Genomic DNA, 70,120 nt, shown 5'->3' with positions numbered 1-70,120 from the left:
TGCTTTTGGGCTTCCTATGACCTTCTCCAGCAATGCCAGCAATCGCTTCCTGCGTTGTTTATTGTTCCCCTCTGCCTCTGAACCAGCTGCTCACACTGCAGAATTTACAAGGGCTGATGGTATTCCACGGGAAGGAAGTAGAGCTGCATTTTAGCTTGTATTTATGTGGTTCTCCTACTTCACCTATGCTTAGGGCTTCTGTGAGATCTGTCATCACTCAGCAGAAAGGAAGGAAACAATGAGTCCTTGCCTGAAAGTGATTTTTCTTTTGCAGACACTTTTGATGAAAACAAAAATATTCTTGGGTCTGTTAAAACGGAACTGAATCTGCTGCAGCTGAGGGTAACAGCAGTAATTTGCTTTTCCTGATCCAGCTTGTTTCAGCCACCTGGTTGCCCATCCTGCTGTCTCCTTTTTGGTCTCAAACTGTTCTTCCAGTGCACTCTGACTGCACCTCTTTCCCCTGCAGAAAATGGAAACCCCAGGAGGAAAGTGAAGCTCCCATAAAGCACTGCAATGTGCATTTTAGGTCTGATGGTTTTCCTGTGGTCAAAAAAATTTCCATTATAAAAATTATTTATTTTGAGGGAAGGTTAAAACATCAATGGAAATGTGACCATACATGGACAAGAAAATCCACTCTACTTATGTGCATCCAATGTTTGCTGCCATGTTGTAGGAGTATTGGATGCAATCACTTTGCATGTGATGTGTTGCTTTGAGATTTGTCTGTGCCCTAATACAAAGGCAGTAACTCTACATGCTTTATTTCAGGATATATTGGAGAGTTCGGGTGAGGTTCTCACACACAGCTCTAAGAAATATCACAGAAAAGACCAGCTATAGAGAAAGCTTTCACCAGTGCAGAGTTTTTGCTAGGAGTAGTACTTGGAGAAGATGATTTCCCTTTTTCATCTGTGCCTCATATCTTCCTTTGACAGCCAGTCTGATATTGCCACACGATTCTCAACCAGATCAGAACTCTTCAGTTCTTCAGCCTTTCTTGCCCTGACCAAGTTAGCAAACTTTTGTTCACTGACCAATTTTGTGAGATTTATTTTAGTCTCCTTTGGCAGAAGGGTGAACTTCAGAAACATTTTAACATGTGGATGGAGAACGGGGATTGCTGGGGATCAGTACAGCAGAGCCACAGCCTGGTGGTGCGGACACCCATGTGAGGTAGGACAGATGAGAGGTGCCTCTCAGTCACATGGACCTCCAGTCCATGGATGCACCTCTCCAGTCTGGTGGCATCAACATGAGGACAAGCTGCAGCACTTTAACACATTAGCACCAATGGGAGCCACTCAAAATGAAATAAAACGATCCTGTTTTCCAAACAGGAAAGGACCCCACTCAGCAGGGTCAGATGTTTGTTACAGGGATGGAGAACAAGATGGTTTGGCCTGTGAGGGTCTGGGGCCAAGCAAGGAGACATGGGGTCTGGGGACATGCAGGGGTGTGCATGAGGGTGTGAGCTGCAAGCACCCACGGTGCCAGGGACTGCTGTGAGGTGCCTGTTGTGGTGCTGTGACCCACGGGGCCGTGTGTGTCACTGCTGGGGCAGGAGGATGTGGCATCGGCTGGGGCGGGCTGAGCGCCGCATCCTGCTGCAGCCACATCAGGGTTTCCAGGCAGAAAGCAATTTATCAACCTGTTGTGCTTACTTTCTCCTGACCTGTGTGATCAAGAGCAAACTGCCTGGGACAAAACAAAAAAAAGTGAAAAAAAATGAAGGGGGACGGAGGTTATAACCTTCCTGCTTGCAAGGGGAGGCTGTAAAATGGCATTTGAGGGAAGTGCTGGGTCTTTCCCATTGTGGGGCTGCCTGTGCTCACTCAGATTTTCAGTGTCTGCATATATGTGCTAGAGAGAGTTGACTGTTGCATTTTTGTCAGCTCCCTCCTCAAAGGCAGAACTTGACATCCTGCTTCTCTTTCCCTCTTATTTGTCTCCTCCCACCTCCCCTTTTCCCCTGTCCACATGACAGTCATAAAAAGATAATGGAAACAATATGGGGATAGTCCTGGTTAGAGCAGCTTCCTTGTGGATGAGAGCCACGTGCAGTAGCTGGGGAGGCTGTGAGGTCCCTTTGGAAAGCCAACAAGGGCAGGTCATTGTGTCCTTGTTTCCAAAATCAGAGCTGTGCTAGGACTGTACTGGTGGAGTGGAGCCATTTGGATACCAGGCACTGGGCACTGCACTGGTGGGATAGGAAAGCCCAAGATGAGGTTATTATATTTGAATTGGGTTTTCTACTGAAATGCTCTTTAGGGCAAGGCCATCAGAGGGTGAAAAAAGCATCCTGAACTCTCTCTCCCCCTCCCATCCTGGCCCTGGGCTGTCCCAGTCCCTGCCAGGCAGGAGCTGCTGTGGATGGGCCTGTTGACTGTAGCCTGCTGGCAGCTGTTTGCAGCCAGGAAGGACAATATGCTGATTGCAGAATCCGGTTTAATTACTCACAGCACATGCCATTAAGAGAAATTGGCTCGGTTTTCTCAGGAGCAACACATCTGAACTGACTCACCTTCATAAAACTTGGCTCACATGCTAATTAGATGGCTTGGCTTAAAAAGATTGAGCCCCTATTCTGCCACCAGCTCGCAGGACCCAGTGTTATTTAAAAATCCTGGATTTCCTTATATAAGAGTTCAATTGTTTTTTCAACAGAAAAAAAAAAAAAAAAAGAAAGACTCAAAAGAGAAAAGAAAAAAAGAAAAAACTCAACCCACCCTTTAAACAGAATATAAATTTATAAATCATTGAGTTCTTAATTTTCATGGAATTTCTCTCCCCCTCACAGACAGAAGTTGTATATACAGGATTTTAGTATTTCCTCTCCGGCTCCAGCCCCAATTTGAAGGACTGTAAAAGTTTGAACCGATTCCAATAGTGCGCGGTTTGCATGGTCTGTGCTACGCTGCAGAGTCAAAACAGCCCACACAGTAACAGACATGCAGTAAATCTTGGGAGAAGTGTTTCCTTTCTTCACACACACACACAGAGGATTGAAATTCAATTATAGTTTTAAAATAATACTGAAAATTTGGAGGCAGAGGATAAAAAAGCAAGCGGCGCTCCTCCCAGCGAGGAACCCGGCGTGTTTTGAAGCACGATCAGGTTTCAGGGAGCTCGGAGCTGATGATAACGTGTTCAGCACATTCTGCGGTCAGGCTAGTTTGCAAACATGAACTCATTATTACTGAATGATCATAGCAGTTAATTGTCTTTGGAGAGAGATTTAGAATCCCCTTGCACTGTGTTTTTTGCCTATCCCATGTACTTTTTCACAGATCTTGGGAAGAACAGAATGTAAAACCACAGATCATCAAATTAGCCTTTAATAATGCTGCAAGACCTGCGTGCACTACAAATACACAAAATCCTTCCTTCTCCTCTGCTTTTTCTCCCTTGCACATATTATAAACAAAGGAAGAGAGCAGCAGGCTCTGTGCCAGATCTACCCATGTTTTCTCTTTATCTTTGCTTCCATCACGTTTTTGACTAATTTTATTGTCGTGCCTGTAGGAGAGGAGCCGTGTCATCAGATATTTGCAAAATGCTCAGCAGCAGCAGCAACGACTGTGGAACCCAAAACAACCCAGGACTTTGCTGGCTGAGCGTGAGGCACGTTTTAGTAACAGAGTGACACTGCGTCGGGAGTTTGCCAGCAATGCTCACATCAACCCCTCAGTGCGAGGCTGGGCTGAGCACCCTGAGAAGGGATGTTGTCCTCTACTGAAAAGGAGGCTGAGCGGTGATTTTGGAGAGGAGAGCAACCCACTTTGGGGGAACTGCTGCTGTCTCCCATGCAGGAATGAGCCCACAGACTGGATGTAAAAGATTTAGTTTCCCTTCTAGGTCAAGAAAGGCTGTGAAAAGGGCCTGGCTGAGAGATAAACATTACAGAATCATAAATCAGTTTGGGTTGGAAGAGACCTCAAAGATCACACAGTTCCAAGCCCCTGCCATGGGCAGGGATGCCACCCACTAGACCAGGTTGCTCCAAGCCCCATCCAACCTGGCTTTGAACACTTCTAGGGATGGAGAATCCACAATTTCTCTGGGCAATCTGTGACAGAATCTCACTACTCTCATGGTAAAGAATTTTTTTCCTAATATCTAATCTTAAACTGCTCTTTCAGTTTTAAGCCATTCTCCCTTCTTCTGTCACTACATGCCCTCATCAAAAGTCCCTCTCCAGCTCTCCTGTAACCCCTTTAGGTACTGGCAGGTTCTAGAAAGTCTCCCCAGAGGCTTCTCCAGGCTGAACAAGCTCATGTGTCTCAGACTGTCTCCATAGGGTAGATGCTCCCACCCTCTGGGCATCTCTGTGACTTCCTCCGGATTTGCTCCAACAGGTCCACATCCTTCTCATGCTGGGATCCCAGAGCTGAACACTGCACTCCAGTGGGGGGTCATAAAAGCAGAGCAGAGGGGCAGAATCCCCTCCCTTGTCCTGCTGGTCACACTTCTCTGGATGCAGTCCTTGTTTTGATGCAAACATGAGAGTTGGGAAAGAGACTGGGCTGGGGAAGGGGAACACAAGGAGGGGTAGCAAGAACAAGGAGGGCAGCGAGGAGGTAAAGCCAAGGAAAGGCAAACACAGCCCTTGAGCCCAAGAGATCTGATTGGCTGAAATGTTTACAGTTCTGACATTTGGTGATTGAACTTTGCCTTGAAATTGGTTGGATCAGGTGGAAAACCCATGGGGATTATATCCTTGCTCTCTTCCAGCAGGAATCAGCATTTGCATTTCCAGGGGTAGCTCAAGTACTGCTTTCCCCACAGTAGCACAGTGGGATTTATTTTACAGAACCCAGGGGAGCTGGGCTGTGGGGGATTAAGATTTACTCTCTGCCACAGAGGCTTAAAAAGGTGCCTTTGGTTGATGCATTTCTGGAGTAATCATAAAATTAGCCAGGAGATAGGAGCAGATAAGCAACATCTCTACCCACAACGTGAGGTCTGCACCTCCACTTGAAGTTGCCTAACTGAAGCCTATGATACCCAGAATTTCAAAATCTGGTCCTGATTTGCAGTGCCTTTGCTAACAGAATTTGGGTTTGGGCTTGTAGCTGAGCGCAGTTCAGTCCTGCATCGCTGTAAGTTTGGATGGAACAGGCTGGAGGGTTGCACATCAGTGAAACATTACTGAAATGTGTCCCTGCCCATGGATTTCAGTACTGTCTGCTCTCGTAAGCAGCCTGTTGCACAAGTCACATTGCTTGTGGTTTTTCACTGGTGGCCAGATCAAAGACCAAGGGTCTTTCCAAGTATTTTGGGTATGTTTCATTCCACCTTTGGTCCTTTCTCTTTCCTCAGCAAACACTCTGCCATCCAGTCATTACTTTCACCTGAGTCACTTGGTCAACGAAATTTGGCAAAGGCAAGGTGGCCTCATAAATAGTTTGGGTTTTTAATGGATTTGTGCAAACTGCTGGTGGGGAGAGCAGTGACTTGGCCCTCAGAATGAGGCCACAGCCTCCTCCATTGCTGGACAGTGCCAAGTGTACTGCTGGCCACATCTTTCCTGTGCTGGGAAAAAGGGGAAAAGTCTTCAGAAAAATAGGTTTCATTAGGAAAATAGGTTTCATTAGGCCTGCTACTCCATTTTTTTTTTATTCTATGCAGTTCAAAATCCATTGTTGCAGTACATTTTAAAATATATCTGTCTGGGGGGTTGTTTTGCTTTTTATATTCTCTTTCCATTCCAATAGTCATTTGGCTATGTTGGGGAAGGACTCCAAAAGATGCTTTTCTCAAACTGCTGATGTATAACCTTAGGTGTGTTTCCTCTCTAAGACCAGCTTACATAATATACTGTTGTACTTGGGTGTGCTGACACATGACAGTATAAAACATTTTCCAGTGAGTAACCCCTATTTTGGGGTCTTTGATGTGACATCATCTCCAGCCCTAGTGGAGCTGGCACACAGGAAAAATGAGCCTGCACCAACATGCCTTAAGTTTTAGTGTTGTGTCCAGCTGCTGTCAGTAACATACCCAAAAACTGAATTGAAAATGCCATAATAATTGGAAAAACACTGACCTCATTTTTCCCCCCTGGTTCATTCACATATTTAGGAGTGAAAATGCTTTCACAGCTGATGGCTCAGTGTAGAGTGGTTTCCATGCACCCCACAGCTCTGAGAATCCCAGTGGATGTGTAATTGTCCGAGCCATTTTGGGTCACCAAACAGACAGGTTATTTCAGTCACTGTGCATGAAACTTCTGGGAGTCTCTACAGTGAGGATTTGCTGCCACATAAAAGTGGTGTGGGATGGGCTTGGGAGCCAGGAGTTGGTAGTATTTCATCAGAGCATTTGCGAGCAAGGGCACCAAAGCCATTAAGGACTTTGGGACAGATCAGATCAGAGTGGTGGGGGAAACAAGTCCCTTTGCTAATGGAGCAACTTTATTATTGCTTCCTGTTCAGAATGATGCCCATAAGACATTGCCTGGGGCCAGAAGCTCTCATCTACCACACGGGCAGAATAAGAGAAGAGGGCTCTGTTATTCAAAGTTCATTTAAAAATAATTCAGTGACTCACAGGGAAGGACAAATTAGTAAATCTTGCCAGTCCTTAGTGGCTTTTGGTTTTTTGTTTTGGTGGTTTATTTTTTTTTGTTTGTTTGTTTATTTGTTTTGTTTTGTTTTTCATCCTAGGAGTCTTCAATGCTCATCCAAAGGTGTGAGCTGGGCATCCTGGGGAATGTTTTGGGCAAATTAGAGGGACCATGCTGGGTGGAAGCTGGGGATTTCTCTTCCAGAGAATCTTTTGCCCATTAAGCCCTTTCATGTAACCTGCTCCAGCTGAAGTACAGCATCACAGTCTCCCATTTTGCCTCCACTTAAAATAAGTGAGATGAGGGCTGGATGCTGATGCAATGACTTTCACCATTACAAATCTTGTCACAAGCTGCCAACTGAAGGTGCAATTATGCACCTGTTGTTTTTGTTTTTTTGTGCCAGAAACACAGGCTTTTTGTCACTAGGGCAAATTTCTTCTTGTTGTTTTTAAGCAGAGGTCCTCTGGCCTTCAAATAAGCAAATACCAAAGGTGGCATCTCATACCCACTAAAAACTACTTGTTTGGAGAAAGATATATAATTGGGATGAGAAGCTGAGCTGTGAGAAACAGATACTTGTTTGTTTGTTTGTTTGTGTGCCTTAGCTACAGAACCCAACATTTGTAAAAAATTTAGGTCTTCCTCTGGCCAAGCTTAAATTTGTAACTTTCTTTCAATAATCCAAGAAATAAAAAAAAGCATTCTTGTGTCAAGACAAAATGTTCCTTTAGTTTAAAGAAAAATGTTTTATCTTCAGGCAGAGGATGTTTTTTCAAATCTACTTAGAGCTTTGTATGATGAAACCCTAAAAATCTTTTCTGCCATGGAAGGAGAGCCCATGGCTTTCTCTCCAGCCTGTAGATTAACTTTCCCAATATTCATAGAATCAAAGAAAGGTTTGGGTTGGAAGGAACCTTAAAGATCATGTAGTTCCAGCTTCCCTGCCACCAAGAAGGATGCCATGGAAAGGGACACCCTGTCCATGGCATATTCATGTTGATGTATGAAAAGTTTAATAATGTCAGTAAGAGAAAATGAAAAATCCCACCAGGGGCCTTTAACAGGGTGACTCAGATGGCACATTGCAGCCTGTATCTAGACTGGGAGTATATTTTGCACAGAGCTCAGCAAACCATGATGCTTCCCACATTTTCTGCAGCTGCTTTGTGTCTCCTACAGCTCACCTTCCCCTGGGGGCAGCTGAAGCTGGGTCCTGTCATCCCCAGCAGCAGGAGGTGGTGTGTGGCTGGTTCAGGGGACAGCACGCTGCCCCTACAGTGCTGACCTCAATAATTCAACCCATGGGGCTTTGGAAAGACTTAATTGTGAAGCTTTGTCCTGTGGTCTCGTGGTTTGAGGCAGGAAGATGGGAGATTTTCAGATGGCCCCAGGAAAAGGAGGAAATTGATGCAAGGTCCCTCGTAGCCCAAGTAGAATGTACTACCCATGAAGCTGCTGGATGAAAGAAAGGGGTGTTGATGTGAGTAAGGGAGAAACAATCATAACTGCATTTTTGGGTAAACTTACTCCCCACTGAAGATAAATAGTCTGGCCTTCTCTGCTAAGTCACAGCCTCCCATTCAAATCTTTGGGTTTTCTGTTGACAGAATGACCTTTAATTGTGTTAAAGGCTTTGCAAATCTCTGTTTTGGAGAGACTGGTAGCTAGAATGGAATGGCTCCTTATGTAAAGCCAAGAGACATGAATAGTTCAAGGCAGCTGCAGGGATTAATGCTTTGCAGGGCAGCTTTTTGTCTTGGGCCATGGAGAGGACTGGTATTTGGCACTCTGTTTTGCTGCATATTTTATGGTCTGGAAGAGGTCTTAACAACTTTTATAATGTAGCCACTCCACAATGGCTCTCTTCAGTGGGGCTGAGAGCTCACTGGTATGAAAACATGCCCTATTTCCCTTTTTTGCATGGGCATATGGGACAGGGTGCTCTCCACTGAGGAATTCCTTCCAGGTAGAGGTAAAAGACTTGCTGCAAGGATCTGAGGTTCCAAAGGTCATGAGATTTAGGGTGGAGTTGTGAGTTTTGGCAAGATGACACACGGTTTTGGTTTGGTTTCTGCTTTCAGAACGGGAACATGCTCATGTGCTGAGCCATTGGCACAGGGTGCTTGGGGTCTGAGACCATGACCAGTGCTCTGCGATGCCAGACCTGGGGATACAGAGACAGCCCCTAATAGACACCAGCTCAAGATATTCAGTGGTAAAGGAGGTGACCTTGAGCCTTGTAGGATGATTTGATCTCTGAGGCCAATTGCTATTGTATGCACTGAACCACTGCTGGTCACTGCATTTCAGGCAAAGAGAAAACATCTTGCTCATACCTACTAACTACAAAACTTTGCTGCTCTACCTGTTATGATACCACATTTCCTTCATGCTGCTTCTTTCTTGCAGTTTATTTCTTCTTTCCAGCATATATTTGCTTTCCACTTGTTTATTACGATAGCATTTCTCTCTCCTGGCTCAACCATTGCTTCCTAAAAGCTTGCAGCAAGTCCAGCCACTGCTCTCACTGAGATGGACTTATGGGACAAATCAGGTGCAACCTCCTTCTAGGCTATAGGAAATCTGTAGGGAGGTGGTCCCATTTTGAAATTTAGTAGAGAGGAAATGCACATTCTGTGAGATCATCCACTGTGATATCTGCTGGGAGGAACTAGAGATGCCATGTGCAATGCTCAGCTCACCCAAACCCTGTCTGGCAGGAAAAGGAATTCCTGTGTAATAAAAATTAAGATAATTGCCTATGAAGAAATGTTTCATTGTCGAGGGTATTTTCATACACATTAGTGGAGAGGAGGTCAAATTCAGAGAACATAAGATCAAGTCTTGGAAGAGATGACTTTGTTTTTGTTTGAATTACCATTTTGTGTTTTTTTTCACAGATGTTATTGGGTTCTGGGGTAAGTCTTTGCTTATTTTTCTGCGGAAAGCTTTAAAGTCCTAAAACTGTGGAAGCTCTGAGCAAAGAGAATATCACTGTTCTCTCAATTTATTCCACATCTTTTAAGGAAGACATTCCACATATATTGAAGAAAACAGCTTTTTTTCTTCTGGCATCTCAAAGTGCAAAGCTGAGCAGTTCACCTGCCTCCATCTGAGCCCCTAGACCAGACTTGCTAATCTCTGAATGTATTCCTGAATACTAGGAATATGGAATTTAAAGGAATCACAGCTGGCTAGTCCTCCCTCATTATCTATTCTCATCCTGCATAAACAAACTTCATGTCAAGGGACAGTGAAAGGAAAGTGTTATTTTCATGTTAAAGAGAGGGAAAATTAAGAAAGGGACAAATATGGGAGGAAGAAGAACTTTTACCGATTTCTGGGCTTTTGTGGCTGGAGTAAGGGCAGTTGGGTGCAGGACAAGGACAGAGCTGTACAGGAGATGCTGTTTTACTCTCAGTCTTTCACTTCCCTATAAATACATGTAAGTTCAGGACTATTGGGACTGGATTTGTAGTGAAGTTTGCTAGGAGAAGTATTGGGGGATGGACTTAGGGGGGGAAAAATTATGAGAACATGCCTTCAAAATAATCAGAATGAGGAGAGATGCTTTTGCTGATGTTGGTCGTGGGCTTGGAAGACCTTGGGTTTGTTCTTAGGTCAACCATAAGACACCATGCAAAGGTTTCAGCTCACACATTAGCTTTGCAGTTGTAACAGGCTTAGGAAAAGGTTCTTCCCAGAGAATAGCTGGGCACTGAGCAGGCTCCCCAGGGCAGTGGGCACAGCACCAGCCTGACAGAGCTCAAGAAGTGTTTGGACAATGCTCTCAGGCACCTTCTGGGATTCTTGGGGCTGTCCTGTGCAGGGCCAGGAGCTGGACTTCATTGGTCTGATGGGTTTCTTCAAGCTCAGGATATTCTGTCATTCTATGATCACTGCAGAGATGCATTTGGGAGTGCCTGTACACCTCCATGGACTTGGACATGCTGGCTGCATCATTTCTCCACAGTGGTTCAGAGAAGCCAGAGTCTGTACAAGATAAGAGACCCTTTGACTGAATCCCTTGTGCATTAGAGAGCCTGCTCTAGCAGATTGAGGTACCACATGAAATACTCCAAGTCTTCATCTGGGAAATAACTTCTGTCTTTCCACCAAAGGGACCTAAGAGAGATAAAAGGATGCCTTTGGACCAAATACATGATCTTCTCATCTACTTTGGCTCTGCTGAGCATCAGCACTGGCATATTAAGAGCAAAGATTTGAAATCAAATCTTCCTGTCTGCAAGTAAAAGGGCAGTGATTGTGGGGTGGAACAACACCTGATGTTGGGATCTTGATAGGATTCGCAAGCCCAGAACTGAGGCAACATACTGCTGACAAATGCTCAGATTTTGATCTCTGCTTGTTTTGATGCAGTAGTCCAAGGGGTCCTTGGATGAACATGTTCCACCACTCTGTCCTTCCAGAGAGACCTCATGCCAGTTTGATACTGAGGGGCCTTGGACTGAGTGGCTGCCTCACTGCTCATCTCCTTCAGCTGCACTCTCCAGAGAACTCTTTTTCCTCCCTCTTTGTCTCCTGCTTAGTAACATCTCCTTCTGTTTGTCCTTGATTTTAACAACTGAGAATGTGCCTGTGTGTTGTCTACACTGGATTTTTGAATGAGTGCCTACTGGGCAGCTGGTGTTGTTGGCATTTTGGTCTAGACTGATGAGAAGAAAGGAGAAGGACTTGGATTCAGGACTCCAAAAATTGAAACCACTTCATTTTTCATCCCCTTTGATTAACTCACTGGTTTATTTGCCTGTAACAATGACAAATGACGCCACCAGCTGATGCTATCACATTTGGCAGAGTCATCCTGGTTTTGAACTCATCAATTAAAAATCTACATTTTATGGTAATGCTTCACAAGCTCTTGGGGGAAAAATGTCTCTGACAGATTCAAGCTAAGCAGGAATCTAAAAGATTCCCAACAGTATGAACAAATAGTTCCTTCATGTCCTACTATTTATTCAGAACTACTAATATTCACCAGTGCTGCTCATTACCATGATTGTAGGATGTCTGTGTTTTTTTCTCATCAGGTTTTTTGTCTGCTTTACAGTGAGTCTAATATTGATGTCATTTACACCAGTGTAAACTGGGAGCACTTTCACAAAAATTGACTGTGCTGGCTTTACAGTACTACAGGCTCCAGAAAGGCTAAAAATGCCTCATCCAAGCAGCTGAGGGCAGGTGGCTGCTTGTTGAAGTAGAGATCTCACCTTTCACTTAAAATCTGGTTCCTGCCTTCCTGGCTTTTAGGAGAGGCTCTCTGAATGCAAACTAAAGAAAGCAAATTAAGCCAGAAAATGTTGTATTCTTCCCCTCTTGTTATTGTTGCCTGAGGGCTGGCAGGGAAGGTGTCTCGTGGAGTTTTCAGGTCAGACACTGCTGAATGTCAGGGCTTTGCATGGAAGTTACCCCATGCCTGTTGCACGCATTAATGCCAGAGACAGTTTTGGTCTCCAAGATGTTCTGCTTGTGGAATGGACCAAACCCTCTCCTGTCCTGGATCACATCTGAAATATTTTACATCCAATGGAGAGCAACACACACCCCAAATCCCCCAGACTTCCTGGCATGCTCCATTAAGGGATCATGAATCCCACCTACTTTCCTAAAATCCAGTTTAATTGCCATAATGAATTTAACAAGTGAATTCAAACTTGGACCCTGCAAGGTCTGTACCCAAATCCTCATGTCCCTGCAAGCGATAGAACATGTCCAAGAAGAGGGGATAGGAGGAAATCTTCAGGAGAAGCTCCAGGCATGGCTCACAGGAGAGTAAATGGTTCCTTTGAATGTTCCCCTACAAGACAGGAGCAAGAAGACAATTTGGACTTTTTTTTTTTTTTTTTCTTACCCAGGCACAGAGGAATGGGGGTTGTGTTCAAACCCACTTTTCTGGGGAACATCTCTAATAAAATCAGGAATGTGATGATCTGTGCTTGCTGCTGTGAGCTCTGCAGCACATGGAAGAGGAGGATGAGTCAAGAATCACATACCTGGAGCTGTGGAGGAGACACAGGTAGAACTAAATGGCCTTTCATTTGACATGAAGTCTAATTTTTGCAGACAAAGCCAGCAGAATGAGTGGCTGTGTTGTAAGTCTGACCTGTAAAATGCGAAGTACTCAGCCCCCCTCCCCTCCTGTGGTGCTGTTAGTAATTAATTCAGCACATCTGCTAATGCTCCTTGTCTCTCTCCACTGCCCATGGCTCTTGTTTAAATGTTAATACCGCATGTGCTACCTTTTATCTGGAGATGAAGATGGATTGCTGTGTCAGACTGGATTTAAATTCATTTTGCTGTTAAAAATTTGTAATTATATTGAAAGGCTGTATGAAGTCCAAGAAGACCTCTATGGGCTACTGTGGTTAATTAGCTGCTACAGATATTGTGCATTCAATCAAATTGTTCTCACTGCATTAAATTTGGTTATTAAACACTTAAAATAGTTGAGATATTAGCAATGCTTGATCGCTGGAAGGTCACACTCTCCGTTACGCATCCAGGCCCTGTGTCAGGCAATTTCAGTGTAAATGGATTTGTGGGTTGAAGAGCCCTCTGGGAAGGGATTTGGTAATGGTTGGCAGATTTGCACAGACACTGAGGATGTAGTGGGAGGCTGGGGCTGGGACATTTATGATGGGATGGGTTCTTCATGCAGCAGATCAGGTGAGATCTGTCCCTGCTTGCAGGCTTCACCAAGCAAACAGTGTTTGTGAGGGACCTGCTGAAAAGGTCCTGTCAGGCTGTTTGTAGGAAGGGAGAGGATTGCTCCAAATAAATTCAGATGCGAGTGAAAAGAAAGCTTTCAATGATGATATGAAATTGGGAAGGGAGCTACCACACATAAATGGAAATGAATGCTGTTGTGTGTTGGCCTTTGACAAAGCCTTGTGACCACAGACAAGGAAGACATCTCTTGAAGGTGCATCTGCTGGCACCAGCAGACAGAATAAAGCTCCTGAGTGGTGGTCTGGGTTCTGCCCAGTTTGTCTGAAGGCATCACGGGATGTGGCTCAGACAGCCCTGGGGTACCCAACACAGACACCTTCACCTTAGAGATGGGGACACTGAGGCAGGAGGTTCGTCAGGGTCACAGACAATAGAAATCTAATCTTTTCTAGAAATAGCCCAAAGCTTCCCCATTGCTCAAAGTGCATTCTGAGCAATGTGCCGTGCTTTCAGTGCTTTATTGGGGTTATTAAAGACAGCCCTCAGCCCCTCTCTGCAGGGAGAGCAGCATGGGGCCCACATTTCAAAGCAATGCAACAGATCCTCCCTCCTTAGCAGCTCTCATCTGCCACCTCCATGCCCCTAAATGGAGAAGGCAGTGAATATTCAGTTCCCCAAAAAAAGTGCAGCAAACTGTGCTGCACCCTTGACTCTTATTCCAGGAGCTCCCCAAAAATCATCATTGCCATCTGCTTCTCCGCAGGAACGTGTGTGCTTGTCTTCACTGGCCTTTCTTTTGGAAAAATACAGAGAAGAGCTATTCTTTCTCTCTCCACTGGACATGTGCTGTCTCCCAGCCCCGCAGCCTGCAGCTGGTTTTCTTTGTCGGAGGATTTTGGCCGAGCTGCGGCGATAATTACACAGCTGGGCAGTGGGAAATCCCGCCCAGTAGCTGACGCCTGCCTAATCGCCGCTGGTTGTGTTCCGAGGCTCCAGGACCTGCTGTAATAACACAGCCACTTAATTAGTCTTTTCCTGAGTAAAGGCTTTGGAAAGCAAAGCAATCGCAGCTTCCTAGATCCTCTTAACTATGTGAGTACACAGTGGGTGAAAACAGCCCTGATAAAGGGCCACAAAAGGAGCTTGTGCAGCTGGGTGTCAGGTATTTGCCCTGCCTCAGTTTCCCCGTCTTGGCTTTCTTGCTATCTCGTGTCAGGACACTCCAAGTAACACCCACGCCTGGGGCGTGGTTTATTACGAGGACATAACAGTTCAAAATGTCAGAATAAATCAATATAAACATTTCCTTCTGTCCCAGGGCTGTCTGGCATTTCATTCACCTCTCCATTTGTGAAGCTTTCACCGCAAGCAGCTCCAGCTCACCACCCAAGCTAACTGCTCCATGTAAGCATGTCTGAAACCAGCCTGTGCTGTTATTTTAGCTTGTTTCTAGGTTTGCATCAATGACAGAGTGTCTCTTCTGTGTTTGGAGAATTCGGACGCTGAATTAACAGCAAGCTGAATTGCAGTAATTTACTGTGCCTGTGCTTTCACCCTGTTGCAACTGGGAAAACTTTGCAGAGGTTTAAACTAATTTATTCCCCTTGCCCTGCTTGCCTTGGGCTTAGGAGACAGCATTGTTAACCACAGCTCAGCTGACAGCATTGCACTGTGTCAAAGCTTAAATAAACTTTGCTGAAAATCAGAGTTGAAAGAGTGTAAAGGGCCATTATTATCCAAACATGGAAAAAGAAAAGAAAACCCCTCATCTGCCCCTCTTCCTCATTGATCACCCAGTCCCCTCATAATCCCTCATTACTCCTTTATTGCCTGGCCTATGAGAATTTACCAGCCCCTCAGACCCTCCTCCTTATCCCTGACCTATCCCCAAATCCTGACAATACCTCCATCCTCATAACCAGCTGATGACCTCTCTCCTCCTCACTCATATTCTTTATTCCTTCCCTTCTCCAACCCACCCCAAATCCATCTCCTTCTGTCAGCAGTTCTTGTCTTGGCTGATTTCTCCAAACATCCTGCTCAAAGTCCTCCAAGTTGGCATTTTTGCTGTGTGGCAACCCCATTTTTGCCTAAATTTGAGACTCTTCACCTCTCCTCTCCCTGGCCCACTCTTCCACTCGCCACTGATGTGTGGTTGCCTTCCCTGTGCTGGCCTTCCTTCACCTGGTCTTCCTCTGCCTGCTCTGGCAGGGCACCAAATAACAACCACAGAAAACATCCAAACAGGCCTTGAAAGCAAGAAGAATAGGGTGCTTAATGGGGGAATGCAGCCATAAGATGGCTCTACTTACAAGGACTCCAAGATCTCTTTGGTTGGATGACTGAAATTCAAAACCCAGTCCAAATTTTTATTGTAGTGTGCTTTGTAAAGGTGCACTATTAAACTCTGGTACTCAGACTCCAGTCCAGATTTCCTCTTTTTCTGTGCAGTTTCTGGTTTCAGTGTTGGGTCAGATCAAAGTTGTCCCTGGAGACGGGGTGCCTACACCTTCTCCATTCTGAGCTGGGTTTGCTCTTCAGTTCCACCTCCAGGTTCAGTGCTCTGGGCAGACATATATCAGTGTTTTTCATTTTCTGTTTAGTCCCTAGCACTGTATTTATGTCAGGAGTTCATAATATCTAATTTTTCTTGTCCATCTTTTGCATCCACATTTTTTGTGCCAAGCTTTGAACATTAAAACAGATTGGACTAGTTCTTTGTGGTAGACCCAGGACCAGCAGCTTTAAAAAACCTGTGGGTAATTGACATTTAGGCACTTTGGAGGACACGTACCAGTAGCTTCTTCTCCCAGAGCCACACATCCAAATATGCTCCCAGTACAAACACTGCTGAATCCAGACTCCAGTTATTTATTTTCCTTTGCTGCATTTCTTATTTCCTGAGAGTTGGTATCTCACAGAAAAAGCTCAAGCCATTCCCAGCTCAGAGTTATCTGTCCTCCAAGGCAGCTCTAAAGCTTGGCCATGTGGTGGTCAAAACCAGACCAAGATCACCACTCTGAGTCCCCTGGGTGAGAGAAGAGAGGAGGGAAGAGGAGAAAAGTGAGGGTATGATAGTCCCTCCAATGGATCTGCTTACAGAGCTCTTGGGTGAAATTGTTCATTCAAAACATTCTTTTTGCTGAAAATGCTTTTTTTTTTTTTTTTTTTTTTTTTTTTAAATAAAAACAAAAATTTGTGGGAAATGTCCAATTTCAACAACAATTTTAAGGTTTTCATTGAGGAAGAAAAAGCTTGAAAAATGTGCAGTTTTTTGGCAAAAGTAAGCTAAGGAGTTTGGCAAAAAACCAAATGAAAACCAAAAACCAGAAATCCCAAATTGTTTTGGTTTCTGGCCAAAATGTTTCCAGTTTTTGATTGCCAGAAACCAAACATTTTTGAGTTTTTGCTTCTTGAATGAAAACCCCTGAACTTCTGAGGAAAAAATGTTAAGATAAGCTTTTGTTTTCTCCGATTGTCTTTCATAGGAGCAGAAACAATTTCTGCCTTTTCCCTTTCTCCTCTGCAGATGGATGTGTGTGGCTGTGGGACTGTGATGTTCGGTTTCTGAGCTCCATTTGCCTGTCAACCTGAGCTGCAGCACTTTCTCTGCCTGGCTTAACTCCTCCAGCCCTGGCTGTCTGCCCACTTCTGGCTGTTCATGGGCAGGTTTGAGCATCCTCTGCAAAATGCTTCAAGCCTTCAGCTTCCAGAAGCCTGCTCAGCTTCTCGGGAGTATCTGAGGATTGCAAACACATTATAGGACTAGCTGGGCATTATGCAGGATCTGGCCCTCAAAAATTTACCTTCATCTTGGTGGGGAAGCCTGGATTAGGCAACACATCTTGGCTTCCTAATTGTGATTTTTCAGCCTTGCTTACCACCCACTGTGCCTGGGATTACACCTGTCTGCGTGTGCATGTTCTGCATTGCTGTGTTCCAGCTTGGATACACTCCCTTAAAAACAATTACTTCATGTGGTGGATCTAGTTAACACTCCTTCCAGCTCTGAGCTGCCTCTGACCCTGCAGATGCTAAGTGTTAGCAGTTGTGCTCTAGTTGCTGTAATTCTCATTACCTCAGTGTAGACAAGACCTGTTTTCACCTTAAAAGCTTTAAAATCTTTTAGGGGAATCCCTACGGAGGGCTTGATGATGGGGGTGGCTTTTTTTCTTCCCAAAAAATGCTGAGTGCCAGTATCTGCCAGCTCCTTCACTGGAGCTATGTGAGATGGGCACTTGTGGCAGCTCAGCCAACTTTTTGCCCTTTACCAGCCTGCTGAAGTCATTGCCAAATATAAGGCCAGGCCCTAGTGGGTTTTCTTCTTGGTTTCAGATGTGAAGGTGACCAGCTGTTGATTGAGTGTTGCAGAGATCTTTGGAGAACAGTGTGCATTCAGCTTGGAGATGAAGGGCTAAATTCAGACCATTTGTGCTCTTGGCATGCTGCTCCTCCTCATCGCTGTGTGTTTGCTTTAGAAGCCTGACTGGCTGACATGCCCCGGCCGCCAGCTAATGCGGATTAATTCTGACTCTCTTCAGGCTTCAAGGAAACAGATTGCGGAGGGGTTTTCATCACAAGGGGAATGAAAGAAGCTAGCAGAGTATCTTAACCCAAACCACGTCACCCATTGCTTTCAATCAGAAAGGAGGACAGATGAGATTAACCTCAAAACCCCCCTGGCTTCCTGCAAACCACAGTGCCAAGTGAGAGAGGAATGCAGGAAGAGGATGATTTTTTTTTTTTTTTGTGGACATGTAAGGAACTGGACTTAGACCACCAAGCCCATTCCACACTGGCCACTGAACAGTCATCAGAGGGTGTTGACTTTTGACCACTACTGTTTTTGTTAACAGGAAAAATAAAACCATATGTTGCCTAAGTAGATGCACAAAACTTTTCTCCAAATCCCCACAGACAAACTGTCAGCAGCAAAAGTATTTACTTTGGTAATGCAGCTGGGCTTAATCCCAGCCCCATTGTGTTTGTGCATGCCTTTTCACCACGGAGCTCAATAACATGCTGTTTGTGAAGAGGGTGAATGAATGCATGCAGTATGATTTCGGTTATTAGGCCTATCGGTTACAGCCCGAGACAAAAGGCTGGAGTCAACAATGGTAGCACTACATAGGCCCTGCTCATGCTTCGAGTTAGGCTAAATGGCAGTCTCAGTCATCAGTCACGTCAACTAGCCATCAGCTTGAGGTAGGACAGCAGGACTTGGCCCGGTGGTGCAGATCCTCAGCTGGCTTAAATCAGTGTAAATCCAGTGTAGTCCAAGGAGCCACAGCTGAGGATTTTGGCGCCTACTGTCTATTTTTGAGTTTAGTGGTTGTTGAATGCTCAATTCTCTGGGCTGCAGGCTCCTGCAGCTGAGCCGTGGATGTGCTCTCAGGCTGCTTCCTCTTGGCTGGGGGTCACAAATGTCAGTGAAGTCCCTGGATGGCACCTCCGTACGTGCCAGCCCCGGGGCAATCCCAAGCACAAACACAGGCTGAGTGGAGAATGGGTTGAGACCAGCCCTGGGAGAAGTGTAGCAGCGTGAGGTTCCACAGAGAAGGACTTGAGGGTGTTGGTGGTTCAGAAGCTCAACATACCCCCTGATGAAGATTGTCAGTGTGCACATGAAGCCCAAAAAGCCAGCTGTCTCCTGGGCTGCATCACAAGAAGGGTGACCAGAAGGTCAGGGGAGGTGATTCTGTCCATCTGCTCTGCTCTCATGAAGCCCCACCAGCCGTGTTGTGTCCAGCTCTGGGCCCCCAACATAAGAAGGATGTGGACCTGCTGGAGCAAGTGCAGAGGAGGTCACAGAGGTGATCAGAGGGCCAGAGCTGTGGAGATGGGCTGGGACAGCTGGGGGTGTTCAGCCTGGAGAAGAGAAGGCTACACCTTCCAGTACCTAACAAGGCTTCAAGAGAGCTAGAGAGGGACTTTTTATAAGAGTATCAAGTGACAGGACAAGGGAGAATGGCTTCAAACTGACAGAGGGCAGGTTTAGATGCAATATGAGTAAGAAATTGTTTACTCTGCAGGTGGTGATGCACTGGCACAAGTTTCTCAGAGAAGCTGAGAAATGATGGCTGCCCCATCTCTGGAAGTTCTCAAGGCCAAGTTGGATGGGGCTCTGAACAACCTGGACTAGTGGAAGGCATCCCTGTCTGTGGCTGGGAGCTTGGATAGAGATGATCTTCAAGGTGCCCTTCTATCCCAAACCATGTGAGGATTTTATGACACGGCTTCATCAAAATTTGTGTGCAGAGTAACTCCATTTTATTGAGTACCGTGAACACTGAATGTTTTAAACAGGTGCTGGGGAAGATCAAACCAGGCACCAAATCTGTTCTCTTGTGAGAAAATTTGTGCAATCAAGGACAAGTCCTACAGCAGCAGGTCCATGCCTGGTGCTGACACTGATTTGGGCATGGGTCCCCTGGCAATAGGAGAGTGCTGTCAGTGTGCCCTGGTCCCCACTGTGCTGGTGACAGGGCATGGTGCACCCTCCTTACAAACTTGCCAAAGGGCAGTTTTACAGCCTGAAAAGATGGAGCTGTTGCAATTGTAGTTTGGAAAGGGGATGGAAAGCCACCTGTACTCATTGTCACCAGAAGAGCCATGATATTTCAGAATGGTTCCTTCTGAACCAACAGCTGCAGCTGGAGGTGTGAAAGTTGTCCAGCTCCCACAAAAAACTGTTTTGATGCCTTTTTCTTGTGCTGGAAGTACTGCATGGAGATGAATTTGTAGCAAACAGAGTTGTGCTTTAACTTTGAGGAACCCTGACCATGGTTAGCTTAATGCAAATTATCTGTTCCCAAACACAAAATAAGTGAGGAAGAGGCCAAATTTCTTTTTGTAAAAAATACAAAGAACTGCTTTTCTCAGGGTAAAGGCTCATAGATAAACCAGATGTTCCCAGATAAAAGATCTGGTTCTGCTGACACTTCCAAAAAATTTTTCTAATATAATAAACTTGAGCAGATTGCTGATAGATCTATGCAACACAAATCATTCAGACCTGCAAAAAACCCATTACAAGATGGGTGATTTAAAATATCCTTTGTAGACCTGCACACCAAAATAAAACACCTGATAAAACTTAGGGACAGTCCCTAAAATACCCCTGTAAAATATGGGATACTGGTGTTGAGGCTGACACCATTTGCTTCACAAAAAATATTACAGTGCCACCAGTTATTTCCATAACACCAAACCTTTGAGATGAGAAGTTGACATATTTTGGGGCAGTGGCAAAGAAAAGCAAGAAGAAATTAAAACAGAGAGAAAGCCCAGAACCTTGGACATGCTCTGGAAACACACACTTTCAGAATCACAAAGCCATGAAGCTATGGCAGTGTCAGAGTATTGACACCTGATTAAAACACTGACACTCTGTGCTGTGAAATGCACAAAAGAAATCTTCTGTCCTGAAGAGCTGATGGGCACCAGCAGGCCAGGGCAGGGCTGGGAGGCTTTGCAGAAGGAACATTGAAGACAATGAGGCAACCATTAAAATGGAAAATGCTGGTATTTTTTCTGTTTTTTTGGGGAGTGGCAAAATGACTCTTTTGTGGAAGAATTTCAGCTTTCAGCAGAGAAAATGATCCTTTTGATATTTTTTCCACAAAGAAATTTTCCTCTCTTTATTTTTTATTTAGGCTGCTGTTGCCACTGAATCTCAATATTTTCTTCAAAATTTCCTGTGGGGCAAGAGACTGGGAATTAATTTAAATATTTTTTTCTGTATGGAAGTTCTAAACCTCTCTGTGATGCCCTCATCTTTTTTCTTCTCCTCCTTATTCAGGATTCAGTTCCCTATTCAAGACTGTTCTTGAGCAAAGCTGCTTGAAGGGACTCCCAATGCTTCTTAGCCCCACACATTTTCTTTCTGTTGCTTGGCAGTTTTCTGTCCTGCAGCCATGCCAGAACAGCTGCTCATGGGTCATGCTGCAAATGGGGTCTGTGCAATTTATTTAAATCTCACTTATTTTGTTTCCCCCGCCTTTGGTGCCAAGTGTTTTCTTTCACTGACCTGCTTTACAGATGATTGAACAGGTCCTAAGGAGGAAAACATTCAGGGACCTCTTTAGCTGGCTTTGCCTCTGGAAAAATGCCACATGGAAGATGTTAGGGGAGCATTTTCTGGCCAGTGCTTTGTGTCATTGAAGCAATCAGCTCTGAGTTCAGTCGTGGGTGGAACAAGGTCTCCTCTGCTGATCTCAGTGCTGTGTCTTCCTATGCCAAGTTGTTCCAGGTAATGAAGGTCTGAGCAGCACATCCAGGGTGGGTGTTGCTTGGGAAAGGACACGAGCACGAGCGCTCCCGGAACGGTCACGGGTTGTTGGTTAATGCCATTTTCAAGGCTTCCCATGCCTTTGCTTGGCCGTGGTGCCCAGAGCAGGCTGCTGCGGGAGACAGGGTTGAACCACAGGAAAATTATAAGTGAGTTAAAAACGTTCATGGCCTCCTCAAGCCAGCTAGGATGCTATTTAAAGGACTGTATTATTCCCTGCTGCATCTTCTGGCCTGCACAGGGAGCTTTCATTAGCGCGGCTGGCAGAGAGAGAGAGAGAGAGAGAGAGAGAGAGAGAGAGAGAGATAGCGCCTTGGAGAGCTCACGCGGCTTGAAAGAGCCTTTGACTGTGCATCTTGCAAAATGTTTTCTCTGAGCTGTCAAAATATGCATCTGTCAAACCAGAGGAGTCTGGAATGTGTTACGTGTGCATTGGTGCACTGCGGCCAACAGAGCTGGAGCCGTGGGCAGGGGCGTCACAGCAGGGGCTCCCTGAACCCCAGTGAAGACACCGTGCTCCATGGGGCATGTATGAGCTCCTAGGAAGTACCTCAACCCCTCAAAACCAAGGGGGATTCTCTCCAGGGGTCACAAATGTATTGAGCCCTCTTAGATTTGCAAGCAAGTGGCATTTGGCTACCCCATCCCTCAAAGAAGGGCAGGTCCCTTGGTTTTCTTCTCTTCTCTCCCACATGGGAAGAGCCTCCCAGAAGTGGATGTGAGGGTGCACAGGTTCGTGTGTCACTGCACACAGTTACAGCCTCTGTGGATTGACCTGAGAACCCTCACAGGTGACAGAGCTTCCAGAACTGATGTGGTCCAGTCTTGCCCCAGAAAAAACTTTTGTGGGCTGAAGACTCTCCTGCCCTGCTGTGTCTGAGCTGTTGAGGAGCAGGACGCTGGCCATCACTCAGCCTTGAAAACAAGTGAGGTGCTGTTGTAATTTGGGATTCAGCTCTCAGGAGTCCATTTTGTGTGTCTCAAGCCCAGCCCTCAGGACATGAAGGCTGTTGAAGGGGGCTGTTCCAGCATCCAAATTTTCATGAGGAGAAGGAAAGTGCACCACAAAGCAAACTCTGGTAACACAGGGATGGAGAGGCAGGCAAGCTGCTTTCAGTAAAAATCCTGGGCAGTAAAACTCCTGAATATTGGGATACCTGAGTAAAACCCTCTGGAGCCTCTTGGAAGCTGTTTGGAGGCACTTTATTTAGAGAAGAGATTTCGGTGTCCTGTGTTGTCAGAAAACATCCAAGTGAGTCCTGATCACGGCCAGAGGATGTCCTTCGGAGCATGTGGGATTTCTTGGCCGGGCTTGGTGGCTTGCTGTGCTGCTGGAGCCCTCGTGATGGTGCCAGGCTGACTCTGCGACAGTGCCAGGTGCCAGCCATGTCCCCAAGGCAGCCCAGGGAGCAGGTTCCTGCCGAGCTGCTCGCTATTGGGAATGCAGGCATAGTGTTTCCATGAGTAAGCCTCGTTTGCAGGGGTGCATGTTTGCAGGATGAGGCCATGGAGCGAATTGGTGACTGAGCTCCTGCCCTGCTGCAGAGCTGATGAGGTACATGTGATGTGGAGCTGGGCAAATGCACGCTCGAGAGCTTTTAATTTCACGCTTCCTGAGCAAGCGCACTGTTCTCCGTGACAACTGCAGGACTCTTGGTGGGTTTATTTCTGTATTAAATCTAGCTTTTCTTTAAAAGTAGAAAAGGCTTAAAATAAGGGTGATACAGAGATGGGGTGGGTTTTCCTGTGGGCTGGGGCAAGTGGCATCTTTCTGGTTTGCACAATGTGGCGTGGTCCTACCCTGTGGATGAGACACTGCACATCACTGAACATTCAAAAATACACATTGCAAACACCTTGCTCACTTTGAGCTGTGGCCTTTTCCTTCTAAGCACAGTGGATTACAAATGAGGTGTGAGGTAGGGGCGTGCAAGGAGTCCCCAGGCAAAGTCAGAAAGGTTTAGTACCCCCAAACAGCAGGTCCCCCATTCAGGTCCTGATTGCAGTCTCATGTCATGTTGACATCACATAACTGGAGCTGATGTGCTCCCAGAAGGACTAATTAGTTTTGATTTTGGATGATGCTGATGTGGCCAGACCATTTCCAGCTCTGAGGTCACCTCTGGGATCTGTGCACCATGCTTTGTGCTGCTGTGCTCCCAGGTGTCCACAGAAAGACACTGCTCCTCCATTTAGGGAAGTGCAAGGAAAGAAAGGTAGTGAATGTAGCAAAACTGTTGGGTTTGTAAATGTAATTTTTTTTCCTTTAATTCACTGACTGCTCTACAGCCCTAAACACCACCCTGGAACTACAAATCCTTACCAGATTTCTAGTCCTTACCTGGCTTCTAATCCTTTAAACCCATTTTCCCCCATCTAGCAGATAGCACATGGAAAACTTTGTGTTCATGGTCATACTCCCTGCACGGATGTGAGTGCAGTCCAAGCAAATAAATCCTGAGTGCAAGCATTCATACATGGAGAACTTCACACTCAGAAACATGACCACACTAAATTGCTGCCAGAGTTTTAAAGGCAGCTTTTGAAAATATTGGCTCTACATCTTGTGTTTCTGCAGCAAATGGTTTGATTCATCAGGGAAACACCAGCTAACTGCTCATCGGACTACATCCTGGAGATGCAGGGAGCAGGCAGGCTGGGATGGAGACAGCTCTCTGCTTGTACATAAATACACCCTGGACTGATTATCTACAGAGCAAAAGGAAATCTTTATGATTTCTGCCTTTATTTGCCATGTCTCTGTAATTACAAAGACTTGGTATAGAAGAATATCTTTCAAGTATATGAAGCATATGCTCCCCAGAAACACTCAGCAGCAATGTTTTTGGCACCCGTGACTAATGCTTGCAGAAGGTTCAATTTCCTGACCGTCAGCACCAGGTTTTACTAAGAATGAACATTTCCCCTTTATTTTTCCCCCAGTTCCCAAAGTATTATTGATAGTTGATTACTACTGTTTTATGTGAGGTCATAGCAATTAGTTTTGAACTGCAGACCTGCAAATGTGCAGTCTGTAAAACTCAGGTCAGTGTTGGAGTGCAGAGGTAGTATATGTCTGTAAGCCACCCTGAGGCTATAAACTCCACCATGGAGAAGTCAGGAGATTCCAGAGTGAAGACGTGATCTGCAGTGTTCCTTTAGCTTTTACAGACATACATCTCATGAAGGACTCATGACCATTTTGCAGTGTTTTTGTGCAGGATCTGCTCCTTTCAGCTCACCAAAGAGGCACTGCTCTTGCAAGGATCATCCACTCAGCATTTCATGTCAGCCTCGGGGTTGCTCCAATGTGTGCTACAAATGAGGTGGGACAGCTCTACCCCTCTCAGCCTTGGCTGCTTGGGACCCTGCTCACCCCACAGCTCCTTTCTCTCTTCTGCTGGCTCAAGGCTGTCCATGGGTCTTGCCAGCTTGTCTCACTTTCAGCCCTCTCAGCCTTCTTCCAAAACAACTCCCTTGCTTTCCTCTGTACAGCAAGCCCAGGAGTGATTTATGGTGTAATTAATGAGTTATGTACTATTAAAATGCATATCATGGAAAGGGGTAGAGCAATGGGATCTTCTGCTTCCTTCCTAAACTTAAGCCCATGGTTTACACTCTCTTACGTATTTGGGATGGGGGCCAGGATATTAGGAAAAAGTTCTTCACTGAAAGAGTGGTTAAGCATTGGAATAGGGTCCCCAGGAAAGTGGTGGAGTCTCCATCCCTGGAAGTGTTCAGAAAACAAGTAGGTGTGGCATTTTGCGATATGGTTCATGTTGGTATTTGGTCAAAAGTTGAACTTGATAATCTTGCAGGCCTTTTCCAACCTTAATGATCCTATGATTCCATGATTTTATCAGAGGGAACATGCTTATGGGGACAGGACCTCAATTTTAATACCTGCCAGTGTTTGAAGTAAATGATCTTTCCTTGCACAAAACCCATCCCTGACACTGTCACTGGGACACCAAACTGGTTTCTTGTGCTTAATGCTATGAGAAATCCCTTGGGCTTCAGAAAGATTAAGCACACTGATGCTCCCAAATCACACTTGTTTCAATATTGATACAAAAGGACACTGATTTTATAAGTTACTGGTGTGTTGTGGGTAAAAATTTTGAAGCAGTGTCTTGGGCAAGCTTATTCTATGTGTAATGCTGGGTTAAATTTTATACCCCCCAGCCCTTAACTTTTATAACATGTTTTGATTCAATCAGGATTTGCCTGAATGCACTTGGTTATAACTGAGGGCAGCATTTGTCCTCCTTTGCTGCTAAGTGTGGTTACACTTAAAGTGATCCTTGAAGGAAAAGGTACACTAATAACAGTAAAATTAAATTACCAAATACCTATCAATGACAAAGTGTTGTGGAAAACACTTTGATCTGAATAGAACACTTAGCTCTACACAAAATGAAATATAGTCTGATACCTAGGCCTTTTCATAAGCAAGTGGAAACAAATGTAATTATGATAGGAAGAGAGAAAAATCAATGTTTTGATTTGAAAATTAGTCTTTTCTAGATTGTTTTTTCTGGCTGAGACAATCTGACAGCATTTTATGACATATTTTGATCTGCTTGAAATTGTTTCTCTTTCTCTCTCTTTTTTTTTTTTTCTTTTTTTTTTAACCAAAAAGTTGTATTTTTGGCTGAAAATTTTTACTGTATCCAGAAAGGGAAATTGTTCTGTCAAGGGTATTGTAAAAGGCCCTGTGTTTCATTGCCTTTTAATGGAACCTTAATAGAAGTTGGCAGTGCAGATGACGAAGCTGGAAGGCTGCAGTGAAACTTGAACAATCAGAAATTGTTCAGAGGTTCATGGCCATGAGAGAGCCCTTGAAGCCCATAACTGTTCACTGGGCCATAAAAGTGGCTGATCTCATTTCTTCCCATCACGTCCCATCCTCAGCAGAAACTCTCACGACTGCAAGGAGCCCATGGGGGACCATGCTGTGGCTGTTGATTTTAGATGGAAGATGTGCAGATACTGCAGTGAGGATGGGAAGGATCAGCTTCACCAAAAAAAAAAAAAAAAAAAAAAAAGCATTGAAATCTGGAAAAGCTCTTGGGCCTGTGAAGGAGAGGATAAATTTAATCAATGCCAATGTTTCCTGCCGATTCAGAAAAGCCTGACTGTGCATTAAGCTGTAATGACCTCTGGCAGACTTTTAATCTAGGTGTGAGCATTTTAACTTCCTTTGTAATGAGGAGCATGGTTTCTAAATCCTTTGAAACAGTTGCATCTGAATGGGTTTATGCCACTTGCAGCTTACATTGCACCCACTGGAAGTTCCTTGGCTTTTTGCTGGAGTACTCCTGAAACCAGAGTTAGAAGAAATATTCCTCAGGGATGACACTACCTGGGCTGGTGCTTCTCTTGCTTTTCCACACTGGTTATTTGTTTCTCTTCATTGCTGCTACGTATCAAAAAGCTTTTAGCTCTTAGTCTATTGGTTTGTCTATTGCAGAGCCTTTCATAATGGTTATTTCCTGGTAGTGAATGCTGAACTTGGTCTAGGGGGACTTGTTTGTAGCATAGTTTTCCGCAATTTCCCAAAATTTACACAGCAATTCCAAGCTTATTATATGGGGCATAGTATGTAATTACAGGCATAACATGTTAGGTCCTAATAACAGCAAATATATCATTACACAAATCATTCATGTTCCTGTGCTGATATTTTTATATGGAGCGGGTGAATACAAGTACTAATAATGACAATACCCATCTTACAGCTGCAGTGTAATTGGTGCCACTGTGACATGAAGCAGGGCAGGGGCAGGAGTAAGGAAACTGCCACTGAAATATGGTTGAGTCCATGAAATACCACATCCAAAAAAACAAGGTGAAAACCCTCTCTTTATAGTTTAAATATGAGAATTTGATTCATTAACACCCAGGAAGAGGGATCCACATTTTCTTGCTTAGATGATGGATCTCCTAGTTATTTATGGGAAGGGGAGATGGTTTTTCAGACCCCAGAGTTGTGGAGGGAGGGAAGGAATCCTATAAATGCAACAGCAAAGAGAGTTGAGGCAGCAGGTCACCAGGTGAGCTGTGCACATGGTGGGTCTCACCTTCCAGCTTGGAAAAGCTGGGCTCAGCCCAGGATTTGTAATAAAAGTGCTTTGAGTCATAGTAGACCTCCCCTAAAAGGTGATCCCTGCCAAAGGTTGTAGGGAGGTGTTAGTGCTGGCATGTGTCAGACAGCCCTGGGTGGGGATTAAGGATGCAGAAGGGGTTCAAGGCCAGTCCTGACCTTTGCATGCAGCTCTGTGGGGGATTTGTGTTCATACATATGGGTTTATGAGGATTTATGAGTGATTTGGGTTGATGCACATTGGTTCATGGGTTGATAAAGCACTGCTGTCCTGGCACTCCAAGATGCACCATCTCAGCCCTTGGCACGAGGGCAGCTTGGTGGAGGGTAGAAACAATGGAGATTTCTTTTTCCTGTACTAGTATATCAAAAAGTTCAGGCAGTGACTTTTGTTTCAACATCTACATATTTATATCTGCTGCATAGTTTAGGCTGAAATTTGTTTCCTTTGCTGACAGGTTAACCTGCTTTCTGGGGTCTGTCTGCAGCAGCCCACCAGCACCTTTGCCAACAATAACCTGGATTTACAATGCTGAGCCCCCATTTTCCACAGCAGCAGGACAAGGGTCAGCCACTCTCATTTTGTTCAGGTCTCCAGAGCACTTCTAAGTGACAATGGGAGGAGAAAAAAACACTAGGCTTGGGTCTGCCCTGAGGCATATCCTCGGGGACACATGGTTGGGAGTTATTAACAGGACCTAGTTTGTATTGGCCACCTTGGTTTGGGCAGAAAGTTTCTGTTTTGGCACCCTATTTTGGTATGGAAATATCCCAGTTAGAGCAGAGATGATGAATGGGAACCATGGCAGCCAGAACCAGCCTGCCAAAGTGATTTTACTCAGCCATGCAAAGATTGATGGGTTAGCCTGAGTGGGAGTATTTCTATTGATGTGGGGCAGAGGGAGGAGATGCTCAGCTGAGCCTGGAGAGGGTTGTTGTGCAAACGTGGTTGTGTTGGTCTAGAAATCATATAATCATAGAATATCCTGAACTGGGGAGGACCCACAAGGATCATCAAAGCTCAACTCCCAGCCCTACACAGGAGAAGCCCAAAAATCACACGGTGTGCCTGACAGCATTATCTCAGCACGCCTCAAACTCTGTCAGGCTTGGTGCTGTGGGGAGCCTGTTCCAGTGCCCAGCACCTTCTGGGTAAAGTTCATTTCCTTAATATCCAACTTGAACATCCCCTGACACAACTTCATGCTGTTCCTTCAGGTCCTAATGGTTACATCCAACACTGAAAGCCACATTGAGCTCAGTGCTCAAGGACAGAAATTGTAAGAAAAGGTCATATTACTCCCCTGCATCTCTACTAACCCCGCCAACCACGAGCAACAGGGAACTCTCAAAAGAAAGGAATCTGGCTTTATGGGGCAGATTATTCCACACATCTTTGAGACTTCATAGACTGCCTTTCAAGCCCTGGCAACTTCAGGTGTTATATAAGTGGTGATACAAGACCTGGTTTCAAAAAGTTTGGATTTAAAGGTGTCTGCAGGACAGAGCTCCTTGTGCAAGAAGGACTTGGCACCTGCAAGGACATTATTTAACAAGCAGGTAAGAGGTGACTCTGCCTCAAATCCTGTGCAGGACTTCAAACAAGTCTGGCAGCGTTGTCACTTTCATAAGAGGATCCTTTGGTATCCTTTGGTTTGGTATCAATTTGGCCACTGAATTCCTTCAGCAATTGCTAGATCAGAATTAAGGGGAAGAGCTGATGCCCTTCACCCACCACAACTGGCACCTTTGCAGTGGCTGCAGCACGAGCAGTGGGTGCAGTGCTTTACAGCTAGGAAGTGTTATTGTGTTGGTGTGTGATTTCTGATTAAATATAGCATCTGGGTCTAATGTGGCATTCAACATCCATGAAAAACCCAAATATCTCCCCTTTACATAGAGAACATCATCTCCCCTTGGTCCCACGGTGGGTCAGGGTCAGCTGAGCAGAGCTGTCATCCTTTGTGGGGGCTGTGTTTCCAAGGCTCCTGTGCTCTCCCATCCAATACGTGGAGCTGGGAGTCGGCGCCAACTGGGAGCAAAGGTTTTGGCTCTGCTGACCCCAGGAGGTGACAGCACGAGGGCTGTTTTGCTTTTCCAGCATGATAACAAACATCATTCCCTCGTTATCTTCAGAGAGAGAGACCTCTCGGGGAGGGCAGGAGTGAGGCAAGGTCAGCTCTGTACCTCAGCTGACACCACTGTGTGCCCGCCCATGAAAGCCTCCCATGACAGTGTCCAAACTCACATGTTTGCCACCCTTTGGTAAACATTTGTCCTTCTTGTTGTTGTCAGGGCTGGTTGGTGGAGCTGGGCTGAGATGCAGGGGCAGTGGCAGTGGTGGCCTTACTGCTCCTCTCGCCTTGCCTGACCTCCCTGTGATTCAAAAGCACCCACACAGCCCCTTCAGAGACTCGCTCACTTAAATCAGGCAAACCAGTTTAGTTTTTTAGCTTTTAGGGACTTTCACTCTGCCATCACATACTGGAGGGTGGGAATTGCAGGGAATATTAAAGGAAAGTGAATTTGGGAAGTTTTAAGTGAGCAACATAACCCCAAGAGTTAATATTTCCCTAATCAGGGGGACAAAAAATACTGTGTGACCTCAAGTCCTAGCTGCAACCCAGTGATGCTGTCCAGCTTGTGACTTACGTATTTGCAGCAAATTCCTTATCTATAACAGGCGTTGAGAGGAAAAAAAAAAAAAAAAAGGTAAATAAAGCCTATCAGCAGTATTGTATCGTTGACTCTCCCTGCAGACCTTGCTTTACTGATAATTATTAACTCAAATGGAGAGCCATTGCAGCCATCATAACTAAAATATGATGGTACTTCTCAAATTAAAAATGCTCAGTGAATGCTTCACTCAGCTCAAAGAAAGAAATGCCCACAGAGATTCCTGTGTGTACCAGGACAACTTGGGGTTGTCCCCATTGCTCTTGCTCAAAACCCAGATGTGAGAATTGCAGCATGGCCATCGCAAAACCTACTGTTCTCCCTTTAGGGCATCTTGTGAGGTTGTTTTGTTTTGTTCTTTTTTTTTTTCCCTACTGCCTTCCATTTCCCTTTTTCTCACTGTTTTCCCTGGCTGGGCCACACACAAGAGGTCCAGTTGCTTGCTGGCTCTTGAAAGCAAATGCACTTTAAACCCAGTCTTTTGACATGAGTGCAAACAGCCCTGGAGCATTTCCCGTGGTCAGTGAGCTCAGCCCCTCTCCCCATTATAAGCTAAAAAGTTGGCTTTAATGTATATCATAAAAGACATCGTTAAAAACTGTGCTTTAATAAAGAAATACAAATGACAATCTAAAAATGTATTTTATTGGGCTGCTAATAATGACCAGCGGTGAGAGTGGAGTGGGGAGCAATATAATGAGCTCCTGGGAGGGGTTTTGGACACAGCTGTCCCACGTGCCCCAGAAATCTGGTAGAAGACATCTTGAGCTCACTGGGAGCCAGGGGACTTGGCATTGAGCAGCCTGGCACCCCAGACTCAGCAGATCCCCAGCTCGGGGCTCACCAGCCAATTGCTCAGCTTGGGAAATAAACAGGCAGGCACTGAGGAGTTCAAGTTTTGTATATTCATGTCAGTAAAACAGAGACTATTCCCTCCCTTGCCCAGTGACTCTCTCCTGCCCCATCCCCTCACCCGCCCCGCTGCCTGGCGATGCTTGGCCAGACCCACACTGGAGTAAGTCAGACACAAGGGAACCTGATTCACACTGAATGCCAGGATGTGAATCCGGCCTCACAAATAATATTTCCCCTTGAGATTAACAAAACATGTTCATCTTCTTGGTATGGAAACTCTTATTTTTTTCACTTGAACACAGAGCTCTGTCCCTCCATCATTAGCAGATGTCTTGCATATGAACTGCATTACCTATAAAGTCTGCTTACTCCAAGCAAATGTTTCTCCATCTCTTCTTTTTTTTTACTTCAATTTGAAGTGAAAGGTACAGTATAGGATTCAAATGCTTTTGCATTACATGGGTTTCTGACCACTTGAAAAACCCCATGGAAAAAACTACTTCACAAACCTGAAACACCAGCTGAATCATTTTGCTGCACTTCTTTCTGCCTGGCTGAACTTCTTATGATTTCTTTTTTTTTTTTTTCTCTCTCTCTCTTTTTGCTTTACATGGCACTTTGCTTTTGCTTGTTTAATTTTATTTCTTTATTAAAAAAAAAAAATTCATAGCTCCTGTTTCAGCTCTCACTTCTTGTCAGTATTTCTACCCTGTGGATGTGTTGCACAGGCAGGAACATCAGGAAATTGCCCAAAAGGCAGAACTACAGAGTAGCTCAAAGGAAGAAGCAAACCTGAACGCCAAAGCATGGTTTGGTGTTGTCCCAACTCATGCCCACACCAAATGCTGGCTCCAGGGCTGCAGGCAGGGAAGTGCAGGCTGAAGAAATAAGAGGTAACTCACAGAAGGGTACAGAAATTGGGCTTTGTCACCGACAGCTGGCTGGCCTGCTTGCCACGATCTGAATGGCTCCTCTGACTTTTCTTTGGCTCAAAGATTTAACATTAAGGCAAAAATAAGACACAGTGTAGAAGCTCCATCAAATCTTTGGCACAACAGCAACAACAACAACAACAAAAAATTACTGTACACATGAGCTGAGAGGGTAACATTTCCCAGTTAAGCAAAGGGAAAAGTGCTAAATAAATTGCACGTACGAAAAGGTGGCTGGCTTAACAACAATAAGAAGCATCCCTGTCCTTTTGTTTTTCCTTTTCTTTTCCTTTTTTCCTTTCTGTTCCAGAGATTAAGAAAGTTCCTTGGCCAATCGTCATCTCCAATAGGGGTTTCTGCAAAAAAGCTGCTTTCAGTCTTCATCTGGATCGTGCAACCTTTGCCAAGACCAGATGTAACTCTGGCTGGAAGCTCTTCTGAATCCTCCCTTCCTGGTTGTTACTCCTGGAAAGAGAGAGATGCACCATGAGAACAGTGAACACATGGTGTCCCTTGCATGGACTGTTGCTGACGCATGCGGGACCATCCTTGGGGACTGCTGGCCATGGGTCTGCAATTTTTAAGAGCTGGGCTTACAGTGGAACCATCTGTAGGTGCCACAATGGAGGCCAGAGCCTGCACAAAGGAGAGGGAGCGGCAGACAGGAAGGCTTGGGGAAGAAAAACAGCACAGTAATTTGGTGTTGGATCCAACTCCTGATGAAAAAAAAAAAAAAATAGAAGTGATGGCAAATACCTGCTATTTTCAGTTCAGGAGCTGATCTCAGAAAGAAAAGGAGTTGCAACTAGATGGGTTTATGCAGGAGATGGGTTTTCCTTCCACATTTTAGTTGTTGTATTGAGTTTCTGCAGGCATGGCTGCTCGGTCTGTGGGACTGTAACTTGTCCCATGTGCCTGTGCATTCCCCTCTGAGTCACAGCTGTGACAGATTACTTGGGAAATTACACTGGGCTACAGAGTATTATGGCCAGGTCCATAGGAAAATGGTCAACTCCAAGCCATGGCAGCTTTAGACAAGGAAATCTCATCTAAACCCCCTTCAGCATTAAAATAAGCCCCACAAATATCCCACAAACAATCGTTAACATAGTTCAAAACAGAGGAAAATCCTCAGGGCCTGAGGATTTCATGAGATCACATCTCCATTGTCCAAACTGCCTTCATCACGTGGGCTCTAAATCCTCTTTTAAATAACTTAGGAATTAGAAACTTGGAAATGAAATCACATTTTGCTAGTGCTACCAGTGTTTCTTGCTTTTTGCCAGTGGATTTAAGAACCTTTCAGAGTGCAGTACAGCTTCTGAAAGTCCTTTGGACACAATCACCAGTTCCCTGAACAGGTCAGCCATATTTCTGTCAGTCTTAACATGGTCAAACTCCTTAAAGCCTGGCCTGAAAAACTTTCTTCCCCAGTCTGTTTTGTTTCTGTACTGCCTCTCCTTTTCCATCACTGGATATTGTAACATCAGGGTATAAAATACTAGTAACCTACTGGAATTTATTTGATTTATGACTATCATTAGGGCAGCTGCTGTGAAATCTACTATTACAGCTGATCATCCATGTCAGGCTAAGGGACAGGGGAACCCAAAATCCACCTTTTCACCCCCTCCTGTCAAGTGCAGACCAGGGAAGCTCAGGACTGCCCCAGGACCATCAAGGTTTCTCTCGATAAGAATATTTCACTAAAAGCACCCAGGTCATCCTCCATGCAATAAATTCTGGTGTCTGCTGGACACCAGATTCCTGGAGTTGTCTCTGGACAGTCCTATCTAGTGCTGCTCAGACAAGATGTAGGAACTTGCCCTAATTGAAGGCCTTATTTGGGATTTTGAATAAATGAGGTTCAGGTGAGAGAATGACAAACAGCCTTGTTTATTGCCAATGTTTCTGTTGGGACCCTTCAACAATATGTAATATATATTAACAGTCTGTAATAGAAAAGTTGGTTGTTTTAATTTATCCCACATTTACCTATGGAAAGAAAATGTAAAAGAAGGGAAGCAATGACTGCTCTCATTAATATTAAAAGACAGCAGAGAGATCAAAAGCATTTGTGGGTTTGGGAAAGCAGGATGGCTTTAGGAAGAGGAGTTGCAGGGCCAGGTCTGTGCTCTGAAGTCTCTGCAATTGGGGAAGATCAACCATGGGGAGACAAGAGGGAATATGCACAAACCAGGCAAGGGCATTTGTGCCCTTGTACACAATGTACCTTCCAGACACAGGAGATGGAAAGGGGAATGGAGAGATCCCCTTGCAACACAATGGAGATGCTCAGCACACCTCACTGGCACCACTTGATCGGTCCCCAGGCACTGCCCAATGCTTGGCCATGGGTTATGTTTGGTGGGAACAGGCTTTTGTTTCCCCCTCCACCCTTTTTCACTCAGCCAGGAGCTCCAAAGACAGATTTATGAGCCTGGGTCTGCTTTAAACTAATAACATCAGAACTCCCATGGCTCTTGAATTTGACAACTGGCCCAATGACCTTGGTGAGTTTGCAGCATCCTGGAGCATTTCAATCTCCATAAATCAAAGCACTTCTGGAACTGAGTCAGCCTTTGTTCCAGGGCTTCTCCTGTCTCTTCTACTCACATCTTCCTTTTGCTGCAGTTACCCAATATCTGTGGGGTGGATTTTACCTATTCTTGGTAATACCCTTGCTACAAAGGGGATGGATCCTATGCTGGGATCCTGCTCCCACCACGGGAACAAATCCCTGGTTCCATCCCAGTGCTGTGATGTGATTGCTCCAATACCCTTTAAAGCAAAGGGGGTTTTGGGGTGCTGTGATGCAACAGGGGAGTCCCACATCACATCCTTTTGTAAGGAAAAGCTTTGGGCCCTGCTCTTTGGGGTACTGATGGTCAATGCCCCAGTGGGCCATGCAGGCTGTGCAGTGCCCCTGGGGATGCCCTTGAGGTGCTGCTGCCTCCCTGTCTAGAGTTGGGTGATCTTGCTCATGAACTTGTCACGAACCTTAGCACCCGTGCCCCACCTGCAATCCTTGTTTTGTGCTGCAGGGACATACAAGACACAAGTGATAAGCAAATTAATCTCATTGCCTTGTTTTTAACCAGGTCCCTCGGTGGGTAATCCTTCAGCCAGCATGCAGCAGGGATAACTCATGGCCAGGCAGAGCCAGGTCCCCTCTGTCCCCCCAGGGATGCTGTCCCATGGCAGATGGACAGATGGACAGGCAGCTCGGAGCAGCTCGCTGCTCTCCTGTGGTCCAGCTCCTCCCTGGAGCCCGTGGAGCTGGCGGCTGTGGGGATCAGACTGGCTGGCTGCCCGCTCTCGCCGGCAAGTCCTAGCAGGGAAATGAAGCTATTTTTAAAGAGGAACCTCTGCTAAGTCAAACTGCAGGGGAAAGGGAGGTCGAATCTCATTATGAGACCCCCCCCTTCTCCCCACACAGGATGGGAAGCCACGAGGAAGAAATGCCATGCAGATCATCAAGGTTTTACTGTGCTGGCTCTGAATGGTTCTGATAATCAATATCAGATGATCAATAACAGCAAGACCCTGCAGCCAGGATCATCCGCACAAACCAGGGGGTGGGAGCTGTGGCTTTATCTCGGGGCTTTGTCTGAATAAATCACGAGTCATGATACGGCGTTATCAAAAAAATATGCTCCAAGCAAATGGTTTCAGTGCTGTACAAATCAAGTCTGCCACTACCATTTCTCTTTTATAATATAAGCCCTTAACTTGTTCACTCCTGCAAGTAAATACGCCTGCAGAACGCCCTCCTTCCAATTTTTTCAGTGGGAATAAGTGTTACCTGCAGCAGGAGCTCTGCTTTTAGCAAAGTAGCAATGAGGGGGCATCAAGGCATGGCACAACACCACAATAACTGTTTTATATAATGCAATAATTACATACATAATGTCAGCCCTTTTAGTGCAGCAGGCTGCAACAAACAGAAAAGCTTTTCATTCCATATATGTTTCTATATCATTTAATTATCTGGGAAAAAAAATATATATATATATATTTTTTTTTCCCCAGATAATTAAATATATATATATACACAGTGTATTTTTAATTTTTAATTCCTTGCATCTGTGCTCATCCACACACACAGGCACAAAAACAAGAAACTAAATTCCAGCCGAAAACTTTTATTGAGCTCCAACTGCTCGCCTGTTATTCATAACCCAGTTTCCTCTCTCACAAAGAGACCTTTCGCATGGTTTTGGTTTTTTTTTTTTTTTTTAATGTGTGTGTGTTTCTTTTTTTTTTTTTTTTCCCCTTCTGCCTCGCTAACAGCTGCTCGCAGTGTTGTATCCTGAGTGATGATGAGGTTCTGAAAGTGTTTTTTTGGAACAGATGGCCAGGAGAGAGCTGGGGAATGTGCCAGCAGCGAGCTGGGGAATGCGCCAAGTCCTGCAGTGACTGAGTACTCCGGGTTCCAGCTCGCGTGCCTTTCCCCTGCCCTCTGCCCCAAGTGGCGCCAGCAGGACTTCCCAGCTCGCGCTCCGAACATCTGGAGTCTGCGACTGCCAGAAGAGCCGGGACGGGGGGAGGATGAAGCAGAGAGAGAGAAAAAAAATCCCTCACCCATCCCTCCCTGCTCGGGCTGAGCTCCCATGGCCGCGGCGATGTTGCTGCCTAGCACGGGGGCTAATCAAAAGCAACGAGGGGAGGGGAAGGGAAAGAAAAGGAACCTTGCCGTGGGTGTTTGGGGTTTTGGGTGCTGGGTGTGCTGCGCAGGGTGTTTGTCCGCAGTTGGATCCTGCTCTATGTATGCTGAGTGACTGTGGATTGCTGGGGAAATAAGTCCTGCCTCACAGTTTTGGGGCCAGATCCTGTGGGGCTGGGGGTTTGGGGGGGCTGTGATGTACAGCTCTGCACCCCTACAAATGTCAGGCTCCAGGGAGAGCCCCCAGCCATGCACCCTAACAACCTTGTCCTGACCCTGAATTGCTTTCCTGCAGGGCACCAGAATTCAGCCCTCTGGGGGAAAAGCTGGAAAAAAGAGAGAGTGGGACCAGCAAGCTGGGCCCCAAACACTACAGAATCCCTGTGAGGCTTTCAGATAACCCCTGGCCACTGAGGATCGTGCACCATGCAGAAACAGGGTACCTTGGGGGTAGGGAAAACTTGGATTTTCCTTTCTCTTGCTGTTGCACCCTCTGTGCTGCCGAAGAATGCTCCTGGCCGGAGCTGAAGGCAGTTCCCCCCACTTTTTCCAGGACAGCACTGTGGCCCCAGCAGGACTTGGGGCTCTGCTGAGGGTGTCGTAACCCAGATCTCCAACATGGTGAAACTCTTGGGTGCATGGTTAAGGACAAGGCTTAGTCCAGATCATTTATAACCAAGCAAGAGGCAGCTTTAAAGAATGAAAACTATCATCAGAATTCACCACCACCACCACCCCCCCACAGTCAGCTTTTTTTCTTCTTTTAAAGAAAAGGCATCTGAAGCCTCTTTTGTTGCTTATAAATGAGATCTCCCATCACCAAACACCCTCGGTTAAGTCTCAACTGCAAGAACTAAAATCACCTTATAACTGCAGTTAGGACAGAGAAGGGGATTTTTTTTTTTCCTAGTCAAATTTGAAAGACTAAAGCCAACTTTTATAATTAACAAAATGGGAATAGAAGGGGGGTGGGGGGGGTAAAACCACTCAGTAAATTTCCTATTGCAAAAGCAAAATCTGAACAACAACCTAGCGTTAAGGACACGAGATAATTTGCCCCCAAAAACAAAGCAAAAGGCAATGCACAATCCAGCAAATGCAACATCTGGAGTCTCTGCCTGCCAAAACAAACTCCAACCAGCTACTTTTTTGTGTGAAAAGATCACGGTGCCACAGCACATTGCAACCAGAGAGCTGAGAGAGTGAGAGAGGCAGACACACAATAAAATGGAGATGACAGGAGATAAGGGTGTTGTGGACCTAACGTGGAGCTCAAGGAGCGGAGGTCTGTGCTCAGGATCGCTGGGATTTTTTAAAGAGAGAATATAAAAGGAAGCTCAAAAAACCAGTAACAAAATAGCAACCACCCCAAAGTCGATAATTCAGAGGAACTGCTCAGTGAGCAGTGGTTTCAGAGACCTGATTAAAAACACACAGAGCTCGCAAAAACGTGCCGATTTCAACATTAACAAGGGCGCGGCGATTTTGGGCCAAGCCATTGTATCCTCATCCAGCCGACCGTGTGAGACCCCCCAGGAGGGACATCCCTTCACGCCACCTGACATCCAGAGCTTGGATCGGTGCTGCACAGCCATCCCGGATCTGTAATTTCCCTCTGACAACAGCCTTTTCCTCCTCTGTGCTCACGATTTGCTTGGCTCAAGGAGAAAGGGAGACATGCAAGATGAGTCCTCCCAGTCCAGGCTTTGCATCCCCACTCCTATCTACTGGGAATTACCAGAGTTACTTAGTGGTACCTGCTGGTTTTGGCTTCATCAGCAGCTGGATGTGCTCTTGCCATCACCTGGGCAAATACTGCTGGAAATAAAACTGTACTTGTCATCCATCAGGGAATCTGTGTACTCTGGGACTGCCCTAAACTTGCAGCAGAACTATAATTTCCAGCATAAAAAGCAAGGCAGAGCAGGGATTAAGACCCTGCCTGAGGTACCAAGCCTGGCTTGCTTTTCTGAGAGGGCTTTTGGAGAAGGTTTAGGGTGGGTGTCCTTCAAGAATGTGGAGAAAGGGCAGATTTTCTCCTGGTGATGCTGTTTCTGTGGATTGGTGGTGCCTGGGAGGCGGGAGGTGCTCTGGTAGAGTTCCATTGTTCAGGCACTCTCAATTGGCTTGGGGCTTTTCTCCACGCATTCGCTCTGGAGTGAACCACTGTAAATGGAAGACTTTTAATTCTTAATTTATTTTTTTAATTAAGGATGGGCCCAGCTTTAACCCTCAGATGTGAGCACCCTGGGATTTGGAGCCATTTAAAATCTGGCTCCTTGTCTCCTCTCCTTAAGCCTGCATTGGTTTACGTAAGCCAAGACAATGGGTCTCAGCCCACTGGGCACCCAACGCCTGAAGAGCAGCCCAGAAATGTGCTGAAGCCCCATGAAGGATGCTCATTCTCTTCCTTCCCTCTATTTTGACTTTGGGAGGAGACCCAAGACCTAACTAGCAATCTACTAAAGCCTCACAAAGGATGCTCATCTTCTTCTTGACATGGAGAGGGGTTCTAAGACTCAACCAGCAACTTGCTGAAGCCCCAGAAATTATGCTTTTCTCCTCCCTCATCTTAACTTGCAGAGGAGACCCAAGAACCAACTCAGATCTTGCTCCAGGGTTGGTAGCACCACTTCAGTGTCCCTGGGACACCACTGCCTGTGGCACTACAGAGCCCAGAGTGAACCCCCAATTTGGGGTTGTGCCTAGGAGCTTCCCCATGCCTCCCAGTCCCAGGCAGTGCTGTCTGCTCTGAGCAAGCGGTGCCGCGTCTCCGCCTGGCACTGCTGCTCCATGGGCATAAATACTGCCCATGACAGCCAGAGGAAGCAACAGGGAGTGTGCTATTGTGTTTATTTATAAACTGAATTGCTGCAGGATGATTTGTTGGGCTAAAGAGGAGGAAAAGTGAGGAAACCTGCCTGAATCAGAGGCAGATCTTAACAACACCGGGGAAGGAGCCTGCTCCCCAGCTTAGCTGCCCATTCATCCATTAAAATCCTGCTGATTTATTATCCTGCCTGACAAGCAAGCTCAGAGAGCAGGGGGAAGTTCAATTCAAGTTTACAAAACTCTTTTTGTCATAAAAGCCTGAACAAAGACATCAATCACTCCTTTAATTCACCCATGTCACTCTCTGAGAGGAAAACTGGCAGAACGCTCTGCTTCTTCCTCCCGCCGCTTGACGATGATTTCACCTAATTGGTTCAGTGTTAAGTAACCTAAAGGAATGCAAGGCGTAATTAGATTTAACGTTGTTTCCTCAAGATACCCACATGTCCTTCAGGTCATACATCTTACTAATGTGTTTATACATATAATGTCTCCATTAGCTACCTTTTTTTTGTTGTCGGGTGATTTTTCTCAGAGATAAGTGTGAGATTAAACAAAACAGAAAACACAGGCGGGTGACAGTGTTTTACAGGCTCCGAAAGGCGACTCAAGGTTGGTTTGGTTTAACAAGTAACAGTCCCAAGATGACTCTTAATAGGATCACGCTCGTGTTGAAACACACGATGGGCGACTAACGAGGGGAAGAGCCTGGCAAGGAGCACGGGGAGGAGAGAAAAGCTTTTGATTAGGGAGGAATGTGGTTATTACAAGATCAGATGGATGGAGGAGAAAAAGAGAGAGAGAGAGAAAGGCGAGGGAGAAAAAAAATCAGGCAAATTTCACAAGGTTCAGAAAGGAAGGAAACCACTTTGGATTTTTTCTTTTTCTTTTTCCCTCCCTTTTGTAACTTTTACCATTTTTTAGGGGGTGAGTTGGGGGAGAGGCTGTAACATACCTTCCTTTTTTTAGATCTTCCTTCTGCTTGTAAGGTCCTAGTGCACTGCTCCACGCATTCAGAGAAGCTCATGTTACTGTGGTCAGCGCTGTAATCCAGGTCTGCTAGTCTGGCCAGGGAAAGGATATAGTTACAGGCTATTCTCAAGATGGCCAGTTTGGACAACTTTTGACCATAAGAATAGCAGGGAACCTAGAAAGGGTAACAGGGAAAAAGAAATAATTAAAAATTAGGCCAGATAAAAAAAATATCTTGCTTGAAGCATGACAAAACAACCGTGAGTTATTTTCTTAGCAGTTTTAACATAAATAGAAACTCCAGTGATAAAATGCCATATGGTCCCAACAGGTTTTTAAGAAGAACTCCCCTGCTGATCTCCATGGGGATGAAAGCAGCATGAAGCCTCTTGATTTCAGCAGGGAAGTTCTGCTTAAAATGTGATGGCAGGATACGACCCGGGACATCTGCCTGCTGCTCTGTTCACTTCTTGGAGGCCCTGTTTCTTAGAAACCTGCATCCCCATGCCTCCCAGTAACTTGTCTTGAGTAACTTACTCCCCACAATTAGCTCCCATGTCATCACAGGTCTTGCAGAATAAGGCAATAAGAAGGTACGAGCAACTATGTCACAACCCGTTGTTTTTCTGTTCAAACAACATCAGTTGTGGCTTTCAGCCCATGTAAAAACACAATGTTGTTGAGTAGTAGGACCCTGAGCAGGCAGTAATTTCTACCTGTTTAAATACTCCATCATGGTACCTCACCCCACAAAAAAAGACCAAAACAAAGCCTGTTTCAGGGAGCTGGGTGTATCTTATGCAATTTATTTCTCCACCCATAAAGATTTCTACTGTAATGTGAAACATTTGAACAATTCAAACTAAACTGAATGTGTCTCAATAACTGAGCAGTATATGGTTCTTGCTGCAGAAGGGTGGGTTGCTTTTCAATCATGATCTACACTCTATTTCAGGCATACAACTTTAATATGTCCAGCTTAAAAAGAGGTCTTCTGAATTTGATAGGCTTGGGCACCCCATTTTCTAATTTGCAAAATTGCTGAAGGTCACTCAGCCTTTAATGAACAAGGGTCTCTTGCCTATGGGAAACTGAAGCTGTGCACTCATCTGAAATCCATCTGAGTCCCTCAGGTTGTCTGACCACCTGTCAAAGTTTTCACAGTCATCAATCATTGGAACACCTCAGTGTTTCTCTACCACCTGCCTCCATACCAGTCTCCATTCTCCACACCCCTCTAGAGTGTCACACTCAGCTTAGGGCTGGAGATTTTTGTTTCCTCTTGCCATGCTCATGCCTCAGCTTCTCTCTCCTCCACAGGGACACAAAGATGGGATCACCCCCATCAAGTCATGGAATGCTCTCCTTGACTTTAAAGAAGGTAAAATAGGTTCAGCCCCTCCACAAACCCCACAGCAGCCACACACAGATGCCAAAGGAGGAGCAGAAGAGCTCAGGCACATACAGGATTTTCCCAAGTGTTCTGTCAGATTCCAGCTACCATCACCTCCATCACTTCAGCTAGATGTGCCATCCCCAAATTTAGCAACCCATAATAGATCTTTTCTGTCCATGAACTTGGTCTGGTAAGCTGAACCAATCCTATTGAATCTGAGCAGCCACAACATCTTTTTGCATCTCTCCAGTCTATATAATTTTTTTATTTTTTTGCTTGTTTTGAACTTGGCTCCTACTGTCTTCCCTTGAGGTACTACAGTTCTGTATTAGAAGAGAGGACAACAGATATTTATTCACCTCCTGTGTGGCATATGTTTTTTAGTTCACCATCATCTCTTCAGCCTCTTTTCCAAAAGAAAAAGATTAATCCTCCTTAGCAGACAGCTCTATGGAAGCCATCCCATATCTTTGATGACCCCTGCTGCTCCTTCCTGAACCTTTTCTAGTCCCTTTGGAGATGATCAGAACAACACAAAGTGTTCATGTTGTGGGTGTATATATCTAACAGATGCTTATGTTCTCTCTTTTGTTTAATATTCCTTTCTTCCTAACTCCTTTGATTTGTTTTGTGACTGCTGCCAGACATTGACCTGAGACTTTCCTTGAGCCATCTTGAGAAACCCCAAGGTCTCCCTTCTCTGAAATAATGGACAGCTCAGGGTCTATCACTTCATATGTGGACTCTGGTATGTTTTTTTTTCCATATGCATCCCTTCACTTTATCTGTGTGGCATTTATTTCATCAGCCATATGATTACCTAATCACTCAGAGTCATGAGCTTCAGCACAGCTCGCACAGCCACAATTCAGGAGGTGGAACCTGACATTCCCTGTTTAAAGCAGAGCTAAGCTCACAGTCAGATCGTGGTTTGTCCACTCATGATGTCCCTCCCTGCAGGAACTGGCCCTTTTTCCCTACCCACCATTCCCTGCTTCTACACTGATCACTAATCCCCACTCCCATCCAAGCTGTTTGGTTTCTTCTGTCCTAGGGAAGACCTCTGCCATGGTGCTTATGGAAATCCAAACTAATTGCTTGGCTCACCCTTACCCAAGAGCACAAGGATTTTAGTACAGTTGACCCTATGGCCATGTCTTGTACAACACATAGACTCCTTTAGGCTGGAAAACACCCCTAAGGACACGGACTCCATCCATTAACCCAGCACTGCCAAGGCCACCACTAAACCGTGTCCCCAAGCACCACACCTACACATTTTCTGAACACTTCCAGGGATGGTTACTCTACCACCTCCCTGGGCAGGCTGTTCCAATGTTTGACCACCCTTTTAGTGAAGATATTTTTCTAATATCCAATCTAAAGCTCCCCTGGCACAACTTGAGGCCATTTCCTCCTGTCCTATCACTTGTTACCTGTGAGAAGAGACCAAATCCCACCTGGCTGCCCCCTCCTGTCATGGAGTTGTGCAGAGCCAGAAGGTCCCCGCAAGCCTCCTGTTCTCAGGCTGAGACCCCCCAGCTCCCTCAGCTGCTCCCCATCAGACTTGTGCTCCAGACCCTTCCCCAGCTCCGTTGCCCTTCCCTGGACATGCTGCAGCACCTTAATGTCCTTCTTGTAAAGAGGGACCCAAAACTGAACACAGGATTGGAGGTGTGATGTGGCTGAGGTGCCTCTCCAGAAACCAGCCATAAAATTTCAAATGGCCTTTTTTTAATACACACTATCTACTACTGATACCCCTGAAAATACAAGGAATCACAAATAGCTTGGGTTTGGAGGGACCTTTAAAGGTCACCTAATCCAAATTCCCCCCTGCAATGAGCAGGGACATTGCAGAGAATCTGTTTAAGAGCCCCTTTTTGTCTGACAAAACCTCTCTCTAAATCCCTGCCTTCACTTTTTTTGTCAGCATTATGCACCCAGCAATGCCCCTGCCCTCAGTACCTGGTCCCCAGATGCAACGAGCTGAGTTATTTTGAAAGCAAGAGCTTCAGGCAGCAGAAACACCCAAGTCTCTTTCGACGCCGATGCAATGAAAACAGCAGAGACCCCAGATCAAACGGCATCAGGAAAGAACAAAGCGAGATGGAAACTAAAATGGAAGGATTCAGTGAAATGTGGAAGTAATTTCAGAATTAGAGAAAGAAGGAAGTTAAATTGAGTGGAAGGAAAATAGACCATGAAATCCTTGAGGCTGATGCACAGACGCTGTCCAGTTACAACACGAGAAGGCAGGCTAGTGTCTCTTTCCCTCATCTGTTTTGCTCTTTCTTTTGTGTTTTGGGATTTTTCTTTTTTTAAGGAAACAAAAAGAAACAAAACAAAACCCAAACTATTTTGTAGGACGTGTTTGCTACAAAAGGCAAGGAAGATCTCAGTGCTAACACAGCTGACAAAACCCTCATCTGGGACTACACAGCACTTTTCCCACACTACTGCAGCAGAGTCCAAACTGGAGCTGCCCTGTATGCCCATGGGAAGAGGTTCACCTTGAGGTGTTCAGATACTCCTATGATGGGTGCGGGGCACCAACATTAAGAGATAAGAATTTTTTTGCCATGGTAACAGTGTTAGAAAAACTATTTCATAGGAACCCTCCTTGTCTTGGCTCAGCTCCTGCCATTTTAATGTTTCCTTTTGAATTAAACATGGGAAATTAAGAGAGGAATGAGCCACTTAGTTCAAATCCAGAGCCAAAACTTCCCCAAGTGTGTCTGTGTGTAACTTTGGTATTATCTCTTCTTTAACACAAAGTCTACAGGAAAGAGGGGACAGATCTGTACAAATTGCAGTAAAGGGTGTCAGTGACACACCTGGATGCCAAGAAATCTTCAAAATCCAACTTAAAAAAGAGAGCTTTTTAGAGGTGGGAAAAATGCCTGGGGCTGGTGTGGCCCTGCAGGTGTAACCTTCCCAGCTCCCACAGAGTCTCCATACAGATCTTTGGCAGGCAGTAACGTGAGCAGGTATCTGTCATGCTCCTGGCAAGGACCAAACCCTTTCCTTCTGTCACCTTCTTGCTCCTCATGCCTCAACTGAACAGACTTCAGTGCTTTAATGGGGCAGCTGTGAGCTGAGCAAGTCCATCCAGAGCCAGGGAGAACCAGGCTCGAGTTTCTGGGCAATTAATGAAAATATTTCCCTTATCTGACCTCACTGGTCTCTGCCGAGCAGCAGCACAGTTCACCATCTTGCCTGCAATATTTGCAATGATTAAAAGGAATTAGGAAGGAACTGCAGCTGAAATTTCACACCAGTCCTGAGGAATGCAGCTGTCTCCTAGAAAGGCAAGGACAGCAGCACCATCCTCGGCTTTGGGACATCAGCACAGAGTGAGCTGGGACCACAGGAACCAGAGCTCCAGTCAGAGGATGTTTGCTAGTTGTGACTGCAAAGGGATCTGCTGAGTCTCATGGGTCTTATCAGTGATCCCCAGGCTGGCAGGAGTTGAAGCAAGGCAAGATGAATGCTCCTGGGACATATTCCTGTGCAGAAGAGCCCTTCTTTGGCAGGAAAATAGAAAGGGATGTGACCTAACAGGTCTGTTCTATCCTTGACGTCTTAGACTCAGAGGCAGCGCCCTTGGAAAACCAGAGATGCTCCCTTTGAAGTCCGTGGGAAGTCTGCCTTGCTCTTGACCTGCAGCCAGCCCTCTTGAGGAGGGCAGGGATCCACTGCAGCTCCCCAGAGCATCACTGTCATCCACCAAAGCCATGGTGGGAGCTGGTTCTGACATGGCACAGGAGAGGAGGCTGCAGGATGAGTTTGGGGAACAACTAGAGATGGGTGAAAGGGTACAACTGTCACCCTGCCATATGAGGGTACAGGGTGTGTTCACTGTGATGGGTCTGCAGGGAACAACCAGGAGCCTCCTGTGCACTTTGGGAGCATTAAGCCAGTTCACATCATTGAGCTTCTGTCTTTGTAGCTCTGTCTTTATAAAATAGATACCATTTCCATAAACACCCTCTGGACCTGTTCAGATAACATCTGTAAAACCAAGTCTGCTTTTACACTGCATGAAAATGCTGGGGTAAAGAAGGGTGTTGAGTGCTGGGGGTCCAGATGTCTCTTTTACTGTGCTCCAAATGTGATTTAGCAGCACAAACATGCACAGATCCCCTCCACATGAAGGTCACTCAGGGCAGAATTGGGCCCCCTGGGCACAGCAGGGAAGATGGGACAGCTCTAAGGCAGTGTTTGTGATGCAGCACAAGCCAAGCCTTCCTGACAGCTAGTTCCTCAGCATGACATAATAAGCTGCTGAATCTACCTGTCTGCTAATTAATCTGGTTTATTTTTATGCTGGGAGTTAAAACACATCAGGGCTCCTCTCCTTGCCCCCCTCCCCCAGGAAAACATTTGGCTGCCTCTCCCCTGCATCCCAACACGCAGCCCAGCAGCGCTGTCTCATTGTTAGTGCTGCGCTTCCTGCCAAAAATATTTCCAGAGGTTCATATAAATGTCCAGTACTTAATAGTTCTGGCTGTTGTACATCCCTTTCTAACCCAGGGTGAGTCAGACACTTCCTGGGGCTAAGACACCTCGGGGGAGCAGTGGCAGGGTGGGGCAGCAGGATTGACAGTGTCCCTTGCTTGTCGGCCCTGAGCACAGGGGAATCCCCTCCTTCACGATCTCAAATTATCTCCAGGCTGGCATCTGTAGAGCTACTGTGGTTGTGTGGATGCCTCGTCCCTGAAAGGATGCCTCATCCCAAGGCCAAGCTGATGTGACTTTGAGTAACCTGGGCTAGTGGAAGGCATCCTTGCCCATGGCAGTGGGGTTGGAACTAGATGATTTTTAAGGTCCCTTCCAACCCAAACCCTCTGTGATTCCATGAGTAAGATCCTCAACAAGCTGAAGGCTTTGCCCAGAAGATCATCGCCTCTATTCAAGATGTGTTACATTGTAGTGTTTTTGGGAAGGGTTTGGAGCCGGCCTTTTTCTCTTTCCACCCAGCTCTGGGGGTAAAGTGAGCACATATGGTCCTTTTGCTTCTTGCAGGACTCATTTGATGACTTGGTTGGTGTGTTCAGGTTCACCAGCAAGGTGACTTGGCCTCCCTACCTTGCTCTCAACAGCTGCAGGCCCTGAGTCCTTCTAATATTCCAGGTGGGACAATGATGACTTACACAGCTGTAGGATGGAAAAGCCTGCAAGTATTCCTGGGACATCCTTTCACAGTCCTGCCAGATCCCTTCAGACTTGATTCCCAAATATCCCCTGCCCGCAGCACAGCAGCAACCAGGACCCACCAATGGCTCCTCTGTGCCACTGGTGCTCACTACACTGACCTGGACCTTTGGGGCAGCACCCCGGGTTGAACCCAGCGAGGCCAGATCTTGCTGTGTGGATATATGGCATGGCTCCCAGGGGACTGCTTCTGGAAAAGGGCCCCACAGAATCACAGAATAGTTTGAGTTGAAAAGGACCTTTAAAGGTCATCTAGTCCAACCCCCTGCAGTGTGCAGGGACATCTTTAACTAGATCAGGTTGCTCAGAGACCTGTCTAGCTTGACCTTGAATGTTTCTAGGGATGGGATATGTATCACCTCTCTGGGCAACCTGTGCTAGTGTTTTACAAGCCTCATTGCAAAAACTTTCTTCCCTATATCTAGTCTAAATGTACCCTCTTTTAATTTAAAACCATTATGCCTTGTCCTATGACAACAGGGTGTACTAAACAATTTGTCCTCATTTTCCCTATAGTCCTCCTTTAAGGGAAAGGGGTGAAGGGGCTGAAAAAATCTCCCAGAACCTTCTCTTCTCTAGGCTGAACAATCCCAACTTTCTCAGCCATTCACTTGATCAACTTGGTGGCCTCCTCTGTGCTTTCTCCAACAGATCCACATCTTTCCTACCCTGAGGATTCCAGAGCTGGATGCAGCACTGCAGGTGGGACCTCACCGGAGCAGAGTAGAGGGGAAGAGTCACCTCCCCTGACCATCTGTGGTGTCACAGTGTCAGGTGTTCCATGGAGCTCTATTCCAGCCATGGGCAGCTATTCCATGCCATGAGTCTGAGAGGCTTTTGTTTTCTCTGCCACCAGAATGCAGTGGCAGAAAAGGGGCAGCCCTGTGCTAGCAATGCAATCCCAGCAGTTTGAAAGAAAGCCTCACCCCTGCCTCACCACAGGGAGCAAAGTGCTCAGCCCAGGCCCAAACCCAGCTGAAAAATGCCAACAAGGACAAAAGCAGCGCTGCTCAGGCAGGAGCCCCAGTCCTGACCGAGGTGCCTTTGCCTCTTGGGTGGGTCCACGCTGTCAAACAACCCAGCTCCTGGTTCCCTCCCAGCTCCTGGCTCCCCCATCGCTCACATTACAAAAACATGAGTTCACTCCTTGGAGCGAATGAACTGGCTTCCTCCAAACAAAACCTAGGTGTGGTGCTGGGTGAGTTCACCCCAGGAATCTCTTCCAAATGGCAGTCTGGTTAATGCTGCCCCAGGCCTGGCTCTGCTCCGTTTTGGACAGTTGTCCTGCACTTCCCTGCAGATGTTTTGCACCCCCAAAGCCTCCTGCACATCCTCAGGGCATACAACACACCCCCTCAGTATCATGCCTGAAAAATATCACATTGCTGGGCTGCAGCAACGCTCTCACCTTATTGCTGGTTCTTTGAACCACTTCCCAGAATAGTAACTAGACAGACAATTACTGGGATTGTCAGAGGAGAAATCCCAGGGCTACTGGGCACAGAAAATCTTCTCTGAAAGGGGCTGCCTTCCAGTACTATAGCAAGGAAATGCTTTTTTGGGTGGTAGTTTAGTAGTGGCCATCTGCATCTCTGAGGTCCAAAACCCCTGGTAAATAGGAAAGCAAGCTCCACTGGAGATAATGGCATTATCTCAGCTTGGCCTTGGTGACTCTTCAGTCACCAGCCACTGCTGGACACCACGGGGTTTTCCCCTCCCTTGCCATCACTGCTGAGCCCCAGGAGCTGTCATGAGCCCATGGCAGCTGCAAAGGAGCACAACCTCCCACAGCACACACGTGGCTCTGCTTGCATCCCTGTGTGGCACAGGGGACAGTGCAAACCAGGGCCAGGATGGGATATATTGCTTGGGGAATACACATGGCATAGACCAAAGGAGCTGCAGGCTGGGAACAAAGAGCCTGGGGAGCTCTGCTGCAAGGAGACACTGAAAAGTTTCTACACTGAAAAGTGTCCCACTTCCCCACTGCAGCCCGGAAAGGAATTTGACAGTGGATTAAGACAGGGAGCAGAGGCTGGATTCAAAGCTTGATGGAGAAAAGCAGACTCTTTTCTCCAATTTCAGTGGGAGCCATAAGAAAACACAGAGGTTAACTGAGGGTGGCTGCAGCAGGCAGAGCAAATACCTCTGACAGAAGCAGGATTTGTAGCAAAGGATAAAATCAGGTAGACAACAGCCAAGGGAGCAGACAAGCCCTGTTCTTGGTGACACACAGCCATTGTTTTCAGGATTTTTGTCCTTTTGTTTGGTTTCTCCTTTATTTTCTTTCCTCCTGTGTTGCTTCAGGCTGGTATTTTGTCATCTTCTTTAGCTGTTAAACCACAGGGCCGCCTCACTCTAGGCTCTAAATATCCATCAGTGTCACCTGGGACTGGCAGCAGCCATGGAGATACTTTGATTAACGCTGGGCTGTTCAGTGACAACACGCAGCGGTGGCACTGCACACTGTGCCTGGAAGATGCTCCTGCTCTCCTGAAGTCCAGCTGCATCTCTCCAACAGCCAAACCTTCACCCCCAGAGAGCTCAATGGGTGGTTTTTCTTCAGGAGCTGGGTTTTAAGGCATCTTAGGGTTTCCTGCTGGTGGGATCACAGAGGGATGAATCACTGGGAACAGGGCTGGGAAATGCCAGCAGGTGACCGAGGATAGCTCTCAGCCTCCCCACACAAAAAGGACACGTCAGTGACACTGGTCACATGCAGGGTCCCGCCTGCAGAGGTGACAAACCACAGCCACCCTTGGGATGACACACAAAGAGGGTGAGCATGGAATGACGCATCTGCAGAACAGCCTCAGCCTCTGCTGGCTTGTGGCTAAGGCACTGCTCAAGCCACAGCTCCTGCCTCCACTCACTGCCTGGTTTGTCCCTTCAAACCCCTGCAGACTGTTTGTCCCCATAGCCACAAAATCTCCTCCTACAGCCTTGAGGCTTCTGCTCTTGATGTCCCACCATGCTCCCAACGGGAGTGAGCAGGGTCTTTTCTGCACTGATTTAACAACAAGCCACAGCAGCCATGTGCATGCCGGCAGCACAAAGTGAAATGATACTAGTATGTGTGTGGGGAAAACCTTCACACCAGAAGCTAAAAAGCCCTATAAAACCCTAAAGTATCTCCAGAACCCACATGACTGCAGAGAGTGAGGCTGTCAGCTGCTGAGGCAGAGAATGCCCTGGCAACGTGCTGGTGAAAAGACTTAGAAAAACGCCAATGCACTTCAAGGGAAGATAAATGTCTGGGAACACATTTGCTCGCAGCACAGGCTCCAGCTCACTGTGGCTCGATGCATCACTTTCTTCAGGAGGAGCTGGACAGCAGTGCTCCAGAGAGAAACCAGATGTGCAAGCCCAGGCAGGCTCCAGATCAGGAAGGCTGCTGTGGTTGTCTCCATCCATCGAGGGAGAGTTTGCTGCCACCTTAGGGTCTGTCAGCACAGCTGAGGAGCTCGATCCCAGCTCCTGGGAGTGCAACATACTGCTTTGCTTGGCTGTCCATGCAGTCTCATGGTGAAGAGCACAATTCCCTTCTGGTCAAGGCCTCCAGCAGAAAACCTGGTGGCTAAGGCCATACTGCAATAAAAGTTGCAATGGTTCAGTTTCACAGTTGGTATTTGCTGGAGGATGAGTCTCTTGCTGCCAGTAGGAATTTGCTGACAAAAAAAAAGAGACAAAATTGCGTTGCATGGAGAATGGTTGCTTTGAAGATAGCCAATGTTGTTGTCACATCTTGTCTCTTGCAGATGGCTGCACCACTCCAGGGATTTGAACATCCACCAGCAAAAGGCTGGGTAGGAGTCTTCACATGGAGGACAAGACGACCTCAGGTCCTTGTGAACTCAGTGCTATGTCTCTGTCTGCATCAGAGAGGTTTGGGTTCACTGACCACCCACCATGGCAGGGAGAGGAAGATGAAAATGATGGAAGTGACAACCCACCATGTCACACGTGGAGGGTCCTGCAGCAGCCAGGGCAGTGCAAGCACTCACAGACCAGCACCTGCCAGGGCATTTGAGGGCAGGAGACCAGCGCTCCAGATAGGAGCTGCCCAGTCACAGGGCCAGGAGCAGCCCCCAGGAGGGACACCAGAAAGGCAGCAGCAGAAGGACGGCCAAGTGCAGCAGAAGTATCTCACCACCTCAAAGTGTTTCAGAGCAGGTCAGTGTTTCCAAGGAGAACTACACTGTTTGCCTCAGGAGTCTGCTGTCAGTGGAGGGATCACTTGGACAAATGATACTTGGGGGACTAAGGGGGAGAAATCTCTTCCAGACTTAATAGCTGAAGACCACAAGTACCAAGACCAGGGGGAAGGAGCTGTTTCTCAGGAACATTCGCTCTTCAGTCCCACTTCAGTGCTATGGCCGTATAGCAAAGGCAGCAGCTTAATACAGAGATGGAGAGAAATCCTTGTTCCTGGTGGCTGTGACACCAAGGGGTGAACACAATGGCAACGACACGTCTCTCCCAGCAGCAGGCAGCTTCCCAGAGTTGGCAGCTGCCCGCCTACCTCCCACCTCTGAGGGGGCCCTGGCCTCTGAGGCAAGCTGGGGACAGCTCAGTCCTCAGGGACATGGTTGGGTTAGCCTCTCCTTGTGCAAAACGACTGTGTTTGGCTCTTCCTCCACCAAGAACTGGGAGGAAAAAAAAGAACCCACACCCCTTCCTGCCATCTGGAGAGTTAGTCGACACAAGCCAAAACATGTGTGCCATATGTACGCAGCTGTGGAGCGCAGGGACGCCGCCGTCAGCCCATCTGTCCCGTGTGCTGCGTGCCAGTCGCTCACCCTCGGGTGGGCTGCTGAGACAGGGAGAGTGTCCTGCAGAGAGGCATGACTTCCCTTTCCTGCTCTACCTCCTCCTCCTCCTCAGCAAACATGGATGGGCTCCCTACAGTGTGGCCGTGGTGGGTGTGATCCTGCAAGCAATGGGGTTTTATCTCACATGTGCCAGTGAGGATGGGTATCTCCACTCACACATCCGAACAGGGATAGGGATGACACCTGTGGGTGCTGGGTACCAGTGGCTGAGGAAGGCTCCTGCTTCCAGCAGCTCCACATCCAGCACCTGACCCCCACCCAAAGGAGCGTGGGGCCAGGGTCGGCTGTGTGCAAGCACGGCACAATTCCCCGCTCCTCGCCCGCCTGTCTGCGGGGACGTATCAGTTTCAGTGCCTCAGGAAAAGCCTCTCAGCTGCTTAAGAGCCTGATATGTGATGACAAGGAGGGGACGGAGGACTAACCAAGGAACAAGAAGGGAGGCCTGCAGCAGACAGCACACAGGGATTGCCTCTGGCAAGGGGCTGAAGGCCCTTTGTATGCCCTGGCATGTGGGAAGACAGTGCTGACCTGAGGCAAGAGAAAGCTTCCCTACTGCATGTACCTCCACCAGGGCATCTCCATAGCCCTGCTTCCCACCCGCTGGCCAAGGTGTGACAGAAAGGAACCTACTGTCTCCTGATCTGAGCTGCCCCCCAGAAACCCCTCCGCTGTCACGGCTGCGAGTGACGTGAGTGACAAGGCAGCGGCGCGCGTATGTGCAATGAAGCTGACTGTCACCTGATGTCACGTACGGCACCAGGCACGCCGCTGGCAGCCCAACAAGAAATGAATGCAAATGTCATCCAATGATGGTTGGGACAGCCAGCCCACCCCTCAGCAAATTGCTAGGAAAACCTCGCGGCAAACATTTCCCAGAGAATGATTTCTTTCTCTCTGCAGAGTGAACACAGCTCTACCAGTATGTTCCTGTGCTGACCCTAGAGACCGGCTTTCATGGGAAGAGAGGACGGCAACTTGTTCTCCGGGCTCTTTGGTCTCCCAGCTGAGTCCACGGCTGAAGTGATTTATAGAGACAGGGCCAAGGCCAGGAATCTGAGGCTTTTCAAGAGTTGCCCATTTCCCAAAAGAGTGCGGCTTTAATTTGTTGCCTGCCTGACTTCTGCTTGAGGCTCAGCCTAGAACAAGATTGCCAGTGATTTGGGAAATCAGTGCTACTTCCCCTTGCGGTTTTGGTGGTGTAGATGTCTGTCCATGGAGAATCAGACTGACACTTCCAGGCGTGTTACACACAGTCGCCAAACAAACGAAATATGGAAGCAGCTTACAGAAACAAAATATATCAAGTCTGGAGTTTGCATCTACAAGGGGCAGCCTCTCAGCACTGGGGGATAGCACCCAGCATGCACTGGATTACTGGGATTATAACAGGAGCAATGAGATCCCACCACTGCACACTGATCAAAAATGCTCTAGTTTAGCTGTTCACCAGCGATTCTCTCCTAACATACAGCCCTGGTCTGTCAGCCCCTGAAATCTGTTTGCCAAAGCAGATGATGGGGAAGGATTAACTCTTGGGGTGCAACTACCCAGGACACAGCAGTCATTGAGACGGGCTCCAGACAGCATGCTGAAGATAGGAACAAGCAGATTTCCTCTATGCAGGAGAGATGATTGAGTCCTAAAATGAGCACACCTGGGGAATGGTTCAGATTAGTAATGTCCAGAAGATGGTAGGGAAAAGCCTGTGTGAGTGAGCTCCGCTGCAAGCAGAGCACGCTGCTCCCACCAGGCTGGAGGGACCATCCTGGGAGAGGTGATGCTTAACACCTCTCACAGGCAGACTCATCTGCAGCTTACAGCCCTCTGAGCCCTGTGCATCTCCTCCTTCCTGCACACCTGGAATAGTCCCATCAACATTTAACAGAAAGGCAGAAAAGCCAGCACAGCTGGGCTTGCACAATGTGACAGCACATCTTTGTCTATCACTGCACTCTACACGGTGCCTTCATGCAGAGAAGGCTGAGTACAGGGGCCAGGGCACTGATTTATCCTTGTGCAGAAGATACAAGAGCCTTGCAGCTTCTATGCATCTCTCCTCATCCTGGGAAGGTAATGGAAAGATTTTGACTGAAACCTTTCATTTACCTTTCAAAAGTGCCACCCTGACACTGTGAACATATCCTTTACAGACAACCATGAGGATTTTCAAGTCCTCTCAGCAAGAAAGCCCAGCACCAGACACACTTCAAACACACGTTACAGTAAAAACCATGGGAAGCTAACTGGCAGAGGACCACAGCTCAGCTCGGATATCCCTAGCAGACAGGGCACATAGAACATTTCAGAGGCTTCTGCAAGAACCCCAGGGGCTCTGAGGGATCAGGCACCTCGCACCAAAGTCAACAGGAGCACGGTGCTGCCCAAATTCCCGGTGATCCCTTTGGGGCAGCTCACAGCAGCTGGACAGCTGGCAAGTACACGTGCTCTAGGTACAGGAGCATCACCCCAGCTCCCAGCTTGACCAAGTGCCTCCCTACACACTCTGCTCTCCCTCGGAGGGATTTATCGGGTTTGTTTTATTTTCGCTCTCTACACCACTCTCCCTCCGGGAAAAAAAAAAAAAAAAAAAAGTCCAAAACTTTCTAACTGCAACCAAATTAAAAGCCCTTATTTATTTAACTTGAGTGTTAGCACAGTTCTAGGGTTGGTACTTCCAGGCATTTTGCACCGACTTCCCCTCCTGTCAGGCGGCCACTCGCCTCCTGCCCTTCACCTCCCCTGGCCCCGGGCGCGGGGCAGCGCGGACGCTCCCCCGTCCCTGAGCACCCTCCAGCCCCCCGCGGGGTCCCGGCGGGCAGAGCACGGGACGGGCTGGCAAAGCGCCGCCCGGTGCCCCCCGCCGGCAGAGTGGCCGGGCGGAGCGGCCGGCGGTGCCCGGGCGGCGGCAGGTACCTGCTTGCGCAGCGCCTCGAAGGCGGCGCTGATGGTGTGGACGCGGGTCCTCTCCCGGGCGTTGGCCAGCAGCCGCCGCGTCTGCTGCAGCGCTTTGATCTCCGGCGAGACGCCGGACGCCTCGCCCGGCCGCGGGCGCGGGGAAGCGGCGGGCGGCGGCGGCGGGGCGGCGGGGAAGGCGCTGGCGGCGGCGGCGCCGAGCGCGGCGCTGCGCGGCTCCCAGGCGGGCGGCGGGGCGGCGGCGGCGGGGGGCGGCGCGGGGGGTGCGCGGAGCCCGGTCCGCCGCCCGCTCAGCACTTTGAGCTCCACGCGGAAACTTTTGCAGCCGCCGTGCTTCCGCCGCAGCCGCCGCAGCCCCCCGAGCTCGGCGGGGCAGAGGCGCGGCCAGGGCTCGCCCTCGGCCAGCGGCGCGCTCCGCATGGCGCGGGGCGCTGCGCGGCGAAGCTCAGCCGCGGCCGCTCCGCCGCTGCGCTGCTGCCGATGCTGCCGCTGCTGCCGCCGCCCCGCTGCCGCCCATCTGCGCCCGCCCGGCCGCGGCGGGCAGCGGAGCCCCGGCTCCGTCCGTCCGTCCTCCGAGCCGTGCGCCCGGCCGCAGCTCCGCGCAGCTTCGCGCAGCTCCCCGCAGCCTGCCTCCCGCCGCCGGCAGCCGGCCGCCGCGCAGATGAGCGGCTTTAAAGAAACAGGAAGGCTGGCCTTTTTTTTTTTTTTTTTTTTTTTTTTTTTTTTTTTTTTTCTTCCCAAAACAGCTGTGCTGCCAATCTCCTTTGTTCATCCCCCCCACCCCCCCTTCCCTTCCCTCCCCTCCCACCCCACTCCCACTTTCTTCTTTAATCTCGCTCTTCCATGCGATGGAAGAGAAATCCTGCCCCCCGGAGACTTGCCGCGACCCACCGTGTGCGCTTCTCCCCCAGCCCCCCTGCCTTGCTTCCCCAGGGAAATCTGTGATTTGCTTTGGTTTCCAACCCACTTCATTCCGTTTCTCCTTCCTTATCACTGGTTTTCCGCATCAAGACCCTCATCTGCGAGGCATGGGGTGCCTGACTTCACGTTGTCTTCCTGAATGTGCCCCGGGGCACAGCCGGCACCCCGGCGGGATGGGAAACTGGGGGAGCTCCGGCGCTTCTCACACATCCTTCCCGCCGCCCGCGGAATCCTTCGGTTGCTGCTCCGCCACCGACTCGGTCGCACTAGGAAGAATTATTCCTCAGCGACAGTCTGCCCTGTTTTTCACAGGGCTAACAAGGGAGTCTGCACTCGTGGGTTACTGCTACCAGCTTAAGGCTGCCTTCTGCTGGCACCCCAAAACCCCTCAATTCCCCTTACCTCAGCCTTGGGGGAATCAGGGCCAGGGGTCTTTGCAGAGTGGGCAGACATGGTGTGAGGGAGGGATGGAGAGGTGCAGTTCAAAGTCAGAGCTGTGGCACAGCTGAAAATAAACTGCATTTACCAGGATTGTAGGAAAACTTTGGGGTGGAAGGGACTTCAGGACATCCTTTGTAATTTAAAAAAATATCTCTGTTATTTAGGCACCTAGCTTTTCAAGTCATCTAAACCCCTTAGACATTAAGTTGTACTGAGAATCAATGGGATGCAAGCTGTGAGATGCTTGAATTCATAGCAGCAAAAGGGATGTTGGTTCCTTACCCTCCTCCTCCTCCTCCTCCTCTTCCTCCCATGGGGTGTCAACCTAGCAGCTATCAGCACTGTGTAGGGTGAGGAGAAGGAGCATCTATTGACCTTGTGTTGGTCTGTGATGCAAGACAAGCTCTGCCTGATGACTAATTTCCTCTTGCTACTGTGGCCAGGCTGCCCCAGAGCAAACATTGAAAGGGTTTCAATGTGGAGAAAGCAGAGGTTGTGGAGAAAGTACTGGAGAAGATGTGCTGAGTGCTGGTTCAGCACCGTATCTGTGACAGCGGTGCTGCCTCCTCCATTACATCCCGTGTCCCAAGTGTCACTGTGGTTTGATTTTCCTTCACAGAAGGACTTTAGGTGAGTCAGTTGAACTCAGAAGTGCCTGACTTCCCAGTGTGGGTAGCAGCACCCCCCTGCCTTGTGGTGGTGCTGGCAAACCGCCCTGATATCCTCAGCTAGAGCCTGTGAATTATTGCTGCTAATGCTAGGGCATGCCTTAATGACTATTTTCTCCATCTTTCATCTTAGTTCCTCTAACTCTCAAAGTTGAGAGCCAGCAAAGGGATTTTCAGTTGACCGTGTTTCTCCCAAGCATCCCAGTGAGTGGCAGTAGCACCAGCCCCTCCAGCAGGGTCTATCCTTCAGTGGGAGCCTCTGTTAAACATTTGGTGGCTCTTCTCACAAGAGGAGGACCTTGGGCCCAAAATTGCAGTCTCAGCCATTAAATTCTGCCTCCCTAAAATCCCCTCGCTCTTCCAGCTTGACTCAATGAACCAAATCCATTTGGGCAGTAAACAGATGAAGGCCATTAAAACCAGAGGCATTTGCAGCCATTTACACCATTTTTCCCCTCATTTTGCCCCTAAGGCATGTTTATCTTCTCAGTGCTGGTTATGTAGCTGCTCCCTTGGCGGTCGCTGCGTTTCGGAGTGCTTCCAAGAAGAAACCTAAACCTGAGTGTCCCTAGTCACATAACCCCCTGTCAGACCTTCCCCTTCTCTCCTTTTAGTATCCTTGTGGTTATGGGTATCACAGGATGGCCGGGGTGGCCCAGCTCAGGGCTGAGTCACGATGGGCCTTGTCCCTCTGCGTGACGCACGGAGCGGTGCACGCAGCCCGTCCCTGTCTGTGCCCCGTCCACAGAGGGTACAGCAGTGACAGCTGCCAGCCACAGAGCACAGACTCTGTGAACACAAACCTGCTCGCACCACGCTCACCTTCCTTTGCTTCCATAGTTAAAGCAGGGCAAGCTTTGTAGGGACTCTCTGTCACCATCCGGTTGGGTTGCTCCTGTTTGCCTTAATGGAGATTGAAACCGAAACTTGCTTGGGACTAGACTGAAGGGAGAGAGATTTAAACTGCAGTGAAAGAGTCCATGCAACCTTTTCTACCAGCTTAAGTTGTTTAGATGAGGGTTTACTCTTTCAGTCAGGCAAAGGTGAGTTTCCTGAAGGGCAAACCCATCCCTTTAGTGCATGCCATGGTAGCCCCAGAGCCACTGGTGTGTCTTCCAGCATGCAATGGAGATGGGCAGTGATGCCTGAGCTCACCACCTGGCCTCTGGAAAACAAAGCATTGTGGCTGTGCTGGCATTGGAATTTGGGCTGGGAGCAGTGTGTCCTCGTGCAATGCCACCAGAGAAACATGGCTTTTGGGAGCAAGTGCAAAAAAATCTGCAGGTGGTGCTGACTGCTCTGTGCCATGTGGATGCAGCAGCTCGTTCTGCTGTGTAGTGCCTACATGCCAAAATGATGGCATGAGGTGAACAGCAGATGGAGGGAATCACCTGCAGAGTTACAGGACCATGGCTATGACTTGTAGTGAAACTTTTGACCTCTCCTTTCTGCAGACCACATTGTGTCAGCCTTGTCTGCACTCAGAGCTGTATCATTTTAGCAGTCCTGCCATGTCCTATGGGTCCATTTTTTTACAGCTATGGACTTGCAGGTGCTTGCAGGACATACACACACTCCAGGGAAGGTTTCATCTCTGGCAGAGCCAAGCTGATGATGCCACTGTCCTATTCCATTGCCCTTTCTCCTTCTTGCTGCACTCCCATTTCCTCCCTTTTGCCAGCTCTGACGTTCTCTGTGCTTGGGTGAGCAAAGCTAGCCCAGCCCAGCCCTGTTTGATATGCCTGGCATTTTTTGATGTGGTGATGTGGCTATGGCTACACACTGGTGAGGTGGAAAAGGGGCTGCTCCTCTGTTTTGAGACCAATTAAGAAAATAACTTCAGCATAAGAACCAGCACCACTTGTCATGCAACTCTGCTACCTCTGCCTTCAAGGGTAGATAAAGGACAAGAGGAAATGACCTCAGATTATACAGGGTAGATTTATGTTGGATATTAAGAAAAATTTTGTGACCAAAAGGGTTGTCAGGCATTGGAAATAAGTAAATAAACCCTTTGCCAGTCCCCTGTGAAGAACATAAGAGTGCTGGGTAAAAATCACTGGAGAAGTGTTAACCTCTCCTCTCAGCATCCTCTGTCACTGAGCTACTCAGTCATGGTTGAACTCCACCCATACAGGGTCAGGCTCTCCCTCTCACTACCATACCCTAAATCAGATTCTGCCTTCTGCCAGTGGGTGACACACCCTGTTGGGCGGCTCTCTGCCCTGATAAAAACTAATGTGGTTGTAAGAAATTACTGTGAAATCCCAGAATGTGTCTTCAGACAATATTTTTTTTTTTAATAAATAAATAGTAAGGAAAAGGAAATGGAAATAATCTACTGGGTGGCAAGAATTAGTTGTAGGTACAGTTGGGATATTTGAAAGGTTTGTCTTCAGAGCCCAGGAAAGACATGCTGCAGGTGGGTTCCAGGGAGATGTCTCCAAAGCAGTGCCCAAGGGACAGGACATTTTCCCCAGGAAAGCATCCTGAACATTTCTGGAAGATGATTCAGCTGGTGACAGCTTTGTACTTCTGAAAACCAGAACACACTCCAAACCCAGTGAAAAACCAGAGCTCTGCACTTGTTAAAAAGGAAAATCTACTCTCATGTACAGTTTCCAACATCCTCCTTAGGCAAGAAGAATTATTTTAAAATGCTGTTGAAGACCAAAACCAGAAGTCTGATTGCAAGTGGCATGTTGAGGATATCAATGTAAAGTTGAATCATCAAAGTGAGACTGAGATGCAGCCTTAATCCTTCTTCTTCTAATGTTTAAATATGTGTCATGTAGTCTGACACTATCATTAATAGTCTGACAGCATGTGAGCAGCCGTCTTCCTCAGGAGCTTTCAGAGTTTCAGTATGTGTTTCAAAATGTACAAGCTATAAGAAAGAAGAAAGGGAGAACTTTTCTTTTTGCAGTAAAAATTCCATCGGGAGCACATTCTTTTATTGTGAAGTATTTAAATAACAACCAAAAAAAAAAAAAAAAAAAAAGAAAGAAAGAAAGAAAGAAAGAAAGCAAGCATAAGTTTGGCAGGCTGAAAGTTTTGTTTTGTCCAGTCCTTAATCTGAGGATTAAAAAAAAAAAAAAGCAAAGAAATAGACAAAAATGTCTCCGGTTTTATAGTTCTATGAAAAATACATCTTAAAAAGCAGCAATTTGAGAATATAGGCAGGCGAGGAGAGGAAAAGTGAGGAAAGGCTGCTGAAACACATGTCTATTATTAGTGAAGAGACGTGAAATTTCTCCAGCATTAGGAAAACCCTGTAGCATTTCTAAATACCCATAAAAAGTACAGTGGGAGTTGTAAGAACCCGTAAAGTTGGTGGTCTCTCATCAGTGGGTTTTATAAAAGCTATTTGGAGACTTGGCAAGTGTGCATGGGCAGGATTATGGGAGTCCTCTTGGATAATATGAAACTGAGGAAGGATAGTGAAATGAGATAGGAAATGAGAATTATTCACACACAATGTAAATTGGAGTCATATCTGTCATTGACTTAAAATTGTATTTCTTTTTAAATGCTTATTTTTAGTTGACACAGTCAATATTAATTTAGAGGAAAAAAGTGCTTATGACAGCCTGCAGCTCAATTTTATTCTCTTAGCCTGAATGATGAGATTTAAGTCTCCTCTCCTCTCCTCTCCTCTCCTCTCCTCTCCTCTCCTCTCCTCTCCTCTCCTCTCCTCTCCTCTCCTCTCCTCTCCTCTCCTCTCCTCTCCTCTCCTCTCCTCTCCTCTCCTCTCCTCTCCTCTCCTCTCCTCTCCTCTCCTCGGCTGTAAGAGTGACCTGAGGTCTGATAAATATTTTTTGTCAGTGTATCTCAGCAAAGAGCAGAGAGTGAGATGCTTTTGTTGCCTGCTCACATCTCCATGAGGAGGACGTTGCTGCAGTCCCAAGGCTTTCCTGTCTATCAGAAAGTGCAATGATACCCAGAGGCAGAACAAATGAGGCTTGTGAGAAGACCAATGCAGTTATGCCAAACATCATGGTCCTTGCAATGCAGTACATAAAAGAATAGTGGAGTCTCTACTGTTTAAATTGTAACAATAAAAACTGGACACATTTCAAAAATAGATGTTACATTTTAAGCTGGGGACGTGATGCAGGAGTTACTGTATGAATTTGTGTGGAAAGCTGGACTAAATAATCATACAGGATTCCTCTTGCCCTACTATCACTGAATCCCCAACAGGTCTCTGGCTTTCTGGTGCATCACCATACTCCTTGGTGGGAGACACTGGCTCCTTGGCAGTCTTGCAAATCAGTTTGGATGCACTCTGCTGCAGGTGGAGAAGCTCAATTTCACAAAGAAGCAATGTTGTTTAAATTAAAAGAAACCAAAGTTCTCAGCCTAGCCCTAGTGAAGTACTGCCTTACCCAAACCAGTGTCTCAGTGCCTCCCTGCAGCTAGGGCAGGCCAATAGAAGTGTCTCCAGTGACCTGTCAGAGGCTGGCCACGCTATGACAGCTTAGACAGTGACCCTTGGCCATTGAGGCCAAGGACAACTCACCCATGGACTTCAAGAGCGGTGCTGGCTCCAAAATTGCTTGGGTGTGAGATGTATGGGAGGTTGAATAGCTGGGTAAGGACCTGCAGAAACCTCAACTGTTTCTCCATCTGTGAGCCAATGCACTGATTTATGCACAGTTGCACTGGCAGCTGGTCTGGCTTCAGCTCCATCTGACCTCATACATCATTAAAACCAATAAAAATCCTCCCATTTGTTTGCTTAGGACCTGTCTGAGGCTGGGAGGTTGTTCCTGTGGTCAGGAGAGGGGCTGTGTGTGGAGATGGACATGAGGTATAGTCCCAGCTCTGCCAAAATCCCCTAGTGGGCTGTTCCCTGTAGCATTCCTGGTCTCCTGGATCCTGGCTAGCAGCAGTAACTTGTCCTTCCTTGCCCCAGCCCACCTCCTCCCTGTGCTCCCTGGCCCCTACAGCACCAACAAGATGCCCAGGATCAACATTAGCTCAAACTTCGTTACCCCATGTGCACACAGCATTCTTTAGGCTTTTCTCTTTTGAAGTTTCAGGTCCCCTGGAAAAAAAAAAAATAAAAAAAAAAAAGAAAAGAAAAGAAAAGTGAAAAGGATGAGGTCTGAAGATATTAAAGTCTTTCACTTAATATTCTTTTGTTTTAGGAAAAGGACAGTTGACCTTAAATAGGACATAGGTACAGGACAGACTCTCTTTTAGTTAAAACCTGTAAATTTTGGGTGGAAGTTTACTTTTGTGGGTGAGGGCAATGCAAACATTTGTTTGCCAGATTTTTCAATGGTGGCTGTTGACTGTGGTCTGCAAGGTCCCAAGAACTCCTAGTGACTCTTAGTGGTTATGTAAAGAGTGTGCAATTAGAGGCATATTCATTCCAAACTCCTGGGTCAGATTCTCCAGGTGTAAAAGAGCTTTTAATGCTGAAAAGGGACGAGTGCTATCACTCACAGCTTCACTTACATGAGCTAATGTGCCCACATCTCCGTGGGCTGCTCCCACCATGATGGAGAAACTGAGGTTTTGGAAAGGTAGAGGATGCTTAGAGAGGCTTCTCTTCATGGAGATCTTACCACCTGCTAAAGTTTATTATTTTCTTTTATTAATCATTCATCAGAAAGGCTGAATTTATTATTTGAGTATACCAGTTGTGTATTTTTCCACAAAATCTCATGTAGCACCTTGTCTCTGGTTAAGTTTGAACTTTATATTGGGACACATTTCTTTGGTGGCATATTAGTGAATAAGGACATGGGGTCCAGAGTCATGCTGCTGTGACTTATCTGGAAATCATAAAATAGAAATATTCTAAGAAACCGGAAAAATAAAAAAAGTAAGAAGAACATTGAGTGCAGAGGGGTGCTACCTGTGGTACATCATTCCAGCTTCTGACAGTCAGCAGCTAGGGGATCTCCTGAGGTTGAATTTGGATTATGGTGTGCAACAGCCCTGCTGGAGCTAGCCACCATTACTGTTTTAAGCCCATTTGTACTAATTTGTAATTTTTAGTGCCCATGACAGTCCCATAACTCATTTGTGAGAGTAATGTCATTTTTTTCTGTTCTTAACTTGGTCTGTCATAATTTCATTAGTTAGTGTCCATCTGTCCCTTGAAATTTTGAGAAATGGTGCACTTCTTTTGGATAATAATTTGTAATTATTTCCTGCTCACCTTCTCCACGTAAGTCATGACTTCACAGACCTCTCTCAGATCCCCTCTGCTGTTTCTTCTCCCAAAATGAAGGGTTTCAGCCTATTCTGGCTCTTTTGTCTGGAAACTGTTCCCTGTCTGGTGTCTTGTTGCCCTTTCTTGCCTTTTGTAGTTCTGCTCTACCCTCTGTGAGATTGGTGCATTGGAGCTATGTGCGAAAATTTGTGAAATTGCTCTGAAGTATTTTCCTACTAGATTTTAATTTTCTCTTTGCTTTTTTAAATTCCCATGGAGCACTAAGTTCTCCTTTTTAGAAAACCATCCAGGGTAGCTCTTTCCATAAAATTTTTCTTAGGTTCTCACATTTGTAAAGCCAAGTGAATGGCATCACTCACATCCCCATTCCCTCAGTGACAACCCCAAAAAACTAAATTTGTGAATCACAATTCCATCCTACAGATACAACACTTGACTCTTCCCCATTACACCTTGCTATCTGATGTCCCTAATGTTCTTTTTTAGAATGTTTATCAGTTTGCTTTACATGGAATCACACTTGTCTCTATTCATTCCTTCTCTGGAAACTGCTTTTTCATTTTGCATCACATTTACTGCTTCTATTCTTTTGGTACAGGCTGATTTAAACAGCAGGCTGGCTCTGCACCATGGATAACCATTCAGCAATTTCCTCTGGATTTCCACAGAGCTCTTGGGTGAATGCTGTCTGGTCTTGCATATTGGTCTTACTCATTTTATTTTATCAGTTCGTTTGAAAATCTTTTCTACTGATGCTCCTTTGGGTATCTCTTCAGATGTGTTCTCGAGAAGGAAAGGCTGCAGTGTGGGATGCATCCTCAGTATTTATTTGACTTTGCTGTCATGAGGTAATGTGTCTTGAATGCTCATCTATCACATATTGATCATCTATCAGTCTGAACAGCTGTCTGGAAAACTACTTGCTGTGAGGCAGCTTTTGTTATGAGCTTTCAGAGCTTTAGAAAATTGCTTTTCAGGAGTTTTTTTAATACATTTATATTGACTTCTAACACTGGCTTACCTGTGTGCATGTTTCTTCCATATTACCTATCTGAACTTCATTCCCATACTTTGCTTCTGATAGACTTTATTCTGTTGTTCACTCCACTAACATTTAGGTGCTGTTCAAATAAAGTCTGTGAGTCCTGAAACCATCTGACTCCTAACTTTCCTTTTCAACTTCTTTTCAGTACAACTCTTCAGTTTTGTGTTACTGCCTGTCAGCATCCTGAAAGCAGAGAAAAAGCTCAGTTACTTAAAATATGAAAGATGTGACTGGTAACCAATACATCAGTTTAATGCAGGACTTGGGTTAATACTAGTCAGTAAATGTCTTCCTACATTTAATATGATATAAAATACAACCCCTGCCAAAATTTAAGGCAGTTCTGCAACACAGTTTCTCCACTTTGGCCTCCTAACATGTTTCACAGCACATAAATGCATATTCTGTAGGCATTACCAACTTTCTGACAGTTTGGTCTGTGACCTTCTCACTTCTATCCTGATCAGGGCCCTGCTGAACACTGTACCAAAAGAATACAGGGAATGAGAAATTAGACTGAAGGTCTCAGCAAGGTGGCCAGGATTGGGCAGGGCTCAAAAGAAATGAATGAAAACAAATGTGGTCAATGGATAGAAATCTGAGGAATACAGTGGTCTGGATAAGCAAGATAATGGGCTGGAAATTTGGCCAAAATACATTGAGGACCTCTTTCAAGAAGAAAATAAAAGTTTAGCCTGGGATTAAGTTGAAGATTGGGAAGAGCAATGACACAGGGGAAGACCCAGAACAAGGACAGATGGAATAGGAATGAAGTCAGGGAAATGTGAATCAGGGGTAGGAGTGGTCATGCTCAGGAGATACAATCACAACCCAAAAGGATGACGAGGAGCAGAAAGCAATGAAAAGAACTCCTTAAACAGTGACTGGTTGAGGCAAACCTGCAATCAAACCTTCAAGAAAACACCCAGGTGCTTAGGCACTTCTTTTTTTTTTTCCCTGGCTGCAGACTTCAAAACTAAGGCAGAAGTCAGCACTGGTATGGGAAATATTTTGGGACACAGCCAGAGAGGACATGAGAGGCAGTGACACAGAGACTTCAGGTTCCATGAATAACTCTGAAAATGGGCTGTGAGTAGTCCCTTGCTGTACTTGCCTATGTTTGTGAAACACATTGATATTTATTCATGGTATCAGTGGTGTCGCCCAAAACAAAAATAGCCACAGAGCTAACACATATGAGTTTGAGCAGCAGCTCCCCAGTGATACTTCTGGGCTTCTCTAAATGTAATGAAACCAACCTTTTCCTAGGTGTCCAGATGTTTTTTTGGAATGTGTTTGCTGCTGGTTGAGTGCTTGTTCAAAGGACGAACACCTTCCAGCAAAGCTGTAGAAAGTAGTTTTCTAAAGTCTTACACATTTAGGCATGATCCAAAACTCCCTTTCCATTGGTTTTCAGAGGCTTTTGGATTAAGCTGCATATGCAGATTTGCCAATGCTCTCAGATGATAAAGGGTGAAGGATATGAAGTGCCAGATGGCATAAAGTGGATTTCATTGGGTTTGGAGGTAACACAGAAACCCTAAACTGAGTGGACCCGGAAATTCTGACTGCTGGATTGTGATTCCCCATCTGTACTGAACATCAAGGTGGCTCAAATAAAGGTCAGGGACCCACATTACCATTCTCTGTTCCACTGGTGGCTTATAAAATATTTTAGGATGCACTGAGTGGGCTGTATAGGATCAGACTGACTAGTTTAGCAGATGTCAGCACTAGAAGAATGTCTGCCATGATCTGGTGTCTTGTCCTTTGATAGCTGTTCAAAGAGCAGGCAGGAAATTGCACTGCTGAAAAATAAATTGGATATTAGCACACCAGAAAGAGCTGATAATGTTTTTTTTTTGTGATACTGGGGCTGAGCTGATCAGAAAGCCAACCTTGGCTGCCCTGAAACAGGAGCCTAGTGAAATATGTGCTGTGGATCTGACTCCAGTTTTCATGTGGACATTTTTATTCCTGTGCTTTCCACCCACCTCTGAGCAGAGCCAAACATGATGCACAGTCAAACAAGACATTGAGGCTCTTTAATTTTCACATTTACCCTAACTTAAAACCATTTTCCTGCTACTGATTGCTCCTAATGACATTCAGAGCCCCTGATACATTCCTGAGATAGTAATTTGCTTTCAAATCCACAGATATATCATGATAAGTATCAAACCTGGTCACAATCAAGGTGGAAATGGGATGAGAGGAAATCACAGAATCATTATGAGGATCTATTATGGAGCTTACCTGGAAGGGAGGATAATAAAGATTTCTCTATTTACAGGTCCAGATATCAGTGTTCCAACTGATAGCTGAAATAGGCAATGTGCACTGCACTGAGCTGGGCAAAAGAGCATTTCCAGGGCTGCTCCAAAATATTTACCTCTCAAATGCTTTCTGTCAGAAAATATCTTTGTGGATTAAGCAATTTTTTTCCTTGAAATGTGTCTCTTTCTGGCATGAAATTTCATATGTTTACTGAAGTTGTATATCTAAAAGCAGAAAGTTTATTTTTAGCTATTTCTATTTATTTTAAGTAAAAGTCAAAATTTTTGTGAGAGAAGAAAACTCAATTTTCAGACCAGCTGTAGTCCATTCACTCTTCCAGATGAAGAAGACCCGGAATAATGTAACTTTGTGGTGTCAAGCTCTGTGTGAACATTGGAAACTCTTAGTAGGGTCTTGGCTGTCACAAGACTTCACTCCCTGTCATGGGAGAGACTGAAGAAAAACAAGACATGTACAAAGCCTCTAATAATAATTTCTAAAACTTGTCAGAGTTGAAATAATGTGTACATGTTAAATGTATGACTGCCTTGTGTGAAATCTTTTCACCCATGAAGGCTCTTGGAGAGGTTGGCTGAGTGACTCCTGTTCTTGATGGTGGAGACTTGATGGGTTTCCAAAAATTGCCTTGCTCTCATGCCACAAGCTGTAGATGCCTGCTGCTGCTGCTGCTCAGCCAATTCACCCTCTTCAGTGCCAAATCCCAGGAGGGCTGGATGAACCAGAAAATTAGTTTGGCAAGGTAGATACTGCAAGCATTTGAGAGTACCTTTCTCTTTGGAGATAAGGGTTTGTGCAAGGTACAAGACCACGTGGTGTCTGTAGGGAAGGGTAAACGCAGTTCTGCAGTGGAGAGGAGCGTTCTGCACATCCTCATATGGTGGTGGATGTGTTATTTGGGGCTGCACAGTCACAAATCCTGGGGCAATTCAGGTGTTTAAATTCCTTCAAGAGCTCCTCATGGGAGTTAAGCCTCCAGCCTTGAGGCCTGCAGTTGAGATTTGCCTGAGAGAATGACTGCTCCTTTTCCCTGACACCTCTGCTACCTTCAAGCACAGACAGCCCCACAGAACTGCCCCCCATGGGGTCCCAGCCAAGCACTGACACTGTGCCCGGTGTCCGCAGGGTTGGGGTACGTGTCTCCAGGCATGGCACCCACCCAGAGTCATTGTTTGATCATTTGGTTCCACAAACAACCCTGCTCCCTCTGCAGGAGGAGTTATCCTGTTTTCCATCAGTTGATTTTGGATCTTCCCACTGCAGAGCGATCCAAGCAGTGAAGAGCTTCTTAATCCCATTACTGCAGAGCTCTTCTGAATAAACTGACCCATGGAGTAGAGGCTGTTGCTGCTGAAAGGCTCTGCATAAAAAGGAGAGGTTTAGCTTCTCCTGGGCTTGATGCACAGCCTCTGTTCTGCTGTTGAATTCCCATGTGCCACGTGGGGGCCCAGCTTTTTGCTCCTGCCCCAGAGGCTGAGAAGGCAGCACTTCTTGGCTCTGCGTTGTGCAATCATCTTGGCCACTGACGTGTTGGATCTGCGGGGGGAGATGCAAGAAGTGATGTGGGAAGCTCAAACCTGAAGTCATCCTTCCCTGCTTGCCAGCATGAATCATTAAATCATTTGCTTTTGCAGGCTGTGGCCAAGTGTAAGCACCCGTGGAAAGGGAGAATTCATTCTCCTTCTGCCTCTGCAGCCACGGGGCCAGATCCTAGCCTGGTGCCAGTGGCTTAACACTAATGATATTCATTCTTTACAAAACTAAGGAAAAAGTGGGTTTTGTTTGCTTATTTAGGTTTCCCACCCCCCTCAAATATGGTCTCACCCAAAATTTCTTCAAGGTATTTTATGAAGTGCTATTTGGGATAGGTCAAGAATATATCTTCTTGTGTCTGAGCATCTTTTCAGAGATGCTTCCCACCTTGGCAGTGTAGGGTAAGAAGGGCAAAGAGAGCAAGAAAGATGTACCTGCATGCAGCTGGAACTCCCCCTTTAATACAGAGGATTTTTCCTCCCTGGCACCTGACGGTCTGCCAGGAAGTGTCCTGTGTCTGCTGAAGGTGCAGCTGGGCTGCCACAGTAGGCTATGGGTGAGCTAAAGCTGTCAGACCTGGTTTTGATTTCTGTTGGATGATCCTTCTGGCAGTGGGAAGGAGGAACTCATTGAGAAGATGATTTTGTTTAGATTCAACAACTTTCCTGAGCACAAGTTCCTTCAGAAAATCCAAAGATGATGGCAAGCAGAGGCTTGGGTTGATTCTCTCATCTCATTTCCTATTTTTGGTGGAAAAAAAGTTATTCTTTTTCTCTCAATTAACTGAGACAAACCTTCTTTGAAGGTGAAAAGGTGCAACAGTGACAAAACATAAAAATACCCCAGCAGGCTATGGACACCAAAATACAGAAAAATGGCTTGAGGTGTAGAATAACCACAACTGGCACGTGACTTATGGATTACATCCATCATATGATCAGCCCCTAGCTAGTTATGAATATTATATTAGAAATATTAGTGAAACCAGATGGGTTGCAACCAGTCCAAAATGTGGTGAGCCTGCAGCCTGAAATAAAGAGAGATGAAGCACAATGCTTTGGCATTAAAAATCATCTTCACGCAACCACCAAGAACTGATGACGAAAAAGAGGAAAAGTCACATAGCTGGCTGTGCTGTGCACATGATGCTTGAGAAATCATTTTTCTGTGTCTCAAGGCACCAAAATATATTTCCTAAGAGTCTGCAGTTCATGTTGGATGTTTCATCCTGATGCTAATTAACTCTGGTAATTAGTCAGATTACTCTTATTTTGGGTGAGCAAAAAGGAGAGAGAGAATGTGAAGGCCATCACCCATTGAATGTTTCCTGCAAAGGTGCATGGCAGGATCTTTCCTCTGGATGTGCAAGGATTGCTCAGGGCTGATGCTTAGGTTGTTGTGGAGGGGGTGATAAAATATGTAAATGCAGCTTTGTCCTCAATGCCTCCTTCCCTGACCCCTTCAGATGCTATTCCTCATGTCTGAGAAGATTTTAACCCCGAAATAGTCAGTGACTGCTGCAGCTCTTGCCTTTGGGTACTGAACGCACTTCACATCTTGTGTTAGTTGTCCCTGTGTTAGTTCTTCCCCCCAGAAATTTATGCTGTCCTCATATTGCTTGGAGGATCCCAAACATTCCGCAATTGCATCAGGCGACCTTTAGAGCCGCATCGGCTGCAGGGGCTGGAGCAGGAGCACCAGGAGCACCAGGAGCACCAGGAGCACCAGGAGCACCAGGAGCACTGGGCATCCCATGACCCGGGGCAGCCGGGCGCGGTGGAGCCGGGCTGGCCGCTCACCTCGAATCCCGACAAGGAGCAAGCAGTAGGTGCATTAGCATTTGCATCAGTGCCGGCTGCAGCAGAGCCCCGGGCTTATCAGCGGGGAGGCTGGTTCACCCCTGTGCCGGGGGACAGGCGGTCAGCGATCCGGCATCAGAGCGCTGCGGCCGGCTGTTAATAGCCGGGCGGCTCGGGGTCGCGCAGGTGCACAGCCAGCCCCGTGTGACAGCCCGCAGCCCGCGCAGCTGACAAAATATGCCCGGCATCTGGCACTGTCCTCGTGTCTGGGCCTCCG

At 46.7% G+C, this 70,120-nt stretch overlaps 1 protein-coding gene and 1 long non-coding RNA gene across 5 annotated transcripts; one reads left to right on the top strand and one right to left on the bottom strand.

Moving 5' to 3' along the window:
- Window positions 1-30,959: 30,959 nt before the first annotated feature.
- Window positions 30,960-55,584, bottom strand: ATOH8 (atonal bHLH transcription factor 8). 3 transcript variants are annotated; one of them, XM_053941382.1, is made up of 3 exons: window positions 54,952-55,584; window positions 40,573-40,768; window positions 30,960-32,585 (listed from the first exon to the last, which is right to left on the bottom strand). In XM_053941382.1, exons 1-3 carry the CDS (start codon window positions 55,369-55,371, stop codon window positions 32,497-32,499), a joined length of 705 nt encoding a protein of 234 aa, XP_053797357.1. In that variant the 5' UTR covers window positions 55,372-55,584; the 3' UTR covers window positions 30,960-32,496. The 3 variants fall into 3 exon arrangements, with proteins under 3 accessions (XP_053797357.1, XP_053797359.1, XP_053797358.1); XM_053941384.1 differs by having other exon boundaries at window positions 32,502-32,588; window positions 40,577-40,768; XM_053941383.1 differs by lacking the exon at window positions 30,960-32,585 and adding an exon at window positions 39,892-40,010 and having other exon boundaries at window positions 40,577-40,768.
- LOC128787327 (uncharacterized) lies at window positions 48,019-53,207 on the top strand. Of its 2 annotated transcripts, none has more exons than XR_008430666.1 (3): window positions 48,019-48,261; window positions 50,965-51,379; window positions 52,939-53,207. It is a non-coding gene; the product is annotated as an uncharacterized LOC128787327 (long non-coding RNA). The 2 variants fall into 2 exon arrangements; XR_008430667.1 differs by lacking the exon at window positions 52,939-53,207 and adding an exon at window positions 51,491-51,635.
- Window positions 55,585-70,120: the final 14,536 nt, after the last annotated feature.

The sequence above is a fragment of the Vidua chalybeata genome, chromosome 4, assembly GCF_026979565.1.
Source record: "Vidua chalybeata isolate OUT-0048 chromosome 4, bVidCha1 merged haplotype, whole genome shotgun sequence".
NCBI classification, from domain to species: domain Eukaryota; kingdom Metazoa; phylum Chordata; class Aves; order Passeriformes; family Viduidae; genus Vidua; species Vidua chalybeata.
This window is presented reverse-complemented; position numbering and strand designations above follow the sequence as displayed.

What these genes read in the sequence shown, in the direction of transcription:
- ATOH8 (XM_053941382.1), bottom strand. Translation starts at nt 55,371, where the DNA reads ATGCGGAGCGCGCCGCTGGCCGAGGGCGAGCCCTGGCCGCGCCTCTGC. An exon ending in TCGAGGCGCTGCGCAAGCAG is followed by an intron (nt 40,769 to 54,951) that starts GTACCTGCCGCC and finishes TACCCTTTCTAG; the next exon opens with GTTCCCTGCTATTCTTATGG. An exon ending in ATCTAAAAAAAGGAAGGTAT is followed by an intron (nt 32,586 to 40,572) that starts GTTACAGCCTCT and finishes TCTTTCCAGGAG; the next exon opens with TAACAACCAGGAAGGGAGGA.